The 72,089-nt window shown below is 45.2% G+C and overlaps 1 protein-coding gene across 1 annotated transcript; it reads left to right on the top strand.

Moving 5' to 3' along the window:
• Positions 1-40,599: 40,599 nt before the first annotated feature.
• Positions 40,600-71,546, top strand: LOC142183899 (vomeronasal type-2 receptor 26-like). Its single transcript, XM_075258790.1, has 7 exons — positions 40,600-40,764; positions 43,936-44,099; positions 47,169-47,460; positions 49,050-49,934; positions 64,061-64,282; positions 68,145-68,268; positions 70,642-71,546. The coding sequence occupies exons 1-7, from the start codon at positions 40,600-40,602 to the stop codon at positions 71,544-71,546; spliced, it is 2,757 nt and encodes a 918-aa protein (XP_075114891.1).
• Positions 71,547-72,089: the final 543 nt, after the last annotated feature.

The following is a 72,089-nucleotide window of genomic DNA, read 5'->3' as shown; positions in this document are numbered from 1 at the left end:
GAGGGGAGACATCACGTCTTCCCGCCCTGTACCCGCCCACACTCTCCTAAGCCACAAGCCCCGACTTCCTAGCTCTTTAAACACTAACCTGGGAGGCAGGGCAGCGAGGTATCTGAATGATACAGAGTGGGGGCTGCACTCCTCAAGGGGTGTAGAGATAGGGTCCCAACCCATTCATATAGGCCAGGTTCACATGGGGTATTTTGGACCAGAATTTGACGCGGAGGCCGGCTCAGGTTCCGGTCCAAAATACGGGTATCTGCGACTGGATGCCGGTGCAGTGCACTGGCATCCAGTGCACTCAGCTCCGGATTAGGCCCAAATGAATGGACCTAGTCGGGAGGGAGGTATCTTCAGGCGGATGTCGCAAGGAGAATCCGTCTGAAAAAATGAGCATGTTGCTTCTTTTTCCTGGGAGCCGGAATAAACTGCTCCCAGACAATACAACTGACTGGCTCCCGTTGATTTCAATGGGAGTCGTTTTTTTGGTCAGGATTTTGAGGCGGATTCCGCCACAAAATCCTGACCAAAATACCCTGTGTGAACTCAGGCTTACAGTGTATAAAGGATCTCACAATCCAATGGATAGTTTTGAAAATATGTGTGTTTTTAACATATGATATGTGTTAGACATGTAGAGTAATATTTGTCATGTTTCGGCCTCAATGTCGACCTTCATCAGTCTCTACAAAGACTCACCTATTCAGGAAGGCCTACAACCTCCAATAACACTATCACTGCACCACCATCTGTACACTCTCCCCCTCTCCTTCTGTCTCTACCCTCCTTCCCTCATAGATTGTAAGCCTTCGCGGGCAGGGCCCTCTACCCCACTGTGCCAGTCGGTCACTGTTAGTATTATATCTACCTGTATATTCTGTGTATTGTATGTAACCCCCAAATGTAAAGCACCATGGAATTAATATAATAATGTACAGCACCATGGAATTAATGGTGCTATATAAATAATAATAATAATAATAATAATAATAATAATAATAACATAATATAGTGCAAAATGAGAGAAATCATATACACAAATATACAAGAACATATTCTATCCTTTGGAGTGTGAGATTCTTTATCAACTGTTTGGTGCTGGGGGGAACAGGTGTTAGTGGTCTGGTCATATTGGTATTCCACCTACCATACATAAGTGGTGATTGGTGGCAGCTGTTTGTATGGATGTGCGGATGATTTAGTGTGATAGGTGAGTGTGGAAACAGAGTCACATGTGAATGGGTGGCTAGGGGATCGTTTGGATTCCTGACAAATATAATATTTCATTTATTTATATTTATTCTATGAAAAAGGAAAAAAAAAATCACGGGTGGGTCTAATCTATAATCTCAAACTAGTATGGCATGAATAGTGAATAAAACTTCAAATTTTATTGATATCGATATTGTGCTATGTCAGTCAGACTCTCTGACCTAGCTAAGCATATTATTGTATACCCAGCCCATAAATAGTCCCTTGCTGCTGTATTCCCAAAGGAAACAGTAGATTACCATGAGCAAGGACAACCCTGTGCGATTACCATTAGTCCCTTCAAATATAAAGTATCATTAAAAAATGAGTAACAAGTACTCTATATTCTCCTATCTGTTTCAACAGTTACATAGTGACCACTGATATTTGTCCCGGGTCACTATGCTAAATTGCTATTAGGTATCAATGTACAATTGGGGATTAAGATCAGGGCTGGGTATGAGATGCTAATTATACCAAATCAAACAAACTTTATTGGCATGTCCGAATAGATATTTGGCATTGCCAAAGCTAGTAAAGTAGGGGGAAGAGTTGGATTCGGGCGGGTGGGTGGTGGGTATGGGGAGGGTGGTTTGGGGTATAGCAGTCCGTGGAGTCTCATCTTCCTCTTAGTTCGTGGCCGCTATATGGGGGTGGTGGTTTGGGGTATAGCAGTCCGTGGAGTCTCATCTTCCTCTTAGTTCGTGGCCGCTATATGGGGGTGGTGGTTTGGGGTATAACAGTCCGTGGGGTCTCATCTTCCTCTTATTTGGTGACAGCTGGACACGTATTGGGCAGCGATCTCCACAGTGGTCTCTTCTTCTCCCAGTAGGATGTAGAGTTTCCACTTCTCGTCGGCAGATATTTGCTCCTATTTTTAGGGACTAATGGTAATCACACAGACTTGTCCTTGCTCATAGTAATCTAAGTTTTTTTTTTTTTTTTTTTTTTTCTAAGTGTAGATTGTGAGCCCCACATAGAGCTCACACATACATTTTTTCCCTATCAGTATGTCTTTGGAATATGGGATGGAAATCCATGCAAACACAGGGAGAACATACAAACTCCTTGCCCTTGGTGGGATTTGAACACCAGGACTCCAGCTCTGCAAGGCTGCACTGCTGACCACTGAGTCACCGTGTGGCCCGCTCTAAGGAATCTAAGTTTGAGGTTTTATTCACTATTTATACCATACTAGTTTGAGATTCTATGAAAAAGGAACTTTAAGACTAAAACCCGCATGTTGCATTTTTTGTTGCAGATTTCGTTACTTTTTTTTTTTTTTTTTGAGCCAAAGTCAAGAGTGGCTTGAAAAGGAATGGAAAATTTAAAGGAAGCTCATAGAAGTTTCTGTTAGCTCCATTCCTGGCTTTGGCTCAAAAAAATGCAGCAAAATCTGTAACAACAAAAATTCAGTGTTGTTGCAATGTGAGGTCTTAGCCTAAGGGTAAGTTCACACGAGGATTTTTGGTCCGGAACATGAGGCGGCATCCAGTCGTGCCGGAAAAACGGCTCCCGGAAAAAAAAACTGACTGGCTCCGATTGATTTCAATGGGAACCATCTTTAACCGTCCTTAAGGGTAAGTTCAGACTGAGTTTTTTGGTCCGGAACCTGAGGCGGAGGACACCTAAGGTTCCGGACCAAAAACCGGGTAGCCGCGATTGAAAGCCAGTGCGCAATGTCATCCAGTCGCGCACTCTGCTCCGGATTAGGCTTAATGAATTGTCCTCGTCCAGAGGAGGGAGTGTCTTCAGGCCAAATGGCGAGGAGAAACGGCCTGAAGAATGAGCATCTTGATTTCAATGGAAGCTGACTTTTTAGTCAGAATTTTGAGGCGAATACAGCCTCAAAATCCTGACCAAAATACTCCATGTGAACTTAGCCTAAAGGTTCGATAAGGAGTTTAAAAATCCTTACCAGTATCTGTGGATATTTCTGCTTCTGAGCACTCGACACAGTCAAAGCAGCAGGGATGAATTCCTCTTTTTGTGACTCTTTTATAACCTTTAGGACAATCATGGGAACACTTGGATTGAGGAATCTGAAAATGGAAATAATTAGAGATGAGCGGGTAGTATTTGATCGAGTAGGTATTCGATCGAATACTATGGTATTCGAAATACTCGTACTCGATCGAATACTACTCGCTATTTGAATGGAAAAATTCAATGCAGAACAAGCGTTGGTTGGCCGAATGCTATACAGTCGGCCAATCAATGCTGGTTCTTCTCCTTCCTTTAGAAGTCTTCTCCGCGCAGCTTCCCAGCGGCGTCTTCCGGCTCTGAATTCACTCTGCCAGGCATCGGGCCTGGGCAGAGCCGACTGCGCATGCCCGCGCTACAAGAAAATGGCCGCTTTGACTGTAAGCAGCCATTTTCTTGTAGTGCGGGCATGTGCAGTCGGATGCCTGGCAGAGTGAATTCAGAGCTGGAAGACGCCGCGGGGACGCTGCACGGAGAAGACTTCTCGGAGGATCCAGCCCGACCCTCACTCGTGGACTTGATAAGTTCAATTTGATCGAACGTTGCCTACCCCTGAAACGAGCATTTTCCCCCATAGACTATAATAGGGTTCGATATTCGATTCGAGTAGTCAAATATTGAGGGGCTACTCGAAACGAATATCGAATATCGAACATTTTACTGTTCGATAGAAATAATCCAAAAAATTATCAACATCTGATCAAATCAGAACATGAACTTCTCTGACCATGACATCCGAAATATTGTATCTGCATAAAACAGTAGAAACAATTGCCTTATATTCTTTTGCATAGAAATGTCTTAATTTTAAAATTTATCTAAAAACTCAAAGATTTAATTAACCCCTTCTTCTAAAATGACATGCTTTTAGGCCATAACCCTAACTATGACAGAACTGAATGATAGTTCCCGTAGATGGGAAAGGTACAGGAGACGTACCCACAATACCACAGAATGGTACATCCCTTGTACGGCACAGGTAGACCAGAAAATTAGAGGGATTCCTAGTTTCTTTTCCATTCCCATAGAAATTAAAATAATAAAAGTTATTTAAGCTATATGTCCATTTCAAATTAAAAAGCGAGCCCTCACATGACTAGATTAAAGGAAAAATATTCAAGCTATGTTTTTTTGGAATATGGAGGCAAGCAAAAAACAATACAGTCCTTAAGGGGTTAAATATTCCTTTATTGCATTGTTTATTTGCATTGGTGCTCTTCAGTGTACATACCTCCAAGATTTCTAAGATATTTCCATGCCGTATGTATGCGAAAATTGAAATGTTATGGCTGCTAAAGGGGTCAAATAAGTGAGCAATAAGGCTCATACAAGAGTTGATGGGTATCGGGCTATACGTTACAGAATGGTATACTCAGTAAAGATGTTGGTCACTTTCCAAATACTTTTCACAGTATAAATTAGCCTTTACACAGAAACCTCCCGCTATGCCCATGGCAACTATATATTAATTTTGCAGCATCCAAGGGGATCCAAGATGGCAGCATCACCTCCACTGCTGTGCTTATGCTATTCATCTCCACTGAATACTTTCAGATCTGGTATAGTAGAGGAGTTGGCAAGACCATGATGGATGTGGAAATGTGTGTCTACTATTCGCACAGGGTGAGAACTCACTGTATGGGCTAAGGTAAGTCCTGATGTGGTACACAGCTGTCATGTGAGTGTACGAAATGTGTGAAAATTGTTTGTAAAGTGGGGGGCGTGGCTAGCTGGCCGTATCAGAAGGCTCCTCTTTCAAGCCTCGCTAATCCTGCTGTAATTGGCGCCATCCTGTGATTACAAAGCTTTACATCATTTTGGGACCACTTACTGAGACTGGTTGAACTGTGTGGATTCTTTCCCTGCCATGATGACAGAGCATGGTTGTTTTGCTCTCCTGCAGCCTACATCTGAAACAGAAGCCTCCCGCCATCTTGCCTCTTCTCCGACCCGGATCCAGCGGCCTCTACTGCATTGACTTACCACCAGACCCACTGGACCTGCGCTACCAGGCCCCCTATAGACACAGGTACCAGAGGTAGTGCTGTGCCCACCGACCCACAGGGTGACATCATTCTCTGTTTGCTCTGGCCACTATCTTGACCCTGAGGCCTACCTCCCTCTGTGCACTGCTACTCGGTGCTGGTCTGTTGGCGGCACCTACCCATCGCTGCAGCCGCTGGTGTCCTGGGCTGTGTTCCGCTATGTCCGTGGTCCTCTCCCCGTGTTTGCAGCCTGGACTCTGCTTCAGGGACTTGTGGTCTGCCGCTGTGTCTGGCGCGAGGGTCCGCCATCTTGGGGCCTGCACATCCTGTGTGAGTAGCAGTTCCTCCTTGCGTGCCTTAGGTGCATTCAACCCATCGAATGATTCTCTACCTGTGCACCACTGCTATTCTACTTGTCCGCTGCAGCATCCTACACCTAGCCACTACTGTGTTGTCTGCCTGAGGCTTAACGGGCACTTGGAAGCCAGGAACCGCCATCTTGGGGACTGTGCTCCGTTTTGTCTGCTGCTGTGAGTACCCAGCTATTGTCTTCTCCCTTTCTCCTGCCTTACAGCCTACGGAGTGACCACGTAATGTACGAGTGACCTCCCCCCCCCCCTCCAGGTGACACCCTAGCTGTGGCCTACCATTTTACTTGCTCTATTTATTATGGTGAAGATTGCTAAAGCGACTGAACCACCTATCACCCCTAAACCCTCTAAACCACCCAGAGACTTGCACAAATATCTAATAAAGAAGTTGCCTGCACACTCTCTTAAAATGTTGGATATCCCTGCAGATCCAGCCTCTTCTGGTGAGATGGAGTCCACTATGGAACAGGAGGCTGACGATGCTCGACCTACCTTTATCACTAAAAGCTTCTAGCGTAATACGATAACATCTGCTCTCCAACCCTTGCTTTCAGAGTTAACAGCGGTCGGAACAGAAATCCACCAGTTTGGCAAGCGAGGAAATACGCTTGAGGAGACCTGCTCTGACCTCGCTTCTACCTCTGAATTGCTGACCACTCAAGTTTCGCAGCACACAGACCACTTAGATAGAATCTTCTCCCTAATTGAAGACCAGGACAACAGGACAAGGCGTAAGAACGTTCGCTTCAAGGGCATCCCGAAATCAGAACTCTCAGAGTTACTGCCTCAGGTTGCCATGTCTCTATTCACTATGCTGTTAGGTGAAGACAGAGCCTTCCAGATAACCAATGAGAGGATCCATAGATCTCTTCAATCTGGTCCTAAGTCAAGAGACAAGGACAGACTTCACAATGATGTAGAGGTCCAAATCTACCAGGACATTGCTCCTTCTACTCTGGCTAAAAAAAAGGGCTCTGAAACCAGTACTGGAAGCATTGCATGCCCAAAATATATCCTACTCCTGGTTGTTTCCCTTTGGCATAGCTGTCTCTCATGGGGGTCAACGCCTAGTAATTTTTACTCCTAGTGACCTGGAAAAACGGTGGCACCTGCTGGACATGCAACCACTAGACATCTCCTCTTGAATCCCCTTGGCCCCAGGAGGAGGGGACAGAGCAGAGGGGGCGTGGAAGAGCGGATGGGGCGGGGCTTAGCGGCATTTGCAGGAAGAGAGCAGGCACGGAGAGGACCTGCTCTCTGCCTGAGCGTGAGGGGAGGCTGCTGGAGCAGCGCTGCTCCAGTGGCCTCCCCAATCCACCGCTTGGTGCTAAGCCAGTCCAGGACAGCTTGTCCTGGACTGGCTTAGGTAAGCAAAAATGCCGCCCTCCCTGGGGCCCTGGTATAGAGCTGTCTGAAGCGGTCGCTTCAGGTCACCTCATGGGAGGTGCGGCGCTGGCTGAGCCATGGCCCAGAAGTGTCCATGGCTACATCCAGCCCCAAGCCTCCAAGACCCCAGAAGATGAGAAAGACTTCTTTAGCTGCTGTTCCTCCGCAGGGAAAGGTCTTGTTGTGCATTCTAGTGAGTTGCTCGACCCTGAACCCTCTTTGCACTCTCCTATGCATTTTGCTTAGCAATTGGACATTTACTTTTCATTTAATGTTACTATTTTCCCTCTGTGATCCGGCAGTCAAATTTCTCTTCTCTTACACTTGTTTTTTTCTTCTCTTACACTTGCTAATTCCCTTTTTCCCTTACGAATTTCACAGACGAGTACCTAGAATGTGGTTGTGTGCTTAAGCTCATTTGATGCAGTTTTACTTGTAGTACGCACTAAAGAAGGATCCCTACCTTTCTGATCTAGCTTTTTGCACTTACAGTAGATAAGTATGTAGATTATCCAGTTTTTTATACCGTAGATTTTTTTGATGGATTACCCCGAACGGGCCGCCGTGCATCCATAATTACCTGTTTTTATTTACTTTATCTGTCCTGCTGTACTGTGTGCTCTCTTTTTTAAGATCTCTGCGGATTTTCTGCATTTTTTCACACTGTTGTGACGGAGCAGAAATAGCCGGGCCGTATAGTACGTAGTTGCTCTTCTCTACCTTCTCCCCCCAACCCCCCCTCCCCTTCTAGCTAATCGGAAACTGTTTCTTGCTTCTTCTCCCCCTGACTGAGACGCACATTTGGTCCATAAGGTTCTAACTCCACTAGTAAACGGCACCATGTTCTGCTGCTACTTCAGAGGGATGGCATTGACGTACTATTCCTGCAGGAGACTCATTTTAAGATGGACAGAGCTCCCAAGTTACCTACTCGCCATTTCTCACAATGGTTCCACAGTTGGAGCACTATGAGGTTGCATAAACAAGAAAAGGTTGAGGGGGGAGGGACAATTCAGGGTTCAACTTGCAGAATAAACTGTTTGGTATGTCTGGCCAAATCCCCTGGTTGCTGGAAAAATTGGATGAGCTTCGGCTCTTTGCTAAAGTTACCATTCTGGTGGGTGGTGACTTCAACTTGGTGTTTAATCCCTCGTTGGACTCCTTCACACAGAAATCTGCCCTTTCACAGGCAGCCCTGAGAAAGTTGCATATTAAGCTATAGGATTTGAATTTGCTGGATAGCTGGAGAATCCTACATCCAGATACAAGGGATTGCTTTTCCCTTTCCCATAAAACTAATCAGAGACTGGATTACCTACTGGTCTCAGCCGCTTTGTTATCACACATTCAAGAGGCCTCTATCGGTAATGTCACGGTCTCAGAACACGCACCCTGCTCTATGCTTCTCACTCTGCCCCACTTGACATCTAGGGAGTGGCAGCGGCATTTAAACGAGACTCTGCTGAATTGGACAGAGGGGACTGAGGAATCCCAGAAGCACCTTGCTCTCTTTTTTGAGATTTTTTAGACGAATACAGCTTCCTCTGCCAGACGTCCACTATTTCTATTCCAAAAGGAACAGATTCCCAGCTATGGACAGCGCTGTTTCGGTCTCCCTAATGTGTATGATTATCCCCTGACCTTCGTCTATACATTCTCACTCTGCCAAACTATTATCCCTGCGCTATGCTGAGGATGTCCAAAAGACCGAAACAGCGCTGTCCATAGCTGGGAATCTGTTCCTTTTGGAATAGAAATACTAATTTGGCAATAAACTCCGCATCATGTCAGTAGGCTTATTAACTGAGTCATGCATGATGTTAAGGGGGCTGCCCCTAGAGGGCAGCATACAGATGCACTGTTCTCCTAATTACATCCTGGAGAATAGATTTGCATATTCTTCTGTACTAAGTTTGTTTTGAGACAGGAGTCCACTGACTTTGAGAAGATGATCTTGGCCCCCTTGCACAAAAGTATTACATGTTCTTCACACGTATGTTGAAAATACAGAACTGATTAGGTCCATCGACATACTGTCCTGGGAGCGAGAACTTGGACTGTCCTTGATGGATGACCAGGTTAAACGTGTCCTGTCAACATCTTACGGGTTCTCCACTTGTGTGAGGTTACAGGAAAACCATTATACGCGTTTGACACATTGGTAAAAGACACCCAAATGGCTATGTGCATATAATCTTGCAAATAGTAACTTGTGCTGACAATGTGGCCATAAAGTAGGGTCTCTTTCACATATTTGGCGGTCTTGTTCCACTCTGAGTTCATTCTGGGAAGCTGTTGAAAGTTCCATTCGGGCCATTCTCAAGTCAGATTCCTGAATCTCCTTGCCCCACTTAGCCTTAGCTTTACCTGACCCCCACCTGACCCCCCCGTGATCTGGTGACGCACCTTCTTGCTGTAGTGATAGATAGTTCCTTATCCCACAAAAATGTCTGCAGACCAGGGTTAAGCGATCGGGATTGGAAAAGATCGGATTCCGATCGATGATCATGTAAATTTCAAAATCCTGAATGGAATTCCAGTCCTGATCTTTTCAAGCGGGATCGAGTTTAGAGGTTATCTGAAGATCGGCTGAACCCTACTCATGTATGTATCATGTATATTAATAGGGTTGAGCGATCGGGATTGGGAAAGATCAGATCTCGATGGGTGATGGAGCAAATTTCACGATCGGGATCAGCTGGAAAATGATCGGAAATCAGATTTTAAAATCGATCCTGAAATCTCAAGATCGGCTCAACCCCACTACAGACCACTGTGCCTACTCACTCTGAGTGGGTTGCTAGAGTGAACCAAGCCTGTAGATTTGAGGAGCTATCTAGGAGGGCTTCAGGCAAGCATGCTAGTTACCTTAAGCTACCTTAAGATTTGGTCTCCATGGATTTTCCAAATTCAAATGACTCTCTACTTACTGACTCTTTGTCTACTAACTTGATATTACCATTTTCCCTCTGCGATCCGGCAGTCGAATTTCTCTTCTCTTACACCTAAGAACTGGGATAGGAGCGCAGAGAAGAGTAGACAGGTGCTGGTAGTGGGAGACTCAATTATTAGGGGAACAGATAGGGCAAACTGTCACAAAGACTGGAATTGTCGTATGGTGTGTTGCTTTCCTGGCTTTCGAGTTCGACACATCGCGGATCGCGGATTCGATATTCAATTCAAGTAGTCGAATATTGAGGGGCTACTCGAAACAAATATCGAATCTCGAACATTTTACTGTTCGCTCATCTCTAATTAGGCACACATGTGGAACATGCACCATGCGATTGTCATTTTGGTGGTGCAAGGTAAATCTAGGCAATGTAAGGTGGCAATCGGATAAGACAACAAGAGAGCAAAAACAAAGTCGATACATAAGCAAGACAAGCTCACTGCCTGTAGGAATGGTGAATGGCTCAGCCCTCAGTATGTTTGAGGTATGTAATCTGTTTGGTCGTGCTCTCTGAACCCTGCTCAGATCACCTGTTACAGCAATGTCTAGGTGCCATTGCCACAAAGGAACAAGGATGGTCAAACACTGATACCAAGCTGTACACAGAAACCATCCTTGAGGCAAGCTAACAAGCTAGGAACCTAATTGCTCAAGCATGTTGTGGCAGACTTTTTTTTACACCTGGAGACAGACAGATCGGCTGGAGAACATTTCCTAGCATGCATACTTGTCCTTTATTGATCAGGTAAGAAAAATGGGCCATATGTGTAGATGCAGGGAGCAGATTTGCACAGTAGTGTGGTGGAGCATGGAACAGGCAGTGTGTAAAGAACATAGCGTGGGGGCCAAGTCTCCTCAGAGAGGTCGTATGCTGGAGGGCGTTACAGTTATTATGGATTATGACCGGCTTAGGAAATATTTTCCAAGGTGTAGATACTGACTTCTCCATCTTTCCACATAGGCTTTTTCTTCATGTGCAACTGTCCACCGTTAGGAGCCGATATATTAAAGGTTCCGACTTTTAACCGCAGATTTACATGGATGGGTGTCATGTAGGTATTTTCAATCTCATAAGACATGGCCATTTCTCCTTTTTCATTAAAGTAGATTTCTTCACCAGTGGGATCTTGGAAATGTACTCTTTGTAAAAAGTGCTGGAAAACCAAAGAAGAGTTTTATGAAGAGGAGCATTTCTAGTACTGTGCGGGAGTTCACACGGAGTAACGTGCCGCGTGATGTGGCACATATACGGCATGTGAGACTTTGCGGGCCGTATACGCTCCAATTGATTTCAATGGGAGTTAGGATCGTATACGCCACGTTATTTTGTGGCCGTGATTTTGCGGCCGCAAAATAACGCAGCGTATACAATCCAGGCTCCCATTGAAATCAATGGGAGCGTATACGGCCCGCAAAGTCTCACACTTTGCTTTGCTTTATTTCAATCTCACACTGGGTTATGAGACAATAACTTTTATGCCAAAAAATGGAGTAAATGGCCTGATATATATTGGCATAAAACACTATGCTAAGTTCCTAATGGGGATACAGGTATCAATGAGGATGTTAATATATTTGTTACACCCCATATAGTGGATAGAGATGAGCGAGTAGTCTTCCAGCTCTGAATTCACTCTTCCAGGCATCGGGCCTGGGCAGAGCCGACCGCACTCGCCCGCACTACAAGAAAATGGCCACTTTGACTGTAAGCGGCCATTTTCTTGTAGTGCAGGCATGCACAGTCGGCTCTGCCCAGGCCCAATGCCTAGGCAGAGTGAATTCAGAGCCGGAAGACGCTGCGGGGACGCTGCACGGAGAAGACTTCTCGGAGAATCCAGCCCAACCCTCACTCGGGGACTTGGTAAGTATAATTTGATTGAATGTTGCCTACCCCTGAAACGAGCATTTTTCCCCCTTAGACTATAATAGGGTTCGATATTCGATTCGAGTAGTCGAATATTGAGGGGCTACTCGAAATGAATATCGAATATTTTACTGTTCACTCATCTCTAATTATTATTATTATTATTATTCATAAGTCCATCACCCACCTTGTTGAAGAATACAGAAGGTGAGAGAGGGAGATAAGAGACCCCTTTAATACAAAATAATGCCCACACAATGTACATTAACATCCATTCTGTAACCCCTTCAGGCAGAGCAACAAGGTATGAGCTGTATATTATGGCTGACACCGGATGCTCATGGAAACTACTCAGTTCATGAGCCCATTCAATGAATTCAGTGCAATATTGGCTTTCACATTCTGTGCCCCTGGTGAAGAGCTATCGGTGCGGATAATGTAGCTCTTCACTGTCAGAAAGTCAATCAGGAATGCCCTTCTTCACAGCAGCGTCTATAGCACTGTACTGTGAGAGCGGTGAGGAACGCCTCCCTCCGCACCTGATAGTACTCGTCTATAGACGAGTACTGAGGAGGGGGACGTTCCTCACCGCTCGGCGTCATCACTGGGAGGTAAGCAACGCCCCCTCTCACGCCCCATCTGACAGTGAAGAGCTACGGTACCGGCACCGATAGCTGGGGGAACAGAACAGGAATGCTAATCTCAAAATTGGCTCAACCCTATTCATGCATATATCATGAATAACGTTGAGCGATTGGGATTGGGAAAGATTGGATCCCAATCGGTGAAAGAGCAAATTTCCCGATCGCGATCGGAATCAGCTGGAAAATGATCAGAAATCAGATTTTAAAAACGATCCTAAAATCTCAAGATCGGCTCAACCCTAGTTGTTAGTTAACTAGACCAATACATTGGTAAAATTACCTTTAGTTTGAAGCCGTTGGCTTGACCATCTTTAAAATAGGTTAAAAAAAACGATTGCATTTCATGTAAAGATCGGGCCATGGCGTAGACAGATTTATAGACCTGGTACGTAGTTCTTAAATTGTTAATATCATAAACAGTAGACGTATAACTTCCCAACCTTACACTCGTGTTACACTGACGAAGGGCCCTTGTATTTCTAATAATATAGAACTTAGCAAAGTTGTTCATTTTTGGATCGGATGTTAAGCAGGATGAATAGGAAAGAAAAATATATTGTAATAGACGATCCTTGGGCCGGTTATCAACAGTAACATTGTACAAAAATTCCTTCAAATTTTGAATGACTTTGGCCGGTCTTTTAAACATCAAACTTCCGTGAAGCGACGCTCTTAGCTCGCCAGAAAAATGAAGAGCGACCATGTAACTTGCTGGTGTTATTAATGTTTTTTGAGAAATCCCACGATGTTCGTTCAAAAAATATAAAATGGAGGCTGTCACTTTGCTGCACATGACAAGAATCTTAGAGGTTGTTGTAAATTCTAAATTATTTTGAGGGATACCTATCGATGGATCTATTTTTTCTTCAGCGGGTATCTTTAGGGTGTACTCGATGCAGATACCGTGATCAAGGGCGATCTTACTAAACACACGACTCTGTGTTTCTCCGCTGTCATCATCGGTGACGACAACTCCAATCCATGTGCAACCAAAATGTAGGAGCAACTTAATCATCGCCAAAAACTGAGTTTGGTCGTTTGGCAGAGTTTGGAAGAAGTAGGGATAGACTTCTTTGTTGGTAAAAACGGGATTGGTCGCCCCATAGCTGATCTAAAATGTCAGAATGTAAAATGTATATTTATTAAGCAAGAGCTCTTGTAGTTCAATACAGGAGCCTACTGCACAGGCGCCGGAAGTTGGACCGCATCAGAAGACAGAAGAGGCAGAGTTGCTGCTCAAGAAGTAGGCGGTGCTGAAAACAGCTCTCGGGCAGCAATGGGGACGCGCTTATTGGCGTTTGAGCGCTGGGGCCTGCCCTCATTGATGCGGAGAGTTCATTTGCATACCGGTTAAAACGGTACTTCTACGGAACGGCGGGCTAGAGACCACGTCTAAAGGTAGGAGATGAATAGCCTTTCTTAAGGCTATTCTGACGTGGTTATTAGAAAAAAATGTTAGTTTAGTGGTAGAATCTCTTTAAGGCTAAGTTCAGGTCAGGATTTTGATGCAGAATCTGCCTCAGGGTAAATTCACGCCTCAGGTTCCGGACCATAATACGGGAAGCTGCGACTGGAAGCACCGGCATTCAGTCGTGCACGGCCTCATCAGGAAGGAGTGTCTTCATGTCGCGAGGCGAATCTGCCTGAAGAATGAGCATCTCGCTTCTTTTTCCGGGAGCCGAAACAAACTGCTTGTTGGAAAAAAGAAATGACCGGCTCCAATTGATTTCAATAGGAGCTGTCTTTTTGGTCAGGATTTTCAGACGGATATGTCTCCCATTGAACTCAATTTGAGCCGGTCATTTATTTTTATCGTAAGTGGTTTGTTCCAGCTCCTGGAAAAAAGAAGCGACTTGCTCATTCTTCAGGCGGATGCCGTGTCTGGACGTCCTCCTGAAGACACTCCCTCCTGAGTAGGCCCATCCATTTGGGCCTAATCCGGAGCAGAGTACCGAGACTAGATGCTGGTGCACTGCACCAGCATCCAGTTGTAGCCACACGTTTCTTTGGACCTCCGCGTCAAGTTTCAGTCCAGAAGAAGATGTGAAGATGTGATGTGAAGATGTCCTCATCATGTGATCAGTGCAATCAGTCAGTGGGGATGTGAATGGTACTTGACAGTCGGTTACATCACTGCTTAGGACAGTCAATGGTCATGTGATGATAAATCCAATGTTACTATGGTTGAGCAATCGGGATCAGTAAAGATCGGACTCGGCGATCGAGTAAATTTCACGATTGCGATCAAAATTCCGATCCCGATCTTTTCCAGCAGGATCAAGGTCGGAGGTTATCTCAAGATCAACTCATCCCTAAAAATGGCTTTTCCCATAGAGAAGAATTGACTAGGGTTGAGCGATCGGGATCGGAAAAGATCGGATACCGATCGGCGATAGAACAAATTTCGGGATCAGCTGGGAAATGATTGGAAATCGGATTTTAAAATTGATTCTGAAATCTCAAGATCGGCTCAACCCTAAATGTTACCACTTACAGCCCATCAAGTACTGGAAGCAGCATGGACCAGACCCCCAGTGCTGTAGCAGGGAACATTCTCAATGTGTACTGTGTGTTTTTTCTTTTCTTTACACAATTTCATTCCATTTGTAAATACATTGGACAACCCCTTTAAACAGATAAAAAGAATTCATTTCACCTGACTGTATCCATATAGATGTAATATTCTAGCTATAAGTAAAGATGTCTCGGAATATAAATCTCCAACAACTCCTGCAAGTTTACCGCGATCTTTACAAGAGAAATTGGGAATCACATTATAGGAGCCAGTTATAATTTGTAACACGCGCTCTATAGCAATGTTTATATTTCCACAAGAATCATATAAATGGTATCCCAAAGTAATATTAGGTAAGATATTAGGATTTCCATTGATTTCATTAATGGCATAGATAAATGCAAGAATGTGCTTGTAAAAATCAGGCAATGGCCTATAAACAATGAAAAAGATCTATAGTTATTTATTATGAATTCTCATTATTGTCAGTCTCTTCCTACAATATGGCACCTGTATCATCTGCTCAGCTTCTGAACCTTTAGTTTCACTTAAAATGTATTTGTATATTGGTTTATCAGCAGTCTAATGGTAGCGGCAGAGATACATTTACAGTACAGAACAATATTCCTCTACTATGATATATAATAGGACTGACACAGTGTATGCAGAAGCCATCTATACGTGAGAGGTGGACGTGTGAATAAGGCCCAAGGCGAATGCCCATTAGACGATATTAGGGGAATAATTCATTCCTGAATTCAAATCTGGCAAGCAGAACAAATCCTATTGAAAGTCTATGGTCCCCGGAAAGTTCTATGTACATTAGACCTTGCTTTCCAAGTGGGCAGTAACCTTTTACTTTTTTCACAGAAACAAAAAGGTTACCACTAGAGATGAGCGAACAGTAAAATGTTCGATATTCGATATTCGTTTCGAGTAGCCCCTCAATATTCGACTACTCGAATCGAATATCGAATCCTATTATACTCTATGGGGGAAAAATGCTCGTTTCAGGGGTAGGCAACATTCGATCAAATTACACTTACCAAGTCCACAAGTGAGGGTCGGGCAGGATTCTCTGAGAAATCTTCTCCGTGCAGCGTCCCCGCGGCATCGGGCCTGGGCAGAGCCGACTGCGCATGTCCGCACTACAAGAAAATGGCTGCTTACACTCAATACGGCCATTTTCTTGTAGAGCAGGCATGCGCAGTCGGCTCTGCCCAGGTCCAATGCTTGGCAGAGTGAATTCAGAGCCGGAAGACGCCGTGGGGAAGCTGCACGGAGAAGACTTCTAAAGGTAGGAGAAGAACCAGCGTTGATTGGCCGACTGTATAGCATTCAGCCAATAAACACTGGTTTTGCATCTAATTTTTCCATTCGAATAGCGAGTGATACTCAATCGAGTACGAGTATTTCTAATACCGTAGTATTCAATCGAATACCTACTCGATCAAATACTACTCACTCATCTCTAATTACCACCATGTTTGAGACCAAGAGCTAAATTACACCCGACCATGAAATATTGACCAAAGATCACCCAATTATACATAAGGTCTAAAAATCCAGATACATTTTGTAGTGTCTTTCTCTGCTTTCATGGTCTGTGTCTGAAAAATACAACCTACAAATGGTGCCTTAGTTCAGACAGAGTTTTTTGATCTGGAATTTGAGGCAGAGGCCGCCTCGGATTCTGGACTAAAAAAAACGGTAGCCGGTAGTGCACCAGCATCCAGTCGCGGCACTCCGCTCCAGATTAGGCCCAAATGAATGGGCCTAGTCGGGAGAGAGTGTTTTGAGCATGTCACTTCTTTTTTCCGGAAGCCGGAACAAACCGCTCGCCTAAAAAAGAACTGACCGTCTCCCATTGATTTCAATGGAAGCCGTTTTTTGGTCAGGATTTTGAGGTGGATTCTGCCTCAAAATCCTGAATTAAAAACTCCGTCTGAAGTTAGCCTAAGTCCGGGTTAACACAGGCCGCCTCAGTTTCCAGACCTAAAAAGGGGTAGCTGCAACTGGATGCCAGTATCTAGTCCTGCATGCCGCTCCAGATTAGGCCCAATGAATGGGCCTAGTCAGGAGGAGGGAGTGTTGCGAATCCACTTGAAGAATGAGCATGTTGCTTCTTTTTTTCCGGTAAAAAGAACTCTGATTTCAATGGGAGCCGTATTTTTGGTCACGATTTTGAGGCAAAGTTTTTTCTTCTGGCTCCCGGACAAAAAGAAGCGAGATGTTCATTCTTCAGGCCGTTTCGCCTCGCAATTCGGCCTGAGGACACACCCTTCTCCAGACTAGGCCCATTCATTGGACCTAACCCAGAGCACAGTGTGCCGCTGGATGCCAATGCATTGTACCGGCTTTCAGTCATGGCTACCCGGCTTTTGATCTGCCTCAGGTTCCGAACCCAAAAAAAACCCGTGTGAACCTGACCTTACCCTAAGTGTAATTCCTGCAAAGAATCTGTGCAGGAGCCAAAATGCTGATCACACCTCTAGGTAAAGAGGAGTAGTGGGCAAAATGGGTTCACTACTGATGGCTTTCCATCAATGTTCCAGCTCAAGGCCATATGTCCAGACAGTAGATTTGAGACACATTGGAGATATTTCTGAATTAAGAAGATGTAGCCCGATAATATTTCTTAGAAAAGGCATTTGTGAAAAATGTACAATTTTATTTTTTCTCAAACCTACTTTATTGAAGTTTTTAATAAGTGATTTTTTTTTTTTACCTTAATATTTATGGAAATGTAGGTATAAGTTTTTCCCTCCCATTTCCTCCCTCTGATTTGGATCTTTGTCCTAATCCCCATATAGGTCAGGTGAAGCTACTCATTCCCAGAATACTTATGGGCTGCATCGACGGAAATACAGTGTCTGACCCTTCGTTCACATCTGTGTTCGGTACTCCTTTCGTGGAGTTCGCATGGGGACTCCCCAATTGGAATACCGAATGCACTATACCATAATGGGGTCCGTGTGCTGGCCGCGCACTGCCTGCACAAATCATGCAGGCAGGAAAGTAGATTGTGAACTATTTTCCTGTCCGCATGTTCCATGTGGAGATCTGGCGGCAAGCACATGGACCCCATTATAGTCTATGGGGATCCATGTGCTTTCACTGGCACACTGCTTACAGTTGCGTTCGGTATTCCATTCAGAGGGGGTCCTCATGTGGACTCCCCCGGACGGAATACCAACACAGATGTGAACGAGGCCTGAGAATCAAAGATGATGTGTTAAGTCTAAAACATGGAGTCCTGGTCTGTTTCAGTTTAGGCAAGGAAATCTTAAAAAAATATTTTTAAGTAAAACTCAGATGGGCAGATTCTAGATTTTCATACATTTATTTATTTATTTACTCCAATCTTCTTGCTGTTGCTGGATTGCATAAAGCACAACCTTAGACTTGTGATATCTGTGAAGTGCCATTGCCCACCATTGCCCCCAATGTAAGATCCCCACACGTGGTGGTGCAACTGTTCTACTGCTTTGCAACGTAGTGAATTGCTTGAAAAAAAATAATTAATTCTAAATTCTGTAATTCTAAATAATTCTAATAATGCGTTATGAATAGAGATGAGCGAGTAGTATTCGATCGAGTAGGTATTCGATTGAATACTACGGTATTCAAAATACTCATACTCGATCGAGTACCACTCGCTATTCGAATGGAAAAATTTGATGCAGAACCAGTGTTGATTGGCCGAATGCTATACAGTCGGACAATCAATGCTGGTTCTTCTCCTACCTTTAGAAGTCTTTTCTGCGCAGAGTCCCCGTGGAGTCTCCCGGCTCTGAATTCACTCTGCTAGTCATCGGGCCTGGGCAGAGCCGACTCCATACCCGCGCTACAAGAAAATGGCCGCTTTGACTGTAAGCAGCCATTTTCTTGTAGTGCGGACATGTGCAGTCAGCTCTGCCCAGGCCCGATGACTGGCAGAGTGAATTCAGAGTCGGAAGACGCCGCGGGGACGCTGTACAGAGAAGACTGCTCGGAGGATCCAGCCCGACCCTCACTCGTGGACTTGGTAAGTTCTATTTGATCGAACGTTGCCTACCCCTGAAATGAGCATTTTCCCCCCATAGAGTATAATAGGATTCAATATTCGATTCCAGTAGTTGAATATTGAGGGGCTACTCGAAACGAATATCAAACCTCGAACATTTTACCGTTTGCTCATCTCTAGTTATGAATACAGTTTTAAAAATTGATGTCGCAATGATGTAGACAGCTGAAAAATCATAAAATAATATTTGTATCTATAGTCCGCATTGGGCATTAAAATGATTTTTTAAAAAAAAATGACATTTGTAACTTTAAGTAAGTTCAATTTGTGATAAAAATAAAATACAACACAACATAGGGTTCTATATAAAATTTGTTTAAAATGCTCAAACGTGACTGTAACATAAGACATTACTGTGGAATATGATGGCGCCATATAAGTAAGCAAAATACATAAATAGTCCCGAAGAGGTTACCATATGGAATGATGTCGTTGATACTACATAGAAGAAATACAATATATTACTCTCACCAATTGCACACATTATAAGCCCTTCTCAGACTGCTGTTAAAGAACTTGTAAGTAGTTGCATGTTCAAGTGTAACAGAAAATATTCCCCCAAGTATCAGGTCTCCATCCTGGTAATACATGGGATCAAAAAGAGTAGGAAGTCTGTAGATGGAGCAACGAGGATCCAGACTCAGAATTTCACTTCTTGGTAACATAAAGGAAAAACAGATGAAGAGAAAAGGAAAATGTGTGTTCATCCTAGTGAGAGTCCTGAGGACTGTGGGTAAGAGGAGCAGCGAGTCATGGTCTTATATAGACTGGAAACGTCATCGTAGTCATTGTAACAAAGAACGAGTTTTTAGACTTCTTCTCTTTGGGAAAATTATTCTAACTTATTCTAAGATCTGTTATATTATCAGAGAAGAAAATGTATCACCTGAGCACAAACATCAAATATTTCCTTAGAGTAGGATTTCACTTTTATTAAAAGTGTACATGAATATACAGTATGTAGAGTAATACCGGATGTGTGTCCACTAGGGTTGAGATGATCTTGAGATTTCAGGATCGTTTTTAAAATCTGATTTCCGATCATTTTCCATCCGAACCCGATCCCGATCCCAATTCTGATCCTAATGCAAGTCAATGGGATTTTTTAGTGATCGGAAATCGGATTTTCAAAAACGATCCTGTTCACTACGCAGCATGGAGTCCAAATTTGAAGGCTTCAATTTTTGGACTCCACGCTGTGTAGTGATTAAAAAATCCCCCGGCTGCTTAGTCCCCCCCATTTACCTGCACAGAATCGCTGCCGCTCCCAGTTGTTCTCACTCCTCTTCTCTCTACTTCACATGCCTGCAGAGTGCCGTGCGCGCTCCTACCTCCCAGGCTAGTGTTACAGATGCTGAGAGAAGGCTTGTTGTGGCTTAGGAGAGTGTGGCTTAGGGAGTGTGCATCACTTGCATCTCCCCTCCCAGTACCCGCCCACACTCTCCTAAGCCACAAGCCTCGCCTTCCCCCAGCATCTATAACACTAGCCTGGGAGGCGGGGGTGCGCACGGCACTCTGCAGGCATGTGAAGTAGAGAGAAGAGGAGCGAGAACAATGGGGAGCGGCAGTGGCAGCGCTTCTGTGCAGGTAAGTTGAGTGATCGGGATCGGAATTCCGTTCTTGATCTTTTTTTAGGCGGGATTGGAACCCGATCGCGATCGCGAAATTTACTCTATCGCCGATCGGAATCCGATCTTTTCCGATCCCAATCGCTCAACCCTAGTGTCCGCCAATAATAGACACATAAAGGGGACAATCTGACAGGTCATCTAATGAATACAAGGGGCACCATAACTAGTATGTAACATGGATACCTAGATACTGGAAAGCATTGATAGCAATTAAAGATATTTGGGATCACAAGTACTTACAACAAACTCCAACCAAAAAAAATTGTTGGGCAACCACTACAGATGGTTCAGCCACCCAAGTTTAATTTTGTTTCAGTTAGGGTAGCTTGCGTTCCTAATTCATTTTAGCTTGAACAATAGACATGAGCAAACAGTGTTCTATCGAACACATGTTCGATCAGATATCACACTGTTCGCCATGTTCGAATCGAATCGAACACCGCGTGGTAAAGTGCGCGAAAACTTGATTCCCCTCCCACCTTCCCTGGCGCCTTTTTTGCACCAATAACAGCGCAGGGTAGGTGGGACAGGAAGTACGACAACAAGGACATTGAAAAAAATACTAAAAACCCATTGGCTGCCAAAAACATGTGATCTCTGATTCAGAAGAACAGCGGCGGCCATCTTCAAGTCAGAGAGAGCTTGCAATTCACCCGGGACGGAGGTCTCCTTCCATTTAGCTAGGGATTAGATTCTGGTAGGCAGGGATAGAATAGGATAAGAAGGAGAAGACAAACAACAGCTCTTTTAAGAGCTAAATTCCAGGGAGAAGCTTGTGGCATTGACGGGCTCAATCTGCGCAACCCAGCTTTCCACAGTGTTGAGGATCCTGAATGGAATACACTGAAAGTGTATTCCCATATACCCTATATACCCTCGATCCACGTTCCAACAGAGTGCACCCCCACCTCCACCCCAGAAACTAACTTGAATACACTGTAATTCCCCTAACAATAGAATTGGGACTACATACAACCTCAATTTTTGCTATTGTCATATAGTGCCAGGGTCTGACTGGGAATTCAAAGAATATATTGGGCCTACATATACCCTCAATTCTTGCTACTGCCATATAGTGCCAGTTATTTATTACCACCCGCTCCCTTATAATGATGACGCCAAAGTCACTGTGGGTGTTCAGCGCTCACAGCTTTGGTTGACATTTGTCTTGCTCTCTGTCGGTACCAGCTGTCTTTTTGGATACTGTAAAGTTATGTTGACTTTATTAACAGCTATAGAAGCTTCAGCCAGGTTGTGACGGTGTGTAACCCCAACAACACTAAGTGGGATACACATTAATAGTCAGTCTATGTACGCTAAACGCATCACTTAAGTTTTTTATTTTTTCCTCTCCCCTAATATAACAAAGGAACAGACATTAGACCTATACCGGGGTTCGAGGCTTGCAAAAATCCAGTATTATTTGCTCTCCATGATGTGAAGTATGCGTTAGACTCTTGAACGGCAACCAGACATCAAGTCAGCCATGTGTGCCAGTGTGTTACTTGGCATGCCTTTGCTGGCCCCAACTGTAAGGGTCACTCTCCATTTCCTCCATTTTCCACTCCCCTTCACACCATCTGTGGTGGAGCAATGGGATGCACTGAAGTGCACCCTCTAGCCTCGAGTGGGACAGGGACATCAGATGCCACTCCATCCCCCTCATCTTCCTCCGCCAGCCAACGGTGCAAAGATGAGAGGAGTGTGCTCTGAATGTTTTCTGCCTAGCAGAGGCGACGTCTCACTTATGAAAATGGACACACTTTGACCTGTATATCAGTCAAAATGGTGTAGGTTTCAAAAACACATGGCACCAACAAGTTGAAAACGTGGGCCATGTGTGGACCGTGTTTGCGTCTGGCAAGCTCCAGATGTGCTACCAGGTTCCGGCCATTATCACAGGCACAAAAATGCCCGGCCCCAGGTGTAGCAGGGAAACAAACATTGCCATCTCAGCCAGGATGGCATCCCTGACCTCGGAGGCACTGTGCTGTCTGTCCCCCAAACTGATGAGCTTCAGCACGTCCTGCTGACATCTCCCCACGCCAGTGTTACAGCTTTAGGCGCTAGTAGCTGGGGTGGAGGTTGCAGCGTAGTAGGGTTTCAGTCTACTCCTGCCATGAATTTTGGCCTGGGAGAGGAGATAAGCCATCCCAGTTTGCACCCCGGGCCCAGACTCCACTACATTCACCCTGCCTGTCATTAAAGATAAGCAGCATCCCTGACCACAGGCGCTTGTCCATATGTTGGTGGTCAAGTGGACCTTGCAGCAAAGCGCGGAGCTCTGTGCCTAACTGATGTTATGGGACACATGCAGGTGCAAGGCAGGGACAGCACACCAAGAGAAGTAGTAACGGCTAGGCCCAGCATAGGGAGGTGCCCCAGCTGCCATCTGCTGAAGGAAGGCCTGGGTATCCAGAAGCCTAAACGCCAACATCTAAAGGGCCAGAAGTTTTTCGATGAGGCTGTTAAAGGCTTGGGCATGGGGGTGGGTTGTGCTGTACTTCTGACTGCAATGAAAAGCCTGGGAGATGTGGAGTGGCTCGGAAGAGGCGCATGATGGTGCAGGCCAAAAGGGCATATGAGGGTGAACTCCCCAATGTGTCAGAGACAGATGTGTAGGTGTCCTTGCATCATATCCTTGCACCATACTTGGCTTTGGACTTCATTTTGTGCCAAAAAGTGGTTAAGACAGCGATCCCTCAGCTAATCCTGTTACACTGTCCATTGACAACTCCAGCACTGAAGTTACCATGCATGTAAGTGGTACACATTTTTGCCATGCATTTAGCCATGCTGGATGCTATGGTCACTTAATACAGCTCCAGGGTTTTCTTACAGCACATTGCCAAGAGAACTCATATGAACAGCACTGAGGCCAACTCCTCTGAGATCCCAAGGGAAATTCACAGGACATGTATATTGCAGAAAAAATTATTAGAAAATAAGTGTAGGGCACAGAGGGATCGGAGAGGACAGAGCTGTGGTCGGCCAGGTACTCCCACAACATGCGCCTATACTTGTCCCTCCTGGTGACACTAGACCCCTCAGTGGCGGTAATTTGTCCAGGGGGGCCATTAACGTGTCCCAGACCTAGGAATAAGTCTTCCAACAGGGTAGAGTTTTGCATGCCTTTGCCTCTACCCACTGTTTTTGCTTCTTAGCTTCCCTCCACATCTACACTGCTTTTGCCCCTAAACATTACCCCAGTTTATGCCTCTGCTTCTACCCTGTTTTTTTTGTTGAATTAGCTTCCTTCCACATCTACACTGCTTTCGCCCCTAAACATCACCCCAGTTTATGCATCTGCTTCTACCTTGTTTTTTTGTTGAATTAGCTTCCCTCCACATCTACACTGCTTTAGCCCCTAGACATCACCCCTGTCCATGTGGGGTCGGTGGCCTCGTCATCCATCAACTCCTCTTCCAATTGCGCACTGTCCCCTTACTGCAAACCGCACATGACCACAGCTTTCCCTGATGGCAACTGTGTCTCATCATCCTCACTGAGGTCCAGAAACGTCAGTGGCGGGTCCACAACCAGAAAATTGGAAGGAAATGGCGGATGCTGCAGTATTTCTAACACCTGTTCCTGGTGCTTGGGCCTGGTCTGTGTTGTACCCTGCACCCTGCTTAACACAGCTACCATATCCGGAGTTGTGATGAGCGCATGCTAATGTTTCGTGTCCACTGCAATGGATGGGATAGGATTTCACATAAGTCTGCCACCCATGGCCACTCATGGTTGAGCAACTGAGGGAGCTGACTTTGAGGAACCCTAGGGTTTTGCATTTGGAACTCCATCAAAGGTCTGTGCTGCTCACACACTCTGCTCAAGAGATGATATGTTTAGTTCCAGCAGTGTGGAGATGTCGCACAACAGCCGTTGTTTGGGCAGATACCGGCGTTGTAGGAGTGCATAGAGGCTAGCGGCGGCAACTATAGACTTTCAAAACTATCCGCACAAGCGCCACACTTTCACCAGTAGCTCAGGAACATTGGGGTACTTTTTTTAAAAGATTAGCAGCAATGAGTTAAAAACGTGGCCCAGGCATGAAATATGTTGCAGGCTGCCAAGCTACAGAGCCGATCCCAGGTTACGGCCATTATCACACATGACAACATGCCTGGTCCCAGGTGCAGTGGCAAAAACCACATTGCCGTGTCATCGAGGATGGCATGACTCACTTTGTAGGCAGTGTGCTGTCTGGCCCCCAAGCTGATGAGCTTCAGCACGGCCTGCTGACGTCTCCCCACACCAGTGTTGCAGCGTTTCCAGCTCGTAGCTGGGGTCCACTTAACGGTGGAGGAGGAGGAGGAGGGTGGTGTTTCAGCCCTCCTCCCAGGAATGTTGTGTGGGGAGACAAGTCAGTCCACCCCATTTTGCGACGCAGTCCCCGCCTCAAGTACATTCAACCACTGTGCTAAGATTGAAAGGTAGCGTCCCTGTCCGCATGCACTCCTCCATGCCTAACTGGTCACGTGGAACTTTTTGCTAAGCGCTGAACTTAGGGACCGCCTCATGTTTGGTGAAAAGTGCTGGTGTGGACGGCACAGTGAGGTGGCGCAGTAGACACTCTGCCCAAAAAGGGCAGAGTGTTCACAAGCCGGGACCCCAACATCTCTTGGGCCAGAATTTTTGAGATGAGGCCGTTGAAACCTTGGGCATGTGGGTGGGTTGTGCTGTACTTTAGCCTGAAATTAAAGGCCTGGGAGATGGGGAGTTGCTGGAAAGAGGCGCATGATGGCGCAGGCAAAAGGAGAAGTGGCAGGAAAAGGGGAGGATGAGGGTGAACTCCCCAAAGTGTCAGAGTTAGATTTGGAGGTGACCAGGATGGTGGTCTGGACTGCAGTGCCAGCACTGTCAACAGTGGGAGAGGCAGTGGCCGCAAGGCCAAACAACGATTATACTGCGCTTGCTCTCACCCACTGAGCCCAGGGCTTGCCTTCCAAATGATAGCACACGCAAGAGGTGGTGAGGTTGCTCTCTGCAGATCTCCAACTCATGTTAGACTTGCAAAGTGAGCAAACTGCACTAAATTTGTCATGTAACTGACATGTATGTGATGGGTCTATCCATTGTCTGTTCATTTTGGTGAAAGTCAGCCTGTCAGCTGACAGACAGCTGTACTTATCGGTGATGATGCCACCGGCTGTGCTGTAGGTCCTTTCAGCAGGGAAGGACCTCCAAAGCGAACAGCGCAAGTTCCAGCCACAAATCACACTTGGAGACACAATGAGTGTAGGGCGCAGGGGGATGGGAGAGGACAGAGCTGGGGTCGGCCAGGTAGTCCCGCAACATGCGCCTATACTTGTCCTTCCTGGTGACACTAGGCCCCTCAGTGGCGGTAGTTTGCCCAGGGGGTGCCATTAACGTGTCCCATACCTAGGGAAAATTCTTGAAACAGGGGAGAGTTTTGCATCTTTGCCCTTGCTGCCTCTGGACATCCCTTTGCCTCTAGCCACCTTTTTCCCTGCTTAGCTTGCCTCTACATCCACACTGCTTTTGTACCTAGACATCACCCCAGCCCATGCCTCTGCTTGTATCCCCAGTTTTTGCTGATTAGCTTCCCTCAACATCAACACTGCTTTTGCCACTAGAAATCACCCCTATCCATGCTTCTGCCTCTAGCCATAACTCTGCCACCCCTGGAAACTCATGGTGCAGAAACTGAGGGAGCTGACTTTGAGGAACCCTTGGGTTTTGTAGATGGAACTCCATAAAAGGTCCGTGCAACGCACACACCCTGGTCAAGATATGGTATTTAGGGTTTCAGCGTGTGTGTGGACGACGGACAACAGCCGGTGTTCGGGCAGATGTGGGCCTTGCTGGAGTGTTTTGAGGCTAGCAGCGGCTAGTGTAGACTTGGGAAAGTGGGTGTCCAAGCGCCGCACTTTCACCCTTAGCTCTGCTAATTTGAGGTATGATTTTAAAAATCGTTGCACCACGACATTGAACACGTGAGCCAGGCATGGAATGTGTTGGAGGCTGGCAAGCTCCAGAGCCCTCCAACAAGACAAAAAGCCTGGCCCCAGGGGCAGCAGGGATAAACAAATTGCCATGTCATCCAGGATGGCATCCCTGACCTCAGAGGCAGTGTGCTGTCCATTCCCCAAGCTGATGAGCTTCAGCACGGCCTGCTGACGTCTCCCCACACCAGTATTGCAGTGTTTCCAGCTCGTAGCTGGGGTCCACTTAACGGCGGAGGAAGAGGAGGGTGGTGTTTCAGCCCTCCTACCAGGAATGTTGTGTGGGGAGACAAATCAGTCCACCACATTTTGCGACCCCGTCCATGCCTCAAGTACATTCAACCACTGTGCCAAGATTGAAAGGTAGCGTCCCTGTCCGCATGCACTTGTCCATTCGTAGCTGGTCACGTGGAACTTGTGGGCAAAGCGCTGAACTTAGGGACCGCCTCATTGTTTGGTGAAAAGTGCTGGTGTGGACAGCACAGTGAGGTGGCGTAGTAGACACTCTGCCCAAAAAGGGCAAAGCGTCCACAAGCCGGGACCCCAACATCTCCTGGGCCAGAATTTTTGAGATGAGGCCGTTGAAGCCTTGGGCATGTGAGTCGGTTGCGCTGTACTTTAACCTGGAATGAAAGGCCTGGGAGATGGGGAGTCGCATTGCAAAGTGTGTAAACCACACTCATTTTTTCCTCGACCTATACATTTAGAAATTATCTCCCCCAGCGAGGAACATAGCCTCGATGGGGGAATTTTTCTAAGGAAGCTAGAAAAGAGAGCATCTTGGGCCTTGCTGGCTCAGGCCTAGCTTCTGTCATGCAGCTGTCTTCTGCCTCTGGACATCCCTTTGCCTCTAGCCACCTTTTTCCCTGCTTAGCTTGCCTCCACATCCACACTGCTTTTGCCCCTAGACATCACCCCAGTCCATACCTCAGCTTGTACCCCCCAGTTTTTGCTGCTTAGCTTGCCTCCACATCCACACTGCTTTTGCCCCTACACATCACCCCTATCCATGCCTCTTCCTCTAGCTATAACTTTGCCACCCTTGGAAACTCATGGTGCAAAAACTGAGGGAGCAGACTTTGAGGAACCCTTGGGTTTTGTAGATGGAACTCCATCAAAGGTCTGTGCAGCTCACACACTCTGGTCAAGATATGGTATGTAGGGTTTCAATGTGTGTGGATGACGGACAACAGCCGGTGCTCGGGCAGATGTAGGCGTTGCTGGAGTGTTTTGAGGCTAGCAGCGGCTCCTGTACACTTGCAAAAGTGGGCGCACAAGCGCCGCATTTTCACCAGTAGCTCCTCTACATTTTGGTATGTTTTCAAAAAACGTTGCACCACTAAGTTAGACGTGGGCCAAGCATGGAACGTGTTGGAGGCTGGCAAGCTCCAGAGCCGCTACCAGGTTCTTGCCGTTATCACACATGACAAAAATGCCTGGCCCCAGGTGCAGCAGGGAAAAACACATTGCCATCTCAGCCAGGATGGCATCCCTGACCTCGGAGGCAGTGTGCTGTCTGTCCCCCAAGCTGATGAGCTTCATCGCGGCCTGCTGATGTCTCCCCATGCCAGTAGTTGGGGTCGATTCAAGGGCGGAGGAGGAGGAGGAGGAGGGTGGTATTTCAGCACTCCTGCCAGGAATATTGGGCGGGGAGACAAGGCAGGCTGCCACAGTTTGTGACCCGGTCCCAGCCTCAACTACATTCAGCCAGTGTGCCGTGATTGAGATGTAGCGTCCCTGGCCGCATGCACTTGTCCACGCGTCGGTGGTCAAGTGGAAGTTTTGTGCAAAGCGCAGAACTTAGGGCCCTCCTGATGTTACGGGACACACGCTGGTGCAAGGCTCAACTCACCCTAAGGGCCAAAAACACTGCTGGTGCAAGGCTCTACTCATGCCAAGGGCCTCAATCTCTGCTGGTAGCTCAGCTTAAGGTCCTGAAACTTTGTAAACTCACGTAAAGGGCCATAAAAGTTAATTTTGGATGGTCTTACCACATCACACACACACACACACACACACACACACACACACACTCAAAATGAAAGTTAAGGGTGAGGGCTTTTGGATTTCCCATTGTTTATTCCATCCGTGGTTGTCATGGGGAACGTGATTTAAAGGGGTGGTTGTTACTGTTTGTTGAGCTTAAATTGGGGTTTGTGCCCATCCTTTTGGGGAGTAAAGAAGGTTTCCAGGTATTTTCACACTTTGATAGAGGTTTTTTTGAATGTGTAAAGTGTGTAGTTGTTAGGCTGTGATGTTGGGGTAATAGAGGGTCTTTGGTGTGTTAGTTGCCCCCAGACATGCTTCCCCTGCTGTCCCAGTGTCATTCCAGAGGTGTTGGCATCATTTCCTGGGGTGTCATAGTGGACTTGGTGACCCCCCAGAGATGGATTTGGGTTTCCCCCTTAACGAGTATATGTTCCCCATAGACTATAATGGGGTTCGAAACCAGTTCGAACAGTTGAACAGTGAGCGGCTGTTCGAATCGGATTTCGAACCTCGAACATTTTAGTGTTTGCTCATCTCTATATATTACCCCATACTACACATAACACTATATAGTGACTTTCCATAGACTTATATAATGACCCTGGGTGTATATATTACCCCATAGCACACATAACACTATATAGTGACCTTCTATAGACCTCTACAATGACCCTGGTGTATATATTACCCCATAGCACACATAACACTATATAGTGACCTTCTATAGACCTCTACAATGACCCTGGGTGTATATATTACCCCATAGCACACATAACACTATATAGTGACCTTCTATATACCTCTACAATGACCCTGGTGTATATATTACCCCATACTACACATAACACAATCCATTGACCTTATACAATGACATTTATTTCACTGATTTATGATGGAGAAGGTTTTACAATCACTTTCTCTCATGTAACAGACGGATAAGAAAAGACTCAGCGTCTAAATTCCCACTAGAGAGAGCAGAAAGTTTCTGAGCTGTAAATAAGTAAAAGTTTCTCCTTGTTCTCCGGAGTCCTGATCTCATCCACAATACGGCTCCTGCCCTGTAATTATGATAGTGAATGACGCCATATGTCGGGGGAATTCTATACTGTGTGACACTGACATGTGAGGAGGGGGCCGCTCCTCTCACCTCAGCCATTATTACTATAGACTGTGATTCTTTGTGGCTCCTGTATAATTATGTATCCAGGCGATGTATTACAGATTTATCCATGTAGTGAGGGAGGGGGAGCGGAGTGTGACGGCTGTGACTGCAGCTCTGACCTGTCATCTGGTTATACAGTGTCATGTCTAATACTGGGAATAATAGAATAAAGTCAGGTCTGGACACTGGACACTGCTATTGTACATAATATAATAAACTCAGAAGTCTGGACACTGCAGGATATAATGTTATACATGATATAATAAACTTGTATGTCTGGACAACACACAATATAATGTAATAGATCATATAACAAACACATAGGTCTGGACAATACAGGTTATAATGTTAAATAAAATGTAATAAACCTTTGAGTTTGAACAATGCAGCTTATTATGTAACACATAAAATATACACATGTCTGAAAAATACAGGCTACACAATGCAACATGTAATAATGTGGACGCCTAGGTCTGGACAGACTATAATGTAATACAATATTAAACTCATAGTCTGGGTAATACAAGTTATAATGTAATACATAGAGATGAGCGAACAGTGAAATATTTGATATTCGGAATTCAATTCGAGTAGACCCTCAATATTCGACTATTCGATTGAATATCAAATCCCATTATAATCTATGGGAAAAAATGCTTTGTTTCAAGGAAAACCAAAATTCGACTAGAGTCACCAAGTCCACTATCACACCTCAGCAAGTGATGACAGCACCTCTGGTATGCAACTGGGACAGCAGGGGAAGCATGTCTGGGGGCATCTAACACACCAAAGACCCTCTATTACCCCACTATCACAGCCTAACAACTACACACTTTCTAAACTCAATAGAACCTCTGTGAAAGTGGAAAAATACTTGGAAACTTTCTTTCCTCTACATTAGTATGGACAGAAAGACAAATTTTAAGCTAAAGAAACATTAGCATGCACCCCTTTAAATCACGTTGACTATGACAACCGCAGATGGCATAGGCAATAGGAAATCCAACAGTACCCTTAATTGTCATTGTGGATGTGTATGTGTGATGTGGTGAGACCTCCAAAAATTACTTTTCTGGCCCTTAAAGTGAGTTGAGCCTTGCACCAGCAGAGTTTTAGGCCCTTAAAGCACTCTGTTCAACCACTTCCCAAATCCCAGGAAGTACCAGACGAATTTCTGTGTCCTGATGCCCAAACACTGGAGCATCCACCATCTTCTGGAGATTTTGTGGTTGTAGACATCCTCAGTGATGATGACGAGACACAGTTGCCATCAGGGCAGGCTGTTGTCATGTGCTGTATGCAGCAGGAGGAGCAGAGTGAACAACTGGAAGAGGAGGTGGTGGATGATGAGGAAGGCCCAAGATGTTCCCTGTCCTAGCCACTTGCCAAAAACTCCTCCATCGAGGCCACGTTCCTTGATGGTGTGGAGATTTTTCAAGGTATGCACCGAGGACAAATTGAGTGCAGTTTGCACACTGTGCAACTCAAAACTGAGTAGGGGCTTTGAGAAGAACAACCTGACTACCTCAGGCATGTGCAGTCATTTGGAAGGCAAGCACTGGGCTCAGTAGAAGAGAGCAAACGCAGGGCAATCGTCATCCCGCGTTGCCACCACTGCCTCTTCCACAGTTTCCAGTGCTGGTGCTGCAGTCCAGACCACCAGCCAGGACACCTCCACATCTGCCTCTGACATTTTGGGGACTTCACCCTCATCCTCCCCTTTTCCTGCCTCTGCCTTTTCACCTGCAACATCATGTGCCTCTTCCCAGCAACTCTCCATCTCCCAGGCTTTTTTTTTTTAAATGTAGATTGTGAGCCCCATATAGAACTCACAATGTACATTTTTCCCTATCAGTATGTCTTTGAAATATGGGATGGAAATCCATGCAGACACGGGGAGAACATACAAACTCCTTGCAGATGGTTTTTTGCACTTGGCGGGATTTGAACACCAGGACTCCAGCGCTGCAAGGCTGCAGTGCTAACCACTGAGCCACCGTGTGGCCCCTATCTCCCAGGCTTTTGATCGCAGCTAGAAATACAGTGCAACCCACCCACATGACCAATCCTTTAACGGCCATATCTCAAAACTGCTGACCCTGGAGATGTTGGCGTTTAGGATTGTGGAGACTCAGGCATTCTGTGACCTGATGGCAGCTGTGGCACCTCACTATGTTGTCCCTAGCCGTCACTACTTCTCCTGGTGTGCCGTCCCCGCCTTGCACCAGCACGTGTCCCATAACAACAGGCAGGCCCTGAGTTCTGTGCTTTGCACTAAGGTCCACTTGACCACCGACGCGTGGACAAGTGCATATGGACAGGGAAGCTACATCTCACTTACTGGAGGCTGGGACCGGGACACAAACTTGGGCAGCCTGGCTCCTCTCCCCGCTCAAGATTCCTGGCAGGGGTTCTCACAAACCCTCCTCCTCCACCGTAACATCGACCCCAGCTGTGAGATGGAAACGCTGCAGCACTGGCATGAAGAGACGTCAGCAGGCCATGCTGAAATTCATCAGCTTCAGCGACAGAAAACACACTGCCCCTGAGGTGAGGGATGCCATCCTAGAGGAGACGGCAATGTGGTTTTCTCCGCTGCACCTGGGCCCAGGCATGGTCGTGTGGGATAATGGCCGAAACCTGGTAGTGGCTCTGGAGCGTGCCAGACTCAATCACGTTCCATGCCTGGCCCACATTTTCAACTTCGTGGTGCAAAGGTTTTAAAAAACTGACCCCAATGTGCCTGAGCTACTGGTGAAAGTCTGGCGCTTGTGCACCCAATTTCGTAAGTCTACAGTAGCCGCTGCTAGCCTGAAAACCCTCCAGCAATGCCTACATTTGCCTGAACACTGGCTGTTGTGCGATGTCACCACACGCTGGAACTCAACATACCATATGTTGAGCAGGGTGTGTGAGCAGCAAAGACATTTGATGGAGTACCATCTCCAAAACTCAAGGGTTCCTCAGAGTCAGCTCCCTCAGTTTGTCAACCATGAGTGACCATGAATGGAAAACTTATGTGAGATCCTATGCGTATTTAAGGAATCCACCAAGAGGGTCAGCTGTGATGACGCATTAGTGAGTGTAACCCTCCTCTGTGTGATGCGAGAATCCCTTCTCGTCAAGGATAACACATTGCATGCATCACAGCTAGATACTCAGAGCACACTCCTGTCAGCTTCTCAGCGTTGAATGAGAGAGGAAGAGGAGGAGGATGAAGTGGCAGATGATGTTATTCTCACACAGGAGGGTAGCGGGGAAGTTCAGTGCATCCCATTGCTTCAGCGTGGATGGGGCGAAGGGGAGGAGCAAGAGGAGGAAATGGAGAGTGACTCTTCCGGTGGGGGAAGTGAAGTCATGCCAATTAACACTCTGGCACACATAGATGACTTCATGTTGGGCTGCTTTTCCAGTGACAAACGCATCATGGAGAGCAACCAATACTGGATTTTTGCAATCCTCGACCCCCGGTATAAAAATAATATCTCTAATTTTATTTTGGTAGAGGAGAGGACCAATCACATAAATGATTGCCACAAGCAACTGGTGCAGAATATGATGGAAATGTTTCCATCAACCCTCACTGGCGGCAGAGAAGAGAGTTCCTCCAAGAGGCTAACAACTGCCATCTGGTTCACAACCACCAGGGGAACACTCTCCAAGGTGTGGGACACGTTAGTGGCACCCCTTCGCCAAACTACCGCCACTGAGGGGCCTAGTGTCACCAGGAGGTAAAAGTATAGGCGCATGTTGCGTGAGTACCTGACCAACCACAGCCCTGTCCTCTCCGATCCCTCTACACCCTACACATACTGGGGGTCGAAGTTGGACCTATGGCCCTTAAAGTGAGTTGAGCCTTGCACCAGCAGAGTTTTTGGTGAGTTTGGCAAGGGGGTGCCAGTACACCCACAAGTTAGCCTTTTTGGTGGGACAGAGTGTACACAAAGAACAACATCTGTCACTTGCTGAGCGACTCTTCTACTTGTAACTCCATTATAGAACCTGCGTGTGTATGTTTTATTTTGAGTTCAACTTTGATTTCTGTTTCCTATCTTGTCACAATTTTTGAAAAATAAAAACTGGTCAACGATTTCCTGTAGTTGTTTTCTCATAGTATGTTAGATTATCAATAGAGTATAAATAGATTAGAGTTAGAATATCAATAGATTTGTATTTGATTTATTGAGAGTTGCTGAAGAATGGCATGGAGAAAAGGTTTTCTTCAAAGATAATTTTGGAATTTTTAAGGACTGGAGTTTTATAGTTAGTCTTCTCTTCTCAGAGCCCTTAGGCCCATGGTGTGAGTTGAGCCTTGCACCAGCAGAGTATTAGGCCCTTGACGTGAGTTGAGCCTTGCACCGGCAAGTTGAGCATATGGGAAGTACGGTATATATCGGATGGAAAGTATACACCTTACTTCACACTCATATGGGACAGGTATAATGAGTGCACAAACTGATGTATATTTAAGGAAATTTCAATAGGAGCAATTCCCCAGTAGTTGCTGAACCCTGAAGGAGGGGGCACAAGAGACAATGAGCCCTAAGCTGAAACCCCCCACTTTCCCTTCCTGCTTGCCTGGTCCTATCCTACATAATAGGCGGCAACTTGGCGACAGGCCCTTCCTATATCCATGAAACACAATACGCGGACAAGACAAACAACAACAAAGGGAGGTCAGTAAGCCATGGGTTCTGTGACAGTCGAGCAATACAGTGTCAAAATCGATATCTAAAAGAAAAGTCAATAAGGAAAGCCAGAGGTCAAGAATCAGAATACAAGTAATAACAGCGGGAGAAATGACTTTTTTCTATTTTTTTTTCGATGCCTATGTTTTCCTGCTTCCTGTTATGTCAGTCCAGGTAGCTGCAACGGGGCTAAGGAATAGCAGTAGGAAATCTCGCCCTGCACTACTCCCACTAGCTATCCCGGTCCCTGCCTCACGGGTGTGGGTCGGCTGTTCTCAGGCTAAGCCTGACCCCGTCAGCTCCTCTCTCACTGATACCGTAGGCCTAGAGGGAAGTGGGAGAAGGAATGCCCTATAAGACCTCTAGGGACTGGAGACTAAAGGGGGTCACCCCTAACGAACAAGTGAAGCTGCTACTGACAGGGACTGACAAGGGTGTGCGCTGACTAACAACACAAGCAGCACACAGGAAACATGTAGGAAAGGATTCCCCCAAACCAATATGGGAAGGAACCTTACACTAGGAAACAAACACAGGGAAACTGAGTAGAAATCAAAGGATAAGGCAATTCACTCACACAGTCAATTATACACAGAGGGAGGATTGGTGAACACAGAAGGGAAAACTCACACACCAACTAGTTCACCCAAACCTCCCAAAAATCAACCACGGAACTTCCTCTATCCAAGATAACCACCTACTCCTCCTGCTAAGGCCTAGCTCTGTAAAAGCGACACTCAGCACAGAACCATGGGAGGCATGGGTTTAAATACAGAGTAGAGACCACTCCTCCCAGGTGCAAATGGGAGGACAGACTAATCAACCAGGAAATAAAGCTGCCTACCAGCAGTGCGCACGTGCAAGTCAGAAGGTGTGCACCAATACTCACGACAGGACAACCCCGCAGCGCCAGGATGCCACCCCAGACACTGCGCAGCCAAAAACTCCCCAGGTAAGAAAAATAGAAAGTAATGAACCTAAATACTCCTAACACTTCCTGTCCCACCTCCCCTGCACAGTTATTGGTGCAAAAAAATGCCAGGGAAGGTGGGAGGGGATACAAATTTTAATGCAAATTTTCAGCTGTTGTTAAAGAGAATGGCGCGGGAAGAAGACAGAGCTGTTCTCTGTGTAGTGGCTGAACTGAGTTATTATAGCTCAATAGAATCAGATCTACAGTAACCTAGTCTCATTACTACACAGAGAGCATATGTAACGTCTCTGGCTGTTCAGGTCTCTGCGCCACTCTCCACTCACACACTGTGGTGCAGGAGGCGTGTTCAGTTTGATTTTTTGCTTAGAGTTTTTCATTGCACTGTGTGAACACCGCTCTATTACCTATCCCCTGTAACTGAATTCCTACCACACCCATCTCTTGTGCCTTGTTTCCATTCTGTTTGTTCAATAGCTGATCTTAGCCTTGCCTGTGTGATTGACAGCCTGTCTACCAATCAAGTCCAAGGCAGGTCCGGGGCTACCTATATCAGCCCACACAGGTTTGCTGGCTATTTTGACTTTTGCTCCTTACTATTGCATTACTGGCCTTTGGCTTCCCTTGTGACTACTCTTTTGGATTACAGTTTTGTACTGCTTTGTCTCTCTGGCCTTGACCCTTTCTTACTGACTTCACTTCAGTGTTGTTTTATCATGTCTTTTTCTGTGTGACACTTATTTCAGAGAAGGGACCATCGCCAAGTTGCTCTTGTCATTAGGGCATTTGTGGCAAGTAGGTAGGGACAAAGACTTGGTTGAGTTTAGAGCTCACTGTCTGTCTGTCCCTTCTTCCATTGTTCCAGCAGTAACACTAGAGAATCACACAACTAGCAAATCGCTTACTGCATAGTTTTGAGATTCCTACTCTGTTCACTGTATATTCATTACTCAGAATATGTGACTAGTAAGGGCACCAGACCCTCACCTATCTGAACTTGATGAACCATCCATCTGTGCCAGGCATGCATGCTTTTTCAATGGGGAGATCGGAAATGCTTTATCTACAGTAAGAATAATGAGTTTGGCATATTAGAAAAAAAACATATATATATATATATATATATATATATATATATATATATATATATATATATGAAGAGCTCAACGGAAAAATGGCCTAAGTCCAAAAATCAATATTGTGAGAAAATCGAAATTTAAAGTTTTAGCCTAAAGCAAACGGGCATTATTGCGGAATATATCTATCCAATGTAATCAGCTAATGAACACTGTTAATATATATACACGTATCTTTATGGTTGCCGCAGCAGTCGGCTTAAGTGCAATCTTATGCTAATATCGTCAAATATACCGTAAAAATTATTAAACGATGAAGAAGAAGAATTACCTGCCTCCCTTTTTGGCGCTAAATATGTGCAAAAGTCGATTTAGAGCCTTTTAAACAATAAGACAAAGTTTTTACACTAATATAAACAACAGACCGGAAGTCACGATTTCAATGAAAAAATGACCAACGAGAGTGAAGTAAGTAAGTTTGTATAGGACTTAGGCCATTATTCCATTGAATGTAAATTCTTCTGCATTGAAATATATGGACTTAGGTCATTAATCCTAGGTACCTTGTAAACCCAATGCATAGAACGAGGTACAAAGAAGCTTTCTAGGTAATAATTTGAAATATGACAAAATGTGGACTTAGGCCATTTTTCCGTTGAGCTCTTCATATATATATATATATATATATATATATATATATATATATATATATATATATATATATATATATATATATCCTATTAATATTATAAATGTGAAAGTTTGTGAGTTTGGATGTTCGGATGTTTGTTCCTCAATCACGCAAAACCCGCTCGACCGATTTGGCTGAAATTTTCCACAAACATAGTTAATACACCCGATTAAACAATAGACTACTTTTCGTCACAATAGCGCACATACGTTTGTGCCAGGACCCCCACAAAACCCAAACTCACACCACCATCTCTGCAATCTCACACACTTTGGACCATAGCAAGCCCCAAAATTCATATTGCCCTCTACAGCCTCGCCCCTATCCCCACACAATCTCATATACATATACTTTACCACTTTGCCCCTCACCTTAACAATACTCCAGGAGGCGCTCTTTAACGCTCCGGAGCAGCCATGTTTGCCGACCCCCACCGCTCTGACAATCCGTGACACCGCCCACCCATGTCAATACCCCTAGGAGGTCTAATAAATGCAAAAAAAAAAAGTTTAAAAAAAGTAAAAAATATATATATATATATTAAAAAAAAAGGATTAATAATTCCAATCACCCCCCCATTTCCCTAGAACACATATAAAAGTAGTTAAAAACTGTGAAACACATACATGTTAGGTATCCCCGCGTCCAAAATCGCCCGCTCTACAAAGCTATACAAATATTTTTCCTGTTCGGTAAATGCCGTAGCAGGAAAAATGGTCAAAAGTGCCAAACCGCCGTTTTTTCACTGTTTTGATTCTGATAAAAATTTGAATAAAAAGTGATCAAAGCAATATCATTTCCCGAAAATGGTAGAACTAAAAAGTACACCCGGTCCCGCAAAAAAAAAAAACGCCCTATACATCCCTGTACACGCACGTATAAAAAAGTTACGGCTGTCGGAATATGGCGACTTTTCAAAAAAAAATTTTTAACACAGTTTTGGATTTTTTTTACGGGGTCAAAATGTAAATAAAACCATATAAATTTGGTATCCCCAGCATCGTAACGAAACACAGAATACAGGGGACAGGTCATTTTGGTTGCACAGTGAACGCCGTAAAACCAAAGCCCGTAAGAAAGTCGCAGAAATGCATTTTTTCTTCAAATCCACCCCTTTCGGAATTTTTTCCCTGCTTCCCAGTACATTATATAGAATAAATAATGGTGGCATCATGAAGAAAAATTTGTCCCGGAAAATTAAGACCTCATATGGCTCTGGGAGCGAAGAAATAAAAAAGTTAAGGGGTTCAGAGGGAGGGGAGTCAAAAACGAAAATCAAAAAATGCCATCGGCGGGAAAGGGTTAACTTCAAATCCCTCTGTCCCAAAGTCACTATGTAAAGTTTCTCACAACACCGTATATATAGCAGCTCAAATACAAAGTAACTTCAACACAAAAGTCTCATGTATTCTCAGAATTACAGCAAAAACAAGATACAAAGTTACATTTCATATCCCATACCTTATACACAGTACGAAAACCTTACCCACGCCTGTATATACCCACTGCTACAATCACCACAGACGAAGTCGCGGGTACCAGCTATACTCAATATAACCTGGAGAATTTGCTATCCACTCCACTTTTTCAAGTATGCAAACATTTAACAAATCTGTATCCACCCAATTCTCGAATCACCGCTGACGAAGTCGCGGGTAACAGCTAGTATATATATATATATATATATATATATATATATATATATATATATATATATCCAATAAACAGCAAATCTTGCTAAAACTGGTGAATTTGGCCAACATATATCTTATGTGTATGGGACCTTTCATTGATTGTCTTTGGATAGCTATCCATGCAATGTCCTTGCTCTTGTTAATCAGCTCACTAGAAGGCGTATTATTCGAGATGGTTTGCACAATGTTGGCAAAAAGCCCTGGAACCGACTCCACCAAGTTGTTTACTCTGATCAGCTTGTGGATTGTCTTGGGATTTCACACTCTGGGATTCAAACCCTCCAGTTGATGATCCCTCACAAACCGAACAATGTCTCTATAGAGGCAGGCAATTGTAAGAAAAGGAGGAAGAGGCACATGGCCTTAACCAAAGAGTATCAGAGTTTGACAAACACAGTCATATTCTAAGACAATCTGCAACAGAGTGGGAATGTGAGCTAAATTGTACCCTCCCTTTCCATCCTTGTGGGGCTCTTTATACATAATATTCTGTTCTACTCTATCCAATACAGACCAAAACAAGTTTTGAAAAAGGTGACCCAAGGAGACATGGTTTGTAGAGATAAGCGAACAGTAAAATGTTCGAGGTTCGATATTCGTTTCGAGTAGCCCCTCAATATTTGACTACTCGAATCGAATATCGAACCCTATTATAGTCTATGGGGGGAAAATGCTTGTTTCAGGGGTAGGCAACGTTCAATCAAATTATACTTACCAAGTCCACGAGTGAGGGTCGGGCTGGATCCTCCGTGCAGTCTTCTCCTTACAGATTCCCCGCAGCATCTTCCGGCTCTGAATTCACTCTGCCAGGCACTACAAGCAGACATGCGCAGTTGGCTCTGCCCAGGCCCGATGCCTGGCAGAGTGAATGAAGAGCCGGAAGAGGCCGCGGGGAAGCTGCACGGAGAAGACTTCTAAAGGTAGGAGAAGAACCAGCGTTGATTGGCCAACTGTATAGCATTCGGCAAATCAATGCTGGTTCTGCATCGAACTTTTCCATTTGAATAGCGAGTGGTACTTGATCGAGTACGAGTATTTCAAATACCCTAGTATTCGATCGAATACCTACTCGATCGAGTACTACTCGCTCATCTCTAATGGTTTGTGTTGTGTACCAGACCAAAGGCAAAACTTCATTCTGCAGGATGAGTGCTTTGGTGAGATATCTGAGGCCCCATAGTCCAATTATTTGGTTCCCCTTGGTCAAACATTACTCCAAAGGCTTGAGGACTGCTTCCCTCAAGCCTTGACTTCTTCCTTCTAAAAGCAGACTCCCAGAATTTTGATTAAGTCTGGTTTGATGGCTTTAGGGACATCCCCGCATTGCTTGAGTGACCACGATATCACACTATCTCCCACTTTGTCATACTTAGTCTGAAGTTAGGGGTAGTTATCTGGAGGGGAGAGCAAAGTCACAGCAAGATAAGAAATGCCCCTTGAGCCCTATACAGCTAATTTTCATAAGCATAAAAACCTGATTTCTATTATATATACTTTAATAGCTATGGATGCATTAATACTAAATATGTCTATATTATTATTATTATTATTATTATTAAATTTATTTTTCATATTTATCAATTACTTTACTCACTTCACTAACGAGGCAATGTTTGGTTCAGGACCAGACACATTTTGGGGGTTTTGGTATATGGTTTTGAGGGCTGTAACATTTTTTATCATTGCGTTATTCAACTCATTTCTGTGTCATTTTTATTTTTACATGTGTTTTTTTTTTCTTTACGCTGTCATGGCAGCTTTGGAAGGGAGTGGGAGTGGCAGTGGCAGAAGCAGTATCGGCTCCATAAGCAACAGCCTGCGCCTAGAGTTGCTTATGAGCAGCTTTCTTCCCCCGCATAGTGAAGAAGGTGCTCATCAGCTGCTAAACACAGAGCAAAACTTGAACCAGCAGATGGTAGCAAAATCACGGCCACAAAATAGCGTGGCATTTACGATCCACGCTCCCACTGAAATCAATGGGAGCGTATACGGCCCGCAAAATCTCACACGGCGTATACGTGCCAGGTCACGCGGCACGTTACTCCATGTGAATGGGCCCTCAGACTGTACTCTGACACCCGTTGTGAAAGATCCACTGGACTACTGGGCAGCTGGTCAAGTTTGTCCTGGAAAAGCTGTCCTGCCACTCTGTGGCTTACTTATGCTGCTACCACATCCTCACTCTGCCACTGGGTCACTGTATGGTCTCCTAAGGCTGTTTCTACCTTGATATTATATCGCCTTGCCACTCACCTACTCACACTGCCACCTCCACACTCTACCACTGGATGACTATATGGCCTCCTAACGCTGCTGCCACCTCCCCACTCTGCCACTTGGTCACTGTATGGCTTCCTAAGGCTGCTGCAAATCCATACTCTTCCACTGGGCCACTGTATGGCCTCGTAAGGCTACAACCTCCGCACTCTGACATTAGGTGACTGTATGGATTATTCACACTGCTGTCACCTCCCCACTTTGCAACTTCATCATTACTGTATGGCCTCCGAAGGCAACTGTGACAGGGTCGGACTGGCCCACCGAGGGGCCCCGTACCTTTAGTGGGCTCTACTGGACCTCTACTGCTTTTATTAATAAGCAGCGGAGGTGCAGTAAGGCCCCTATGCACTTACCTCTCCACCACTCCTGGACGCGACCCCACGCACCATACGCTGCACATTACATCATCGCGACGTAATGCGCAGCGTGCAGAGCTCAGGAGATGCAGCCAGATTCTCCTCGGTTTTGTGATCCGGTTTTAATAACTGGATCACAAAACCAGGAAAAAGTGCCGCCAACTCACAGGCTTGTAGGCATTGAGCCTGTGGCCTACAAGCTTAGCCCCAATACTTACCTGTCTGCTCCCGTGCCTTCTTCATGCTCTGGGGGCATAAGACATCATATCAGTGCTCCTGAAGCAAGAAGGAGCGAGACTGAGGAGTAAACAGGTTAGTAATAATCCAACACTGCTATAGGGGACCAGTGAAGAGGCTACTGTATAAGCCATACAGTGGCCCCTTCACTATTCCCCCCCATACACTTCCCCCCCATACAGTGACCTCTTCACTGGTCCCCTATACTGTATGGTGGGCCATTGATTAGGCCATTATATCATGTGGGGGGGGGGGGCAGTGATGTAGGCCAATATGCTGGGGACATTAAAGTGGTTGTCCAGGCAAAAACGGACAACCTTTTTAAAATTTTAATAAGCTGGGGGCAGTGAAAAAAAAATAAAAATGTATACTCACTAGAGATGAGCGAACAGTGTTCTATCGAACACATGTTCGATCGGATATCAGGGTGTTCGCCATGTTCGAATCGAATCGAACACCGCGTGGTAAAGTGCGCCAAAATTTGATTCCCCTCCCACCTTCCCTGGCACCTTTTTTGCACCAATAACAGCGCAGGGGAGGTGGGACAGGAACTACGACACTGGGGGCATTGAAAAAAATTGGAAAAAGTCATTGGCTGCCGAAATCAGGTGACCTCCATTTTAGACGAATAGTGGATTTCAAATCCGGGTCATATGAGAATGTGAACTTTGTGACTATGAGACAGGGATAGCTGTACAGGCAGGGATAGCTAGGGATAACCTTTATTTAGGGGGGAATGTTATTAAAAATAACTTTTTGGGGCTCTATCGGGTGTGTAATTGTGATTTTTGTGAGATAAACTTTTTCCCATAGGGATGCATTGGCCAGCGCTGATTGGCCGAATTCCGTACTCTGGCCAATCAGTGCTGGCCAATGCATTCTATTAGCTTGATGAAGCAGAGTGTGCACAAGGGTTCAAGCGCACCCTCGGCTCTGATGTAGCAGAGCTGAGGCTGCACAAGGGTTCAAGCGCACCCTCGGCTCTGATGTAGGAGAGCCGAGGGTGCACTTGAACCCTTGTGCACCCTCGGCTCTGCTACATCAGAGCCGAGGGTGCGCTTGAACCCTTGTGCACACTCTGCTTCATCAAGCTAATAGAATGCATTGGCCAGCGCTGATTGGCCAATGCATTCTATTAGCCCGATGAAGTAGAGCTGAATGTGTGTGCTCAAAAGCCCTCTTGACCCAGTGTCTGGAGTTGTTCTGAATAAACTCTCACTCTCCAGAGCACAGTCTACTAATATGAACTATTACTATGCCAGGATACAGTCCATCTTCATTGCCTGGGCCACAAGGAAAGGGATTGAGGAATCCAGTCCTTCCATTATAGATATTTTGGAGTTTCTTCAGAACGTCCTAGAAAGCTGCTGCCTCACAAATCTCTGATAACGAGATTCTTTAGAGGAGTTTCTAGGCTACAACCACCTATACCTACTGTTCCTCAAAGGGATCTATCTACAGTTGTAAGAGGGTTGTGTGAAACCTTCCTAGGGATTCTTCTTGCTTAATCCCCATTCTTGTGCTGCTGGCGATCCTGCTGCTCAGCTGTCTTCTTTTGCCAGAAGTCCTCCCCAATTGTGACATCCCGTGTCCCTTCCGCTGAGGTCATGTGACCACTGAGGCCAATCAGTGGCCACAGTGGCCTAAAGAAGGGACCCAGACATATCACAGGACTTTCAGGGACTGCCAGAAGAAAACAACAAAACTACAGGACTGGAACCAGCTGGAAAACACTGGAGGACCAGGGCAGGTGAGTATGTTTTGGGGTTTTTTGCTCATCTCTTTTGGACTAATTAAAAAAATAAGAATTAGCATGGACAGGTCCTTTAAGTCTGAAGTCTATGAAATAACGCCCTTACTTTTCCGACATTATACCGGAGACAATTACAATTTTTTGATGATTCGACATGGATGGGTTAACAGTACTCTTTTTTTAAGCCACGCAAAATGTTGGACACATCTGGTGAGTTTAATATTACATTGTGACACAATTACAGATCCTCGGTAACTCAGCAGATATATAATGCTTGAGATTTTACATGTTCCAACACAGATGAAAAGGGAGGTAGACGTATTACCGACGCAATATCACTGAACTCTACACAGATTAGAAGAATCAATCCATTTGACAAAGAAAAAAATATATTAAATTCAGAATGTCTTGTTATCCAGTAATCCCTGCTTGGATCGTCGTGTCTTTATCTCTTTGTAAGACTTTGGCATCGGTTCCTACACGTAAATTAGAAATGAGAAGGGCCGTGGAAGAATATGAACTGTATAAACATGGCGACATTATCATTGGAGGAATATTTACTGTTAATCTGAATATGGAAGAGTTACCTCTAAACAGACAGCAGAGAATAATGTTCTGTAATGGGTAAGTGGAAAGGAACAATGGATGTTATATTCAAGGGAGAAATAATAGCAAAATGTAAGGTCCAAGAGAAATCTGCAGTGGTATCTACAAGTGGCCAACTAGGAATATTTCTAGGATCATTTGTCCTAAATTTGTGGCCAATTTGCATCGATGTGTTTTACTTAGAAAACAGGCAGTAACGTCTTCATTAGCAATGCACTAAGCACTGCCAATGAGACTGTGTCCATACACCCGCACTCGTACTCAATGCAACATGTAGAACTGAAGCATTTACCAAAGGGAATGGACACTTCGAATGGTTGTACATCCGCTTTTATACCACCTAGAAAAATGGTTGTGATAGTCTCAGCTTTCTTGTGATACCAGGTGGTATAAAATTGGAGATACAGCCAGTGAAAGTGACCATCCCCCATCCTTTGGTAAATGCTTCGGCTCTACCTATTTGCAATACAAATGTATAAGAACTTTACCTAGGAACAGCTCACTTAGAAGATTGATAGGGAGAATGTCACAGCCTCTTTTATAATAAAAGGGAAGTTAGATAGGAAAATAAAGTATATTACAAAAATGGTCACCAAACAGCCCCTGACACAACAGAGCAAAAAAAAAAAAAAAAAGAGTTTCAGTTTAAATACAAAAAAAATGTATCAAACATCACAGTGAATAACAAATCACAATCCAAACAACGGTCAAGTCTGCGGCATAAATACATCAATACATGTTAAAGGGTGACCAGTTTGTAGAGATTATCTGTATTGTGCTTGTGATGTGTTATGTTTTTTCGTGCATTGTTTAGTAGATTTGGCTGAAGTCAGTGTAGCTCCTGTCTATGGTAATCCCACTAAAGATGTCGGTCATCAATGAAGGAGGATGCTAATATAGTGCAGAAAGTCAACCAATTTGTGCATAGCTGTCAAATGTGTTTGTGTGAGGGGTTGCAGTTCTAAATGCCCTGACAGTATTCTACACTATGTGTTATAGATAGGTTCCTAGGAGCCCTGACAGTGTCATACACTATGTTTTATAGATAGGTTCCTAAGAGCCCTGACAGTATTCTACACTATGTTTTATAGATAGGCTCCTAGGAGCCCTGACAGTGTCATACACTATGTATTATAGATAGGTTTCTAAGAGCCCTGACAGCGTTATACACTATGTTTTATAGATAGGTTCCTAGGAGTCCTGACAGTGTTATACACTATGTTTTATAGATAGGTTCCTAGGAGCCCTGACAGTGTTATACACTATGTTTTATAGATAGGTTCCTAGGAGTCCTGACAGTGTTCTACACTATGTTTTATAGATAGGTTCCTAGGAGTCCTGACAGTATTCTACACTATGTTTTATAGATAGGCTCCTAGGAGTCCTGACAGTGTCCTACACTATGTTTTATAGATAGGTTCCTAGGAGCCCTGACAGTGTCAGACACTATGTGTTATAGATAGGTTCCTAGGAGCCCTGACAGTGTTCTACACTATGTTTTATAGATAGGTTCTTAGGAGCCCTGACAGTGTTCTAACCTATGTTTTATAGATAGGTTCCTAGAAGCCCTGACAGTGTCATACACTATGTTTTATAGACAGGTTCCTAGGAGCCCTGACAGTGTTCTACACTATGTATTATAGATAGGTTCTTAGGAGCCCTGACAGTGTTCTACCCTATGTTTTATAGATAGGTTCCTAGAAGCCCTCACAGTGTTCTACACTATGTTTTATAGATAGGTTCCGAGGAGCCCTGACAGTGTTCTACACTATGTTTTATAGATAGGTTCCTAGGAGTCCTGACAGTGTTCTACACTATATTTTATAGATAGTTTCAAATTTGTGACGTGACGTCTCCCCTCCGTGTATCTGCCCACACTCTCCTAAGCCACAAGTCCAACCTTCTTCCTAGGTCTGTAACACTGACCTGAGAGGTGGGGGCAGCGAGATGAAGAGGACCGAGAACAGCGGGGACTGGACCAGCGATCTGTGCAGGTAAGTAGCTACTAGAGATGTTAGCTAGTCTCCCATTAGAATGAATGGACGCAGCCGGCACACAGGGGGTTAAGACTGTGTGTCGGCTGCATTCATTCATTCCTATGGGACCTAGCTAACATTGTTAGCTTTTCCCACAATGCTTGGCCAGTAGCAAAGCATTGTGGGAAATAATCCTCGATCTCGATCCCACCTATAAAGATCGTGTTCGGAATTCCAATCGCGATCGTGAAATTTACTCGATCACCGATTGGAATCCGATCTTTCCCAAAAACGATCACTCAACCCTATTAACCAATCATTATTTGTCCAATCAATATGATAATATCTGGTGAGTTATTGTGTTGTATCTACAATTACTATTTTTCTACAGGATTTTGGAGGAGCCGTTTTTTTACTTTATTTTTTTTACCCAAAAAGGCGATTGGCTTAATGTTGTGTACGTTGAGGGAGCAATCCCCCGAGGTTGATGCTGTTCCATGTTTTTTTGCTTTCTGAATAAAATGTATCTTAGGAATCTGTATATGTTAATTAGAGATGAGCGAGTAGTGTTCGATCGAGTAGGTGTTCGATCGAATACTACGGTATTCAAAATACTCGTACTTGATCGAACTCTACTAGCTGTTCGAAGTTTAAGGTTTGTTGCAGAAACAACGTTGATTGGCAGAATGCTATACATTCTGCTAATCAACGCTTGTTCTTCTCTTACCTTTAGAAGTCTTCTCCGTGCAGCGTCCCCGCAGCGTCTTCCGGCTGGAATTCACTCTGCATGCCTAGGCAGAGTGAATTCCAGCCGGAAGATGCCGCGGGGACACTGCGCCGGGAGAAGACTTCAAGGGGAATCCAGCCTGACCGTCAATCGTGGACTTGGTAAGTATAATTTTATCGAATTTTGCGTACCCCTGAAACGAGCATTTCCCCCATAGACTATAATGGGGTTCGAAATCCGTTCGAACAGTCGAACAGTGTGCGGCTGTTCGAATCAGATTCGAACCTTGGACATTTTAGTGTTCGCTCATCTCTAATGTTAATGTATTAAATAACAGGCTATAATGCGGTAGGCGATTGGTAATAATCTTTTATTTCCTCCCAGGCCCCTTTTATCCAATTACAAATATGTTCTGGACTTTCTTTTTGCCATTGAGGAAGTGAATAAACATCATAAGCTTTTACCAAATGTGACTTTAGGATATCATGTGTTCGATTCTTGTGCCAATGTTAATAAAGCTGTGAAAGGTACATTACAGATATTATCAGGACCAGGATATCCGGTACCGAATTATGACTGCATGGAGGAAGATAACATTGCAGGCTTTATTGGAGATCTTTTATCTGCTACAACAGTGCCTATAGCGCGATTATTGAATGTGTACGGATATACACAGGTAAGAGTCAAGTTAAGAACGCAAGGAAATTATTAAAGGTGCTATATCAGCAAAATTATGCCGCATGAGCCCCACATATGCCTAAATACCTCTATTGGTATTTTAAAAGCCCCCCCCCCCTGTTTTAAACTAAGACCGTAAAAACATATATGCAAATTATAATTACTGTGCACAGTGGGTGATTCTTGCACTGGTGGACGTCATCTTCGGTCCCGCCTTCCTCTTCCTCTGGTGTCTTCTTCCAGCAACGTCCTCCTTCCACGTCTTCTTCTTCTTCTTTTCACAGGCGGGTTGTGTTTAAATCCCACGTGTGCACAGTATCGCTCCCTCCGGAGTGCTACTGCGCACGCTCCGGCACCATTTTTGTCAATGGCATTTTGTCAATGGAAGTTCACGCCCATACTGCGCATGCGCAGTACGCTTGCGTAGTTCTAAGGGGAACTGAGCATACAGTATGCTCAGTTACCCTTATAACTACAACAAAAATGGTGCAGGAGCGTGCGCAGTAGCGCTCTGGAGGGAGCAATACCGTGCACGCGTGAGATTTAAACACAATCCGCCGGTGAAAAGAAGAAGAAGAAGGCGTGGAAGGAGGACTTTTTATGTCTCCATGTATGGAGATGTGTAAGGCACACATTTTTTGTAGAAGTTTTTATTTATATAATTTTGGGGAATAGCTGATGTTTCAATCACTTCTTTATACAAATTTTTCGGGGATGCAAAATGGCAAAATACAGTGATTCTGCTATTTTAATATTTGTTAATGGTGCAATGCTCGCCGTTTACGATAAATATTTCTAAAGCCAGGCCATTTGGAGATGTCTGTTTATGTTTGTTACGGTGGTCCTAGTAATAAGAGACGGGATCCACAAAAAAATGAAGGCTTTATGAAGGCATAAACACTAGAGATTAGCGAACAGTAAAATGTTTGAGGTTTGATATTCGTTTCGAGTAGCCCCTCAATATTCAACTACTCGAATCGAATACCGAACCCTATTATAGTCTATGGGGGAAAATGCTCGTTTCAGGGGTAGGCAACGTTCGATCAAATTATACTTACCAAGTCCACGAGTGAGGGTCGGGCTGGATCCTCCGAGCAGTCTTCTCCTTGCAGCGTCCCCGCGGCGTCTTCCAGCTCTTCATTCACTCTGCCAGGCATCAAATTATACTTACCAAGTCCACGAGTGAGGGTCGGGCTGGATCCTCCGAGCAGTCTTCTCCTTGCAGTGTCCCCATGGCATCTTCCGACTCTTCATTCACTCTGCCAGGCATCGGGCCTGGGCAGAGCCAACTGCGCATGCCCACACTACAAGCCGATGCCTGGCAGAGTGAATGAAGAGCCGGAAGAGCCGGAAGACGCCACGGGGAAGCTGCACAGAGAAGATTTCTAAAGGTAGGAGAAGAACCAGCATTGATTGGCCGACTGTATAGCATTCGGCCAATCAATGCTGGTTCTGCATCGAACTTTTACATTCGAACAGAGAGTGGTACTCGATTGAGTACGAGTATTTCGAATACCGTAGTATTCGATCAAATACCTACTCTTCTCTAGTTATAATGTCTTAAAGATGTCTAATTTTCTTCTGCAGATCAGTTATGGATCTACAGATCCGCTGCTCACTGACAGAACTACGTACCCATACCTTTTCCATACATCACACAATGACCATGTCTACTTTTCTGCTGTTCTGAATTTACTGAAGGATCTCTCATGGAACTGGGTTGGAATTGTCACTAGCGCAGATGAAAGTGGAAACAAGGAAAGCCAAGCTCTCTCCTCATTTCTTCATAGTCACAACATCTGCATAGAGTTTACCGCCGAAGTCTTGTCTTTTAAAGTTGCTTATAGAAATATCCAAACCCATCGATTGGTAAATGAAAAAACCAAGGCGGTGATCTCCAACTCAACATCTAATATTATTCTTCTTTGTGGAACGGTTACTTTTTATGTGATTGACATTTTACGTCTGCCGGATTACGTTCTGAAGACAAAGACGTTCATCCTTCCGCCCAGCTGGTTCACCAATATTGAAATAATGGAAGAATGTTTTCAAGCGTTTAACTGTTGCTTGGGACTTCTACATGAAATAAAAATTTATATAATGAAAAATGGTAGTAAGGTGGTGGCGATGAATCCATATAAATCAGGACATATGAAGCAATTTTTTAAAAATGTCCGTCCTTCCAAATATCCCAATGATAAGATGCTAGAAGATATATGGATGATACGTTTCGGGTGCTTGTCAACAAATAATAAGAAAAACAAATTATTTAAAGAATTATATGAAATAAAAGCGCGCAATTGTACTGGAGAAGAGGACATTACAGAAATCCCATATGCATTAGACACTGTGGTATCACCTGTTGTACACAATGCCGTACTTACCATGGTTTACGCACTGGACGCTGCGCTTGAATTTCTAGGAATTGATTTTTATAAGACTAAAATGAAAAGTCATAAATATAGACATAAGGTAAATGATAAATAATAGAGATGAGCGAACAGTAAAATGTTCGAGGTTCGATATTCGTTTCGAGTAGCGCCTCAATATTCGACTACTCGAATCGAATATCGAATCCTATCAATCAAATCAAATCAAATAAAAAAATGCTTTATTGGCACGTCCGAATAGGTATTTGGCATTGCCAAAGCTAGTAAAGTGGGCTGTGGGGGTGGGGGTGGGGGGTAGTTGGGTTCGGGTGGGTGGGTGGTGGGTATGGGGGGGGTGGTTTTGGTTATAACAGTCCATGGAGTCTCATCTTCCTCTTCGTTGGTGACCGCTATATGGGGGGGGGGTTGGAGGTGGGGGGGGGGGGGCGGGTGTATTGGGATAAATATAACAGTCCGTGGAGTCTCATCTTCCTCTGGTTTGGTGACAGCTGGACACGTATTGGGCAGCGATCTCCACAGTGGCCTCTTCTTCTCCCAGTAGGATGTAGAGTTTCCTCTTCTCGTCTGGGATGTGTGCAGAGAGTCTTTGGTAGTAGACGGCCCTCACAACTGAGTATTTGGTGCAGTGTAGCAGGAAGTGGGTCTCGTCTTCTAGGGCCCCCTGGTCACAGTGCTGGCACAGTCTGTTCTCCCGTGGCTTGTACGTCTGCCTGTATCGCCCCGTCTCTATCTCTAGGTTGTGGGCGCTCAGTCTGTACCGGCTCAGGGTCTGTCGTCTGTGCTTGGGGTGGTGTATTCTCTCCAGGTAGGTGGCCATGGTGTAGTCCCTTTGTAGGGATTGGTACACGGTGAGTCTCTTGGAGTTGTTTATTTCGTTTCTCCTTTCTTCAATGTACCGCTCTCTGTTTGCCTCTGTGGTCGCCTTTATTTCGGCCTTGGTTATCATTTGTTGGTGTTTTTAGTTTGGTGGTTGGCTGTTGTTTGGTTGGTGAGTGTCTGGTTTGCTCAGGTGGCTTAGCCATGCTTGGTGGTGGTAGGAGTCGGGCTTGCTCCCCTGGATGTGTGCCTGGAGAGCTAGCGCCCTCTTCTGTATGGTGAGCCATAGGGGGAGTCTGCCTAGCTCTGCCCTGCAGGCCATGTTGGAGGTTTTGCGATGGACATGGAGCAGGTATTTGCAGAACTCCAGGTGGAAGTTCTCTGTTGGGCTGGAGTCCCACTTTGACTGGTCTGGGTAGGTGGCTGGGCCCCAAACTTCACTGCCATAGAGAAGGATCGGGGAGATGACTGCATCAAATATCTTCAGCCAGACCCTCACCGGTGGTTTGAGGTGGTACAGTTGTCTTCTGATGGCGTAGAAGGTTCTGCAGGCTTTTGCTTTCAGGGTTTCTATTGCTGCTTTGAAGCTTCCTGATTGGCTGAGCTCCAGCCCCAGGTAGGTGTAGCTGTTGGTTTTCTCCAGTGTGGAGCCGTTCAGTGTGAATTGTGGGGTGGTGGGGGCTTTATTGTGGCCCTTCTTCTGAAATACCATGACTTTGGTCTTCTTCTGGTTGATGGGTAGGGCCCATGTGGTGCTGAATTTTTCCAGCACGGACAGGCTTTCTTGGAGGTCTTTCTCAGTGGGGGCCAGGAGAAGGAGGTCATCGGCATACAGCAGGAACTTCACTTCCCGGTCGTTCAGGGTGAGGCCTGGGGTTGGTGAGGCCTCCAGGGCTGTAGCCAGTTCATTGATGTAGATGTTGAAGAGCGTTGAGCTCAGGCTACAGCCTTGTCTGACCCCTCGGGCCTGTTGGAAGTATGCTGTCCTTTTCCCATGCACCTTCACACTGCACTGGTTTCCAGTGTAGAAGCTCTTGATGACGTCGTACGTTCTTCCTCCTATTCCACTCTCTAGGAGTTTTAGGAGTAGGCCTGGGTGCCATACTGAGTCGAACGCCTTCTTAAAGTCCACGAAGCAGGCGAATATCTTGCCTCTTCTGGTGTTGTGGACGTGCGTCTTGATGAGGCTGTGCAGGGTGTAGATATGGTCTGTGGTGCGGTGGTTTGGCATGAACCCTGCTTGGCTCTTGCTGAGGACCCCATGCTGTGTGAGGAAGGTGAGGATTCTGTTATTGATGATGCTGTTGAACAGTTTCCCCAGCGTGCTGCTGACGCAGATCCCCCTGTAGTTGTTGGGGTCATATTGGTCCCCATTCTTGTAGATGGGGGTTATGTTCCAGTCTTCGGGGAAGTGTCCAGCGTTGAGCACGAGGGTGAATAGCTTTGCCAGTGCCGCGTGTATTGCTGGAGGGCTGTATTTGATCATCTCTGGTAGGATGCCGTCAGGGCCACTGGCCTTTTTGCCTTTCAGCAGGGCAATTCTTTCCTGTATATCTTTTATGGTGATTGGCGAGTCCAGAGGGTTCTGGAAGTCTTTGATGACTTTCTCCATGTCCCTCAGTTTGGTGATTATCTGTTGCTGTTCTGGAGTTAGGTCTTCTTCTGGGATGTTTTTGTAGAGACCTCTGAAGTAGTTGAGCCATATATTGCCATTTTGGATGTGGAGAGAGTTTTTCTTGGGCTTTGTGCCCATGTGGTGCCAGGTCTCCCAGAATGAGCTGTCCTGGAGGGAGTCCTCTAGTTGCTCTATTTTGTGGGAGAGGTACCTCTGTTTCTTCTCTCTGAGGGTGCCCTTGTATTGCTTGCATAGATTGTTGTAGGCTTCCCTCACCTCCTTGTTGTTGGGGTCCCTGTGTTTTTGGTTGGAAGCTCTTCTTAGGGTATGGCGTAGTGCTCTGCAGTCGCTGTCAAACCATTTGTGGGACTGTTTGTTGGTTTGTCTTATTGGTTTGGTTCGTTTCAGGCCTGCTAGTTCTGCTGTGGTCTGTAGGATGTACTTGAGATCCTTCACAGCTCTGGTGACTCCCTGTTGGTCTGGCTGATAGGTGTTTGTATGGAAGTTTGTGAGCAGTGTCTTGATTTCGGGTCGGTTGGTTGCGTTGGTATATTCTATGGCCTGGTGGTTGGCCCATTTGAAATGTCTTGGTAGGTTGTAGAGGCCGGACTGTTGGGGCTCATGTGTGGGTGTTTTGTTCATGGTTCTCATGTATAGTAGGATCTGGTTGTGGTCTGATAGATGGGAGTCAGGTGCGATTGTGAAGTCTTCAATGTCTGACAGGTCTGCGTCTGTAATGGCATAGTCCACCACGCTGTTGCCCACTTGGGAGTTTAGTGTGAAGCGTCCTCTGGGATCGCCTGTGGTACGTCCGTTTATTATGTACAGTCCTAGGCTTCGCCACATGTTCAGCAGTTGTCTCCCACTCTTGTTGACAATTCTGTCTTGGCTGTTTCTTCTTGTCTGTGTGGGTTCTGGGTGGTGGATCTCACTACCATGCGTATGTGGGTTGTCGTCAGGGGGCAGGTAGTCTATCTCTGTGCCTGTCCTTGCATTCAGGTCTCCGCATATTAGTACTCTGTCTTTGGGTTGGAAATGGACGACTTCCCTTTGTAGGACCTCGTAAGTGTCAGGGTCGTGGTAGGGGGACCCTGGTGGGGGCATATATACTGCACAGAGATAGATGTCCTGCTGGCCGCTGAGGATGGAGCTGCTTATTTTTATCCATATGTGATTAGTTCCACGTTTGGTAGCTTTTACGTGTTCTTTGAGCTCCTCCTTGTACCATATTAGTATCCCTCCTGAGTGGCGGCCATGTTTGGTGGTCTTATTTTTCTGGGCGGGCACTGAGAATTCCTTGTAGCCCATGGGTGTTAGGGACTCGTCATCTGCCCGGGTCCATGTCTCTAGGAGGATTTGAATGTCTATGTTTTTTAGTCTGTCTATGAAGTCTGAATCTTTTGGTTTAGATCCAAAGGCTGAGGCGTTCAGCCCTTGTATGTTCCAACTACTGATAGTTAGTGATTTCATCTTCAGTGTGTAAACCTGGTAATGAGCTGTCCTGCAGAGGACGGGCTGGATTCTTGGTTGGTTGCAGTGTGGCCAGGTATTGGTTTATGTGCATTGCTGTTGTGGCCATTGTAGTGATCGCATGCTCTATTCTCTTTATTGTCTCTATGTCGGTGCTCTGGGTTGCTCTGGTTGGCTTTTTCTTGATAGGTGGCATCTTTGGGGGGTTTTGTCTTGGATATTGGCGGTTGTCGGGTATTATTTCCATGGTTCTTTGTCTTGTTTGTTGTCTAGGCCCGGGGGCTCTGTTGAGCACTAAGTCTTTGAATTCCTTCGCTAGTAGGCTGACGCAATGTTTATTGAGGTGTTTGTCATCATATAGGTGACGCTTATCTATGGAGGGGTGTTGTGCCAGGGTGATGCCTGGTGTTTGTCTGATTCTGGTCGACAGCTCTTCATTGATCCCCATGATGATGTCTTCAGAGGTGCCTTCTCATGGGAGCAGAGATGACAGGATGATACTACAGTCTGGGAACTGTTGCTTTGCTTTCTCTGCTAGTTGGACCAGTTGGCCCGCTGTCTGTTGGGGCTGGTCAGAGAGATCTTCTGTGCCTGTGTGTATGACAATGTGTTTCGGGGTGGTGAAGAAAGGCTTGCAAATGACAGTATTGGCTTTTTCAATGGTTGGGCTGTGGATTTTCTTGACTCTTTGCCATGGGAATAGCTTTCTTGTATTAATGTACTTGCCATTGGAGTCTATGATCAGGACTATATCTGGGTTTGAGGTTTTTGTTGTTGTTTTCGTTGTTTTGGTTCTCTCTGGCTCTTTGTCTGGGGTATACTCTATGGGGGAAAATGCTCGTTTCAGGGGTAGGCAACGTTCGATCAAATTACACTTACCAAGTCCACGAGTGAGGGTCGGGCTGGATCCTCCGAGAAGTCTTCTCCTTGCAGCGTCCCCGCGGCGTCTTCCAGCTCTGAATTCACTCTGCCAGGCATCGAGCCTGGGCAGAGCCGACTGCGCATGCCCGCACTACAAGGCATGCGCAGTCAGCTTGTAGTACTACTCGCTCATTTCTAATAAATAATAGTATTATAGTAAACATGGGAACGCAAAAAAGCTAAGGTCAGACCAAGTAGGCCCCTTAAATAATGGGGGGAAAAGGGAGATGGTCACCGGGAACCAAGAGAGGCAGAGCTACTAAATGGGTTCTAGCTCTATATACAGAAGAACAAGAAGTAGCTGGTGTAGGTGGTACCAAGACTCTTAACCCTTTGGGGGCATTCACACGGAGTAAAATGGCGCTGATTCTGCCACGATAACTTGCAACCGAATCAGCGCTGATAAAAAGCCTCCCATTGAGTTCAATGGGCTCCGTGTGGAAGATGCAGGGCCGCCGATAGGGCAGTACTACTGGTACTGGCGTCAGGGGCCCGGCCAAATTGAAAAATGGGGGGGACCCGGTTTTGGCCTGCCACCGTGTGCCGGCTCCCTGGCGCCCGTAGCAGTCATTGTATATGTCCTATTTCAACTCAGATCTGCATCCAGAGGACGCAGATCTGAGTTGAAGACATACGCGGCTGAAGCAAGGAGCTGACACAGGCCAGCTTCTCGCTTCGCCGCTGCGCGCCTCTCTCCCTGACACATATGCAGCTGAAGCGAGGAGCTGACATGTGTGATCACATTGCATCTAAAAGCCAGTAGCCGGCGGCAGCGGTGAAGCGAGGAGCTGACACAGGTCAGCTCCTTGCTTCACCGCTGTGCGCCTCTCTCTCTGTCACATATGCGGCTGAAGCGAGGAGCTGACCTGTGTCAGCTCCTCGCTTCGCCGCCTCCGCTACTGGCTTGTAGACGCGATGTGATGACGTCACATCGCGTCTATAACTGTGCGCCAGTGAGAGAGAGGCGCGCAGAGAGCTGCGAGGGAACGAAGGAGAAGGTAAGTCAGTCAGTGTAATGTGGAACGTGAAACTGGGGGCAGAGAGAGGACGGCATGACACTGGGGGCAGAGATGGAGAGGACATGAATATGGGGGCAGAGATGGAGAGGACGACATGACAATGGGGGCAGAGATGGAGGGGACATGAATATGGGGGCAGAGATGGAGAGGACGACATGACAATGGGGGCAGAGATGAAGGGACATGAATATGGGGGCAGAGATGGAGGGGACATGAATATGGGGGCAGAGATGGACGGGACATGAATATGGGGGCAGAGATGGAGGGGACATGAATATGGGGGCAGAGATGGAGGGGACATGAATATGGGGGCAGAGATGGAGGGGACATGAATATGGGGGCAGAGATGGAGAGGACGACATGACAATGGGGGCAGAGATGGAGGGGACATGAATATGGGGGCAGAGATGGAGAGGACAACATGACATTGGGGGCAGAGATGGAGGGACATGAATATGGGGCAGAGATGGAGGGGACATGAATATAGGGGCAGAGATGGAGAGGACGGCATGACAATGGAGGCAGAGATGGAGGGACATGAATATGGGGGCAGAGATGGAGGGGACATGAATATGGGGGCAGAGATGGAGGGGACATGAATATGGGGGCAGAGATGGAGGGGACATGAATATGGGGGCAGAGATGGAGGGCATGAATCTTGGGGTAGAGATGGAAGGGACATGAAACTGGGGGCAGAGATGGAGGGGGGGAACATGAAACTGGGGGCAGAAATGGATGGGCGGACATGAATCTGGGGGCAGAGATTGGGTAGGAGACATGAAACTGGGTGCAGATGAAGGGTGTATATGAAGCTGGGGGAGAGATAGAGGGGGGACATATAATGTATGGGTGACTGTAGGAGGATTATACTGTGTGCGGGCACATGAAAAATTAATGAGAATGGGTGGAGTCAACATAACAGTGGGTGGGGCTAAATTTGCCGCGTCCCTCTTTTGGTTCTTCAAAAGTTGGGAGGTATGGGTACAGGGGGCAGTGGAAAGATGTTAGAAGGTGGACGGGGGGGGGAAGGGGGATTGTTGGGGCATCGGGTGTGCGGCACTGCGGAGAGTGAACTGGGGTAATAATATATAATATATAAGTTTTTAGCTGGAGAACTACAAAGCACACAAGACCTCCAAAGGTATGTGTGCTTTGTATTAATAATGATGTAGGCGGCTATGCTACTAGCATAGCAGCCTGTTTGGGGGTGGGACTTTCACTTTAAAGGAGTGTTCACGTTGCGTTTTTGGCTTCCCTTGCCGGGATACGTTGGTAACCAGTCACAATCAGCCCCCCACTTATCCCTGCACGGAGAACTGCAGGCCCCCCCTTTTTTTTTAATGGCCAGTTCTTCGTGCAGGGATAAGTTGACAGCTGATTCTGACTGGTTACCAACGTATCCCAGCAAGGGAGGCCAAAAACGCAATGTGAATAAGCCCTGAGGATTTATTAGGAGGCTCTTATAGATGGTGTTGGCTCTCTATAGGCGCTGTCACACAGAGCAGATATTACCTGCAAATAGAATCTGATGAAGCCTTGTAATGCTGCTAAATAAAGGGAAATGTAATACAGAATTGGTATGACGCAAAATAAGGTAGTTTTAAAATGGCGGCAGCCGGGGGGGGGGGGGGGCAGACACTTAGGCTGTATGGGGCCCCATAATTCCTGATGGCGGCCCTGGGAAGATGGAACCTGTTGAACTCAATGGGAGTCTTTTTAACAGCGCTGATTCTGCCGCGTGTTAGGCTCCATTCACACAGAGTAACGCTGGCGTTTTTGTGCTTATTTTGGCACATAGCGCCGCATATACGCCGCGTTTATGCCGCGTTTGCTCCGTTCAACGCGACCGCAAAATAGCGCGGCGCAAACGCATACTCTGTGTGAATGGAGCCTTAATGTGGCAGAATCAGCGCCACTTTGCTCCGTGTGAATGCCCCCTTACAATGGCTTCCAGAGCAGGTGTTAGCTGTAACATATAGTGTTAACTCCTTAGGGCCCCTTCACACGGCGTAAGCGCTCGGCTCATTCCGAGCCATACACGCGAGCACTTCTAAACACTTCCCATTCACTTTAATGGGAGCGTGCGTAAAGCCAATTTTTTCCCTATTTTCCTCCTCTAAAACCTAGGTGCGTCTTATAGTCCGAAAAAAACGGTAAGTACATAGTCAGACATTTTATTACATCGACCAAAATGCTTTACCTTACATTTGTCAACATTAAACTTCATTTGCCAAGTCTCCGTCCATGCTTCCAGGATAGCATTTCTTAGAAAGCCCTCAAATATCTTTCCCACCACAGATGTCAAACTTACTGGCCTATAGTTTCCAGGTTCACTTTTACACCCCTTTTTGAAAATTGGCACAACATTTTCTAGGCGCCAATCCTGTGGAACAGACCCAGTCATTACTGAATCCTTAAATATTAGATATAACGGTGAAAGTTTTTGCCATGAGAGTTATACTGCTCATCCCTGCACAAACTGGATTTGTGTTGAGAAGAGAAGGTAGAGACAATTTCTCTAATTTGCTTTCCTGGTCCTACTCAGAGTAGACGCCAGTAAGGCCTTTGATAGGGTGGATTGGGGATTCTTAAAAGCCACTTAAGCAAAATGTGATATTCCTAGTCAATTCACAGCTACAATCTTCACTCAGTCACACTTAAAGATGAATGGTACATTGTTTGCTAGTTTCAAAGTATCCAATGGAACGAGACAAGGCTCCCCCGTCTCCCCCACATTGTCTATAATTGTTCTCGGGACTCTTTTACAGGCAGTTAGACAACACCAACACTTGATGTCTATAAGAGAGCTGAAACTTGGAGAAGACACTACCCACACCTCAGCATTTGCCGACGATGTCCTCCTCTTAATCCTTGCCTTCCAGCTATAATTAAATTATTGACTCATTATGACATAATGTCCAGTTATGAAGCTAACCTTACCAACGCAGACGTTTTAGATATCACCCTCACAACAAAAGAGAAACAACAAAAAATCTCCATCATGTGGTCAGACACTGCTAAAATGTACCTAGAAGTCTACCTACCGGATGACCTGTACAAAAAGAACTTCACACTTCTTACTTAGGAGATAAAATCATTGCTGACTTTCTATGAGAAATGGTTCGGAAGGAAGAGTATGTCATACCCAAAATCTTATACTATTGGAATAGGATCCAAATACACCTTCATTCTTCCTAAAGACCATCTGAAGAATTTTTGCCACATTTGTATAGAAACAGAAAAATCTGAGGTTAGCGTTGTTTCTAGTCTAGGAAAGTCTCTAGTGGACAAGGTCTTCCGGACATCTATAAATATTATAAAGCAGCACAATTGAGCTGGTGGTTGTCACTTGTGTCTATATTAAAGAACTACAAGATGGGAAACTTAGCGAGATCCCTAATCCCACTCACAGCCAACAATGAGACTGGAACCTGCTTATTGGTTGTGCGTGTGAAATCTGGAACACATCTTCCCCACTCATGCCGGTGGGACTTATATCTAATCATTTGGGTCTCCAAGAAGGTGCTCACCAGAGTATTCAGAACACCCCGAATAGCATCACACTCCAAGATGCCCAATCTTCCCAGCAGAGTCATCCCACCCATCCACAATCCATATTTGTGTCATTTGCGGTTTGGAGTTAGATACGGAGAGATGTTGTGCTGAGGGTGAGAGAGGATTTAGGTTTGGATAGGCAAAACAAAATAAAACCAACAGCTCTTTTAAGAGCTAAGCTACTTCACCAGTGTATATACACCACTAGTATATACACTTAGCTCCTAAAATTTCACAAAAGCCCTTTTTAGGGCACAAATTCTCCACCAGTGGTATACTCTATATACCTGTCCCATGGGAGTAATAAGAAAGCTGTATACTGTTCACTTAGAAAAAGTATACAAGTCCAGCTCACCATATATATGTAGTAAATGTCGGATACGACGAGCCCGGGACCTTTTGGATCTGGTATACACAGCAGTATCTAGGCCCAATATATCTATCCTCTGTATACAAAAAAACATAAATTTGTATACAGTCCATCAGTTTGTCAACTCACTCACTCATTCCTGTATACTGTCATACTAGTATATACGGCAGTATATAGGCCCAATATGTCTACCCTCTGTGTATACAAAAAAAAATTGTATACAATCCATCAGTTTGTCAACCCACACACAAAAAAAAACAAAAAAAAAAAACATTTGTATACATCTCAAAATGCGCAAGGCTAGCGCAAAGGGACGTGGACGGGGTCGAGGCTGGGGTCGTGGAAATGCAGCTGGGGAGCAAGGTTGCGTTCATTAAAGCACATCCAATGGCTACTGGTGAGGAGCAGCCAGCATCGCGCACAATCCTTTGCTTGATGATTACATTAAGCAGGGTGCAGGATACAAGATTGACCAGGCCTGAGCACCAGGAACAGGTGTTACAATGGCTAGCGGATAATGCTTCCAGCTGCTTTTCCACCAGCCAGTCAGCCACTACCTGCAGTTGTGTTCATACTCAAGAGTCTGCCCCTCCTTCCTCCCAACATGCCCAATCTTCCCAGCAGAGTCATCCCACCTTTGCCCCCTCCCAGGATCTCTTATTGGGTCCTTTTACTGTCTCTCCCTCTGTTGAACTACTTCCCAAATCCCAGGAGCTAGCAGACGACTTTGTGTGTCCTGATGCCCAAACACTGGAGCATCCGCCATTTCCTGCCAATTTTGTGGTTGTGGACCCGCAGTCGGGGTTTCTCGGCCTCAGTGATGATGACGAGACAGAGTTGCCATCAGGGCAGGCTGTGGTTATGTGCAGTTTGCAGTAAGAGGAGAGTGAGCAATTGGAAGAGGAGGTGGTGGACGATGAGGCCACTGACCCGACCTGGACAGGGGTGATGTCCAGTTGGGAAAGCAGTGTAGATGTGGAGGCAAGTGCAGCAGAAAAAAAAGATGGCTAGAGGCAGAGACATGAACAGGGGTGATGTCTTGCGGGGAAAGCAGTGTAGATGTGGAGGCAAGCACAGCAGCAAAAAAGGTGACTAGAGGCAGAGGCATGTCCAGAGGCACAGGACAGTCACTCATTCCTGTATAATGTCATACGGTATATAGGAGATAATATACGCTCAATATATCTAGCCTCTGTGTATACCCAAAAAAGCTTAAGTGGTATACAATCCATGAGTTAGTGAAGTCACTCATTCCTGTATACTGTCATACAGTATATAGGAACTAATATACGCTCAATATATCTAACCTCTGTGTATAAAAAAAACCAAACATTTGTATACTTCACAAAATGCGTAAAGCTAGCGTTAAGGGACGTGGACGAGGATGTGCCCGGGGACGTGGAAATGCAGCTGGGGAGCAAGGTTGCGGTCAAGCTACAGCTAGAGGCAGAGGCACAGGACAGCTGCTTCACAGAAGCCAGGCCAGAGCCAGCAAGGCCCAATATTTTCCCTGTGCTAGCCACTCTACCAAAACTCGACCTTGTTGGCCACCTTCCTTGATATTGTGTAGATTTTGCAACTTATGCGTGGAGGACAAACAGTGCGTTTTGCACACTGTGCAACTCAAAACTAAATAGGGGCTCTGTGAAAAGCAACCTGAGCACCTCAGCCATGCGCTCATTTGTAAGGCAAGCACTGGGCTCAGTGGGAGAGAGGAAACGAGTTGCTGACACTGCCTCTTCCACTGTTTCCAGTGCTGGTGCTGCAGTCCAGACCACCAGCCTAGACACCTCTACATCTGCCTCTGACACTTTGGGGAGTTCACCCTCATCTGCCCCTTTTCCTGCCTCTGCTCCTTTTTCCTGAACCATCATGCGCCTCTTCCCAGCAACTCCCCATCTCCCAGGCGTTTCATTGCAGGCAGAAGTACAGCGCAACCCACCCACATGCCCAAGCCTTCAATGACATCATCTCAAAACTGCTGGCCCTGGAGATGTTGGGATTTATGCTAGTGGAGACTCAGGCCTTCCGTGACCTGATGGCAGCTGCGGCACCTCGCTATATTGCCCCTATAGTGTCCCATAACATCAGTCGGGCCCTGAGTTCTGTGCTTTGCTCTAAGGTCCACTTGACCACCGACGCATGGACAAGCGCATGAGGACAGTGACGCTACATCTCACTCACGGCACGCTGGGTGAATGTAGTCAAGGCTGGGACCCTCTCACAAACCCTCCTCCTACACCATAACATAGACCCCAGCTACGAGCTGGAAATGATGCAACACTGGTGTAGGGAGACGTCAGCAGGCTGTGCTGAAGCTCATCAGCTTGGCCGACAGAAAACACTCTTCTCCCGAGGTGAGCGATGCCATCCTAGAGGAGACGGCAATGTGGATTTCGCCACTGCATCTGTGCCCAGGCATGGTCGTGTGTGATAATGGCTGGAACCTGGTAGTGGCTTTGGAGCTTGCCAGACTCAAACACAGTCCACACATGGCCCACATTTTCAACTTGTTGGTGGTAAAGTTTTTCAAAACCTACCCCATTGTGCCTGATATACTGGTGAAAGTGCGGCCATTTTCGTAAGTCTAAAGTACCCGCTGCTAGCCAGAAAACATTCAGAGCACACTCCTGTCATCTTCTCACCGTTGGATGATGGAGGAAGATGAGGAGGATGAAGTGGCATTTCATGTCACTGTCCCACACGAGGCTAGCGGGGAAGTTCAGTGCATCCCATTGCTTCAGCGTGGATGGTGTGAAGGGGAGTTGAAAGTGGAGGAAATGGAGAGTGACCCTTCCGGTGGGGGCAGCAAAGTCATGCCAAGTAACACTCTGGAACACATGGCTGACTTCATGTTGCGCTGCTTTTCCAGAGACAAAGGCATTGTTCACATCATGGAGAGCAACCAATACTGGATTTTTGCAATCCACGACCCCTGGTATAAAAACAACATCTCGTCTTTCATTCTGGTAGGGGAGAGGAACAATCGCATAAATGATTGACACAAGCAACTGGTGCATTATATGATGTAAATGTTTCCATCAACCCTTGCTGGCGGCAGAGAGGAGAGTTCCTCCAAGAGGCTAACAACTGCCATCTGGTCCACACCCACCAGGGGAACACTCTCCAAGGTGTGGGACACCTTAATGGCACCCCCTTGCCAAGCTACTGCCACTGAGGGGCCTAGTGTCACCAGGAGGGAATAGTATAGGCGCATGTTGTGTGAGTACCTGGCCAACCACAGACCTGTCCTCTTCGATCCCTCTGCACCTTACACGTATTGGGTGTAGAAGTTGGACCTGTGGCCCCGGGGGTGAGTGGAGGCTTCCCCCAGTTGAGGTTTGGGTGAGTTTGGTGAGGGGGTGCAAGTACGCCCCGCAGTTAGCCTTTTTGGTGGCATAGAGTGTACACAATGAACCCAAACTGTCACTTGCTGAGCCTCTTTTGTACTTGTAACTGCATGATAGAACCTGTGCGTCTATGTTCTCTTTTCAGTTCTAGTTAGATTTGTGCACCTGCATTTCAAGTTTATGGCCCATTCTTTTGCATTAGGCCACAAGAAGATTTTTTTCTTCTGCTCCTCTGTGCCAATTCAGCCCTGCCAACCCCAGTAGTCATTCTTTCACCCCTCTTTTCAATTGTGACTTCCCCCAGCAGCGTTTACAGTCTCAGCCCCATTCTGTTGCTTCAGCCCAGGTATATACTGTATACCAGCGCTACGGAATTTCAGCCCTAAAAAGTGGTTTTGAGAACTTTCTGCAGGTTCAGCCTATAAGCTGATGGTGTTTATAGACCCATCAAGCCGTGTTGCTGTTTTCAGACTCTTTCCTGTCTAGCAGAAGCTAACATTTCTCTCTGACCCTCAGCACAATGTCTCTCCCTATCTATCCCAGCTGCAACAGACACGAACACGGCTGCCACTATTGTTATAGATCCAAGGTCACCTGATTTCGCTAGCCAATGACTTTTTTTTTTTTTTTTTCGATGCCTCCGTTTTCCTGCTTCCTGTCCCACCTCCCCTGCACAGTTATTGGTGCAAAAAAGCGCCAGGGAAGGTGGGAGGGGGCACAAATTTTTACTGCGTTTACCATGTGGTATTTGATTGGAATCAAATATGTCGAATACCTTAAAATCCGATCGAATATCTACTCGATCGAATGGTATTCGCTCATCTCTAATTCTGAAGCGGATTCCACGTCAAAACCTGGTCCAAAAAACTCTGTGAACTCAGATTTAGTGACCAAGAGTAACGTAGCAGACCACATGATGTAAAGCAGATAATGACAGCTGTCCGCTGGTCCGGACACATCTGTATAAATGAAGTATAAAAGTAATGGTGAATAATAAAAGTAACCTGGCTTTGATTTTTAATAATATGTAAATCTGATTTTTATAAAAAGTCATTTGTGAACATGTTTTACATTATATCCTTTTATTGAAAGCTAAACCAATATTTAAAATTAATTAAGTACAACGATGGCGTTAAGAAGAGATTATTCTATGATGAGAAAGGGGAATTGGATACAATGTATTTCATATACAATTGGGTAAAGATTAACAAAAGTCACCACAGAGTAGACAACGTTGGTTGTTTCCTACCATGGGGTCCAGTAGATGATCGGTTTTATATCAAATCATCCAGTGTAACCTGGAAGACGAATGAGGTAAGAGATTTAAGTTGTTACAGTCATTTTAATAGATTTTGGAACAGAAATGTCCCCCAATATCTACAATGTCTATATTTGAAGGGATCCTATTATTAAAATTCAATTTTTTTCTCACTAACTCGTAGGAATAGCCTTAAGAAAGACTATTCTTCTCCTACCTTTAGATGTCTTCTCTGTACCGCCATTCGGTATAAATCACAGTTTTCGTCGGTATGCACAGGAGTTCTCTTGCAGCACTGGGGGCGGGCCCAGCACTCAAACAGCACTGGGGGCGTCCCTAATGCTGCGAGAGAACTCTCCAGCGCCGCCTTTATTTTCTTCAAGGACATCCTCTTCAAGCATCTTCTTCCGGGGCAGACCTCAAATTTCTAGGCCTAGGGCAAAGCCGACTGCACACACCCGCAGTGCTGCAAGAGAACTCATTTGCATACTGACAAAAACCGGGATTTCTACCGAACAGCGATGCGGGGAAGACATCTAAAGGTAGGAGAAGAATTTGCCTTTCTTAAGGCTATTACTACGTGTTAGTGAGAAAAAATTGAGTTTTAATGATAGGATCCCTTTAAGCTCTGAATTTAATAGAGTGTCTTTAGTTTGAGCAATTCGACTCCTCAGACATTTTTTACACATTTGATATCATTATGGCGAAGAGAATGATAGAATTTAATTAAGGAATACATTTAATTGAATATTAATGAGTAGAGATGAGTGAGTAGTGAAATATTCGAGATTTGTTTCGAGTAGAGCGTCAGTATTCGACTACTCGATCGAATATTGAATCCCATTACAGTCTATGGGAAAAAATGCTTGTTTCAGGGGAAACCACTATTCGACTAAAGGAGAGTCACTAAGTCCACTAGTGGCAGGAGGAGAGTGTTTAGGAGGAGCGCTGTGCAGTTAAAGTGGATGGACCCCATTATAGTCTATGGGGTCCGTGCGCTTTAACTGCACAGCACTTGCAGTTGCACTGAATCTGCTGTGGACTCCTTCCGGACGGGAGGCAAGCACTAATGTGAACCGGCCCTTACTCGTCCTGCAGAACCAGCATTGATTGGTCAAATGCTATACACTGTATAGCATTCGGCAAATCAACGCTGGTTCTGCAGCAGGCTCGTCCTTGCTAGTCGGGAGAACTGGCAGCTTGCGGTTATGCAGGAGCTGACTTTTTCTCATAGGAATGCATTGACCAGCGTTGATTGGCCAGTGTACAGCATTCAGCCAATCAACGCTGGTTCTGCCGGAGGCTCGTCTGTGAGGAGGCGGAGTCTAAGATTGGACCACAGCAGTCTCCATTGTGGTTCCATCTTAGACTTCGCCTCCTCACAGACGAGCCTGTGGGAGAACCAGCGTTGATAGGCCAAATGCTGTACACTATATAGCATTCGGCCAATCAATGCTGGTTCTGAATTGAATATTTACTGCGAATAGCGATAGTATTCGAATGAGTACGAGTATTTTGAATGCCGTAGTATTTGTTCGAATACCTACTCCATCGAATACTACTTGCTCACATCTATTAATGAAATTATCAGCTTAATTTGAAAAAGTCTTTTTTTTTTTTTTTTTAATTTCTTCCCTCTCCTTTGTAACTTGACAACTGTTGCACAGTTGTGCTAAAAAGTTTATATACCCCGGCATTCACACTGAGTAACGCTGGCGTTTTTTGTGCTTATTTGGGCACGTAGAGCCGCGTAAACGCCGCGTTTGCGCGGCGCTACGTGCCCAAATAAGCACAAAAAACGCCAGTGTTACTCAGTGTGAATGCTGCCAAACATGGGGAGAATATACAAACTCCTTGTAGAGGTTGTCCTTGGCAGGATTCAAACCTAGGACTCCAGTGGTGCAAAGCCACAGTGCTAACCACTGAGCCACCATGTTGCTCCAGGAAGTCAAGACTTTTTGCCATGAAGAATGGGCAACCATCTGAGAAAATAGGGAGCCTCATCCACAACTACCACAAAAGACTTCAAGCTGTCATTGATGTTAGAGGGGGCAATACACAGAATTAAGTACTGGGGGATGAGAACTTTTGAACAGGGTCATGTTGATGTTTTTGGTTGTCATTATGATTTAAAAAGAGAAAACACAGAAGTTTGACAATAAATGGCTTCAACCAACCACCAACTATGAGTGGAGAAGAAGTTTTTCTGTTATCATTCATATTCTCTGTAAAAAAAAAAGGCCAAAAAAACCCAAAAAATATGCCAGGGTATGTAAACTTTTTAGCCCAACTGTAAATTTGTTTTATTTTGATGGTCTAAAAAGGTAAATGAGTCGCAAATAAAAAATGGTAGATTATGAGTTAAGGAAAAAATATTATGTATTAATATTACACTTGAAAGAGGAAAATATATATTTGTACCTTGTTAGACAGTGAATATGAATTTTTTTTTTTTTTGAGGAGTCTTCAGTAATTGATATCTTTTTTAATGGCTAAATAAAAATGATGACACATTGTGAGCTTTCAGGATACTAAAAAGGTCCCTTCATCAGGCTGGTAAGTGGATATGAAATATAAAAAAGATTTTTTGAGGAGTCTTCAGTAGTTGATACCTTCTTTAACCATTTCCGGACTGCCCATAGACTATATACGTCCCGATAGTGGTTGCCTAGTTCTGATAGGACATACCGGTACGTCCAGTCAGAACATAGCAGCTGCACGGAGATCATGCAGCGGCTGAAGCTGGGTGCCGGCTGTAACTTCAGCCGGAGCTCCCACAGAGATGGCAGGGAAGGTTTATTTTGTTCCCTGACTTCTCGATCACAGTGCTCAATGAACGCGGTATACACGGCTATGGGCGCCGTCATGATGCGGCCGCCCTCTGACCCGGCGGTCACGTGATACAGGACCCACATCAGCTCTGTAAGTGTAAGGAACAGTGTGCAGGAGGCTGGATTCCTCCTGCAACTGAGGCTCAATGTACCAGCCTCAGTTATAGGGGAAATCAGCCTCCCTAACAAAAAAAAAAGGTGATCAGATGTCCCCAAAGGTCTCTTATTATATATATATATATATATATATATATATATATATATATATATATATATATATATGATAAAAAAAGTTTTAAAAAATGAAAATAAAATAATAAAAAAAATAAATAAAATAATACTCTAATAAAACGCAGCTATTATATTTATATTTTCCTGGATATAAAAAAATTAAAACACATTTGAATATAAAAACAACATAAAAATAAAGCACTAGGTGTCCCCAAAAAACCACACAAAAATTAGTTGAATGAGACAAGACGAGAAAAATGTTACAGACCTCAAAACCGCATATACAAAAACAACCTGAAAATGTGTCTGGTCCTGGATCACAAATTGGTCCGGTACTGAAGTGGTTAATGCCTAACTAAAAATTATGATTTTAAAGAGACTGTCGGATTTCTAGCATTGATGGCCTATCCTTTATTCCTTAGATTGATGGCCTATCCTATAGATTTGTGGAGGTCCGATACCCGTAGTCCCTGCAGATCACCTGAACTGAAACCATGTGGCTCTAAATAACAGGGCTGCTTTAACCAGAGGGCACCAGGCCTTATTATAGTCGGGACACTTGGGATAGCAGGGCTGTTCCAACTCCACCACATTTGTGTCCCATGGAGCCATCTTCTTCCTATTTCACCATCCAGCCATTGCCTCTGCTTCAGGCGTCTTTGGAGCAGTAAATGCAATGTAGTGACATCACATCATGCCTACTCGTTTCCAGCAAAATAAAGAGCACAATAACAGATACCCATTGGCAGTCAAATTACTAGGGACATCTAGCGACATCTCTCACAAAGCCTAATAGGTTTATTATTTCAGAATGATTTTTTTCAGCCTTTCAAACTTTTTTACCTGTCCTTTCTAGATACCAAGATCTCAATGTTCAGAAAATTGTCAAACTGGAACTCGAAAGATCAAGATAGATTGGAAACCAGTCTGCTGTTACGGCTGCGTGTTATGTTCTGAAGGAGAAATATCCAACGTCACTGGTAAAAATAAGTTATTTGGCGACATAGTGAAAATTAATATTTTAGAATAAAATAAATTGTATTGAAAACAGGGAAATGAAGGATAAGATATGGCTGCAGCAGACTAAATAGTCTAAATCACTGGCATAACTACCGGGGTAGCAGGGGTAGCAGGTGCCTCAGTACCCGAAACATTAGGGGTCCGGTGACAGACGTTACCACTACGTTTTTTTTGTTTTTTTTTTGTAACAGGCTGTTACCGGCTGGAGTTACTCCAGTCAGTAACGGGGCCTATTTACTTACCAATCCTGGCAGTAACTTACCTCTCCGCATTCCAGACAGGCTTCAGGCCTAGTTGTGTGACATGCCTGATGCCACATGACTGGGATCTGTGTCCCTGGTCATGTGACGTCATTGAAGATGGCCAACACCTCCGAAGACAGCAGTGGAACCCGGGATAGATAAGTGACAGTGGTTTTTATGTTTGAATCCCCCCTTGGTCTCCGATTATTATACTAATTATAATATATAATTATAATATTTATTATATATATATATATATATATATATATATATATATATATATATATATATAATAATTGTTCAGTGGGGCATAATACTGTGTGCAGGGGCCACTATGGGACATAATACTGTGTGCAGGGGCCACTATGGGACATAATACTGTGTGCAGGGGCCACTATGGGACATAATACTGTGTGCAGGGGCCACTATGGGGGATAATACTGTGTGCAGGGGCCACTGAGGGACATAATACTGTGTGCAGGGGCCACTATGGGACATAATACTGTGTGCAGGGGCCACTATGGGGGATAATACTGTGTGCAGGGGCCACTATGGGGGATAATACTGTGTGCAGGGGCCACTATGTGGGATAATACTGTGTGCAGGGATCACTATGGGGCATAATACTGTGTGCAGGGGCCACTGAGGGACATAATACTGTGTGCAGGGGCCAATATGGGGGATAATACTGTGTGCAGGGGGCACTATGGGACATAATACTGTGTGCAGGGGCCACTATGGGGGTAATACTGTGTGCAGGGGCCACTATGGGACATAATACTGTATGCAGGGGCCTCTATGGGGGTAATACTTTATGCAGGGGGCACTATTGGGGATAATACTGTTTGCAGGGGCCACTATGGGGGATAATACTGTGTGTAGGGGCCACTATGGGGCATTATACTGTGTACAGGGGCCACTATGGGGCATAACACTGTGTACTGGGGCCACTATGAGACATAAGACTGTGTGAAGGGGCCACTGGGGGGCATAATACTGTGTTCTGGGGCCACTATGGGGCATAATAGTGTGTGCAGGGGCCACTATGGGACATAATACTGTTCAGGGGCCACTATGGGGCATAATACTGTGTGCAGGGACCACTATGAGACATAAGACTGTGTGAAGGGGCCACTATGGGACATAATACTGTGTGCAGGGACCACTATGGGACATAATACTGTGTGCAGGGGTCACTATGGGGCATAATACTGTGTGCAGGGGCCACCATGGAGCATAATAGAGCACGCAGGAATGTGTGTGTGTGGGGGGGGGGCATGTCAAAAGTTCACCACAGGGCCCCGCCATTCCTAGTTACGTAGTTACGCCACTAGTCTAAATCAACCTTTTTTGGAAGCTGCATGAAGAGGAGATGGGAACAGCAGATGGGATAAATTTTACAAGAGAATACTGTAATCTCTAAGGGTATGTAGACATGGCGGAAATAGAAGAATATAAAATGGACTCCCATCTCAAATTCCTTTTCCATTTCCACCTCTCTCGCATCCCATGGCAGCTAGTCAAAACAGATCTTGGTCCTACTTCTGCCGTTCTCTCCTGGTATTCGGCTCAGATGACGTCTAACCAGCAGAATGACTTACACTGCGGACTCTGAATCAGCCACATAATCAGTGGCAAAATTGGGGAAGACGCTGATTTTTTTCAAAGTCCTGTGTCAATCCACCATTTTTTTCAGGAATGAATTTGACTTGGATTCCAAGTTGGAATTCGACTCAAAATCAGCGTAAAATTCCACTATGTGAACAGGCCATTACACTCCAAACAACTAAAACAAGGGCAATGGAAAATAGGCAACATTATATATAACAACAGTGTAACAACTTAGACAACAATAAAATGTAAATTTCACATCTTTCTTTGTGTTTTAGAGCAAATAATGTGCAGCTATAGTATCTAGAGATGAGCGAGTACTACCGTTTCAAATAGCACGCTCCCATAGGAAAGAATGGATGCAGCCGATACGCTTGAACCCCTGCGCGCCGGCTGCGTCCATTCATTTGAAACGGCAGTTTCGAATAGTACTCGCTCATCTCTAAACAGTATCATTTATTTATGTTTCTATCTTTCCAGATAGTGAATCCTGCATACCATGTTTGCCTACAGAATGGTCAAGCAATAAAAGAGACCAATGTCTCCCCAAGGATGAAGAATTCCACGCCTTCTCCGACCCTTTTGCCATCGCATTATCAGCACTTGCTATTCTTTGTTGGACAATTTCTGTTCTAATATTTGGAGTTTTTGCCTCCCATAAAGATACACCAATCGTGAAGGCGAATAACAAGACCCTGAGCTTCATCCTCCTCGTCTCACTCTCCTTGTGCTTTCTATGCGTGTTTTTTTTCATTGGTCGTCCTGATAATAGAAGCTGCAAATTACGACAAATTGTTTTCGGCATCATCTTCTCCATCTCTGGGTCTTGTGTCTTGGCCAAAACCACCCTGGTCTACATGGCTTTCAAAACATCCCGACCTGGAAGTCAAAGGAGAAAGTTCTTTGGAGTGAAAGTGTCCAACTCTATCGTTGTGATGGCCTCCTCCATTGAGGTTATTATAAGTAGTGCTTGGCTTTACTTCTCTCCCCCGTATCTGGAGCAGGACACCCATTCCTACCAGAGAACGATTGTCATTCAGTGCAATGAAGGATCTCAAGTTGGTTTCTTCGCCGTTATAGGCTATTTGTTTTTCTTGGCAGCTCTTAGTTTCGTTGTAGCGTATTTGGCTAGAACGTTACCAGATCGTTTCAATGAAGCCAAATACATTACATTCAGCATGCTGGTATTCTGTAGCGTCTGGGTTACCATGGTCCCTTCTTATCTGAGCACCAAAGGAAAAAAGATGGTAGCCGTAGAAATGTTTTCCATATTGGCATCGAGTGCTGGACTTTTAGGTTTTATATTTTTTCCAAAGTGCTACATTATTTTCCTAAAGCCTGAAATAAATACAAGAACACAACTCCATGGAAATACAAAGATGTAATTTCTCTAAATTTAGAACAATTTGGGCAAAAATAAAAATAAATAAATAAATAAACTTATCAATATGTATCTATTATTTTGTCTACACTACAATACAGTTAAATCAGGGGCGTAGCTATTGGGGTTTCAGCGGTAACGGTTGTCACAGGGCCCTTGACATTGGGGATCTGATGAGCCCCCGATGTGTTTTTTTTTTTAACCCCTTAAGGACCAGGCCATTTTTTGGTTTCGCATTTTCGTTCTTCCCTCCTCACATTTCAAGAGCCATAACTTTTTCATTTTTCAGTTCACAGAGTCACATGATAGCTTATTGTTTGCGGGACAAATTGTACTTTGTAATGGCACCATTCAATATGCTGTGCAATGTACTGGGAAGCTGGAAAAAAATTCAGAATGAGGTGCAATTGGAGAAAAAATGCATTTGCGCCATTTTCTTATGGGTTTAATTTTTACAGCGTTCACTGTTTGGCACAAATGACATGTTACCTGTGTTCTACGTGTCAGTACGAACGCGGTGATACCAAATTTATATAGTATTTGAAAT

The sequence above is a fragment of the Leptodactylus fuscus genome, chromosome 1 (genome assembly GCF_031893055.1).
Source record: "Leptodactylus fuscus isolate aLepFus1 chromosome 1, aLepFus1.hap2, whole genome shotgun sequence".
NCBI classification, from domain to species: Eukaryota; Metazoa; Chordata; class Amphibia; order Anura; family Leptodactylidae; genus Leptodactylus; species Leptodactylus fuscus.
Note: the sequence above shows the minus strand (reverse complement) of the source record. Positions and strands in the feature narration are given on the sequence as shown.

Coding starts and splice junctions, on each gene's coding strand:
- LOC142183899 (XM_075258790.1), top strand. CDS start 40,600: ATGGCAGCTTTGGAAGGGAGTGGGAGTGGCAGTGGCAGAAGCAGTATC. Junction 44,100..47,168: donor AGAATAATGTTCTGTAATGG/GTAAGTGGAAAG, acceptor ATTTCCTCCCAG/GCCCCTTTTATCCAATTACA. Junction 64,283..68,144: donor TAACCTGGAAGACGAATGAG/GTAAGAGATTTA, acceptor TGTCCTTTCTAG/ATACCAAGATCTCAATGTTC.